The 72,089-nt window shown below is 39.4% G+C and overlaps 2 protein-coding genes and 1 long non-coding RNA gene across 3 annotated transcripts; 1 reads left to right on the plus strand and 2 right to left on the minus strand.

Annotated features, from left to right (window-relative positions):
• The first annotated feature begins 21,165 nt into the window (after positions 1 to 21,165).
• On the plus strand, positions 21,166 to 40,370 carry LOC145790674 (uncharacterized). The gene is made up of 2 exons (XR_014329600.1): positions 21,166 to 21,347; positions 40,060 to 40,370. It is a non-coding gene; the product is annotated as an uncharacterized LOC145790674 (long non-coding RNA).
• A 39-nt stretch (positions 40,371 to 40,409) lies between these two features.
• Positions 40,410 to 42,852, minus strand: LOC114294274 (uncharacterized). The gene is made up of 2 exons (XM_028238391.2): positions 42,050 to 42,852; positions 40,410 to 41,374 (listed from the first exon to the last, which is right to left on the minus strand). Exons 1-2 carry the CDS (start codon positions 42,650 to 42,652, stop codon positions 40,631 to 40,633), a joined length of 1,347 nt encoding a protein of 448 aa, XP_028094192.2. The 5' UTR covers positions 42,653 to 42,852; the 3' UTR covers positions 40,410 to 40,630.
• Positions 42,853 to 50,295: 7,443 nt separating this feature from the next.
• LOC145791465 (uncharacterized) lies at positions 50,296 to 51,786 on the minus strand. The gene is made up of 2 exons (XM_082871817.1): positions 51,298 to 51,786; positions 50,296 to 50,466 (listed from the first exon to the last, which is right to left on the minus strand). Exons 1-2 carry the CDS (start codon positions 51,784 to 51,786, stop codon positions 50,296 to 50,298), a joined length of 660 nt encoding a protein of 219 aa, XP_082727943.1.
• Between the last annotated feature and the right edge of the window lie 20,303 nt (positions 51,787 to 72,089).

Raw genomic sequence — 72,089 nt, forward strand, 5'->3', positions numbered from 1 at the left:
CCGGTACACTCCTTTGGCGAAAGCTTTCCTAGCCTTGGTATGGGTCACTAGGAAGTTAAGCCACTTTGATGTAGGACAAGATTATAAGAATTTTTATATTTTTAGTTTTAATATTTTTGATATATTATTTTATTAGGATTCTTGTAATTTAGTATAAATAATTTAGAATTATTAGGTTTCTTAATTTTATTATTTTTGGAATTAGATTTTGACTAGGATTTTAAATAGTTTAGAATTTTAGTTTCCTATTCTCTTAGGTTTCCTAATTTGTGTTGATTTAAGTTTTCTAGTTTATTTTAGAATTACTTTTCCTACAAGTATTAGGTTTAGTTTATTATAAATACATACGTAAGCCTCATGGCAAAGACAACTTTTATTCATTCAATCAATAATATTAACATATTTTCTCTTCCTTGTGGATTCAAGGTTCTATTTTTCTCGTGGATTCGAGAGCCCCTTTCGTCTACTAGAACGATAGCTAGTCCTCGTGTATTCCGCTTCGTCTCAGAATACTGGCCTCTATATGCCTCTACCTGTTCCTAACAACATTTGGGAAGACTTGGCAATGGACTTTGTGTTAGGAATCCCTCGTACCCAACGTGGAGTTGATTCTGTGTTCGTAGTGGTTGACAGGTTTTCAAAGATGGCGCATTTTATTCCTTGTCAAAAGACTTCAGACGCCTCTCATGTGGCCCAATTATTCTTTTGAAAAGTAGTTTGTTTGCATGGAGTCCCTTAATCAATTACCTCAGTTCGTGATGTCAAGTTCCTTAGCCACTTCTGGGTGACTTTGTGGAAGATATTTAACATAGCCTTGAATCGTAGTTCAACTGCGCATCCTCAAATAGATGGTCAAACAAAGGTGACTAACAGGACTTTGGGCAATTTGGTTCGCAGCATTTGTAGAGACAACCTAAGTAATGGGATCTTGCTTTGCCTCAAGCAGAATTCGCATATAATAGCGTAGTACACAGTGCCACAAGAAAGTCACCATTCTCTCTGGTGTATGTCACGCCTCCAAAACATGTAGTTGATTTGCTCTGTTTACCTCGGGGTCTAGGAGTGAGTAATGCCGCCAAAACCATGGCCAAACAAGCCCAAGCAGTGCAAGAAGAAGTACGAAAGAAGTTGGAGGAAACAAATACTAAATATAAGGCAGCCGTAGACAACCATCGGTGCTCCAAACTGTTCAAGGAAGGAGATTCAGTAATGGTGTTTTTGCGAAAGACAGATTTCCAGTCAGCACATACAACAAATTGAAGCCTCGCAAGTATGGTCCATATAAGGTGTTGAAGAAAATCAATGACAATGCTTATGTGATTAAGCTACCAAACAACATGAAGATTTCCAAGACTTTTAATGTAGCTGATTTATATGAGTATCATGCTAAAGAACCCCTCTATCAAGAATTGAACTTGAGGTCGAGTTCTCTCCAAGCAGAAGGGACTGATGTAGAACAAGTAGCCGAAGACTTATTGGAACAATTGGACCGACAAAAGGCATGAAAGATGTAGAAAAAAATTCTTATAATCTTGTCCTACATCACACTACTTGTTAGCTCACTTTATAATCCTGGTTTCGAGATTAGATCTCATCAAATATCTCTTTGAGAAACCAGTGCTTACGGGTAGGCTGGCCCGTTGGTTGCTTCTTCTCTCCGAATTTGATCTCAAATATGTCACCCGCAAGTCGGTCAAGGGAAGAGTTGTAGCGAAGTTCCTAGCAGACCACCCTATAGAAGGGGATGAGGCAGTGGAATACTTATTCCCAGATGAAGACATTCTGCAAGTTGAGGAGGAAACTTGGATGATGTACTTTGACGGAGCGTCCAATCAGTACGGTTATAGGATAGGTGTGTTGCTAATAGCACCCGACGGCTGCCATATACCTTTAGCCTTCAAACTCTGGTTTAAAGTGTCCAACAATGAAGCAGAATATGAAGCGTGTATTGCTGATTTAGAAGCCACCCTAGAACTAAGGGCAATAAGGTTGGATGTCATCGGGGACTCGAACTTGGTTGTTTCTCAAGTAAACAGAGACTGGAAAGTCAAAGAAGAGAAGATGAAGGTTTACCACCAGACCCTGGATATTCTGATTCCTAGGTTTGAAAAACTGACTTTCACGTATCTACTAAGAGAGAACAATAGGTTCGCTGATGCTTTAGCAACTCTATCTTCTATGGTAGACATTCCACTAGGAGTCCGGATGTATCTGATTATCATCAGACAGAAATACACACCAGCTTATAAAACCATTGCCGCGATAGATGAAATGCAAGACAAAAACCCCTGGAACTATGATATTTGGAACTTCTTGGAAAATGAGGTGTATCCACCAGGGGCAAATGCCAAAGAAAAACGGGGAATACAGTGTATAGTCATCCAATTTATCATCTGCGGAGGTAAGCTGTATAAAAGAGGTCATCTGGGAATGCATAAACTGTGTATAGAAGAAGAGGAATCAAAGCGCCTCATGGAGGCTATCCACGGTGAAGAATGCAAGGCGCATATGAATAGTGTGATGCTAGCGCGGAAGATTCTCAAGCAAGGTTATTACTGGTCCACCATAGAGGAGGATTGTATTGGTTTTGTGAGGTGATGCCACAAATTTCAAATTCATGCCAATCGCATGAATATTCTATCTTCAAAACTTTACAACATGACTTCGCCATGGCCTTTCTCGATCTGGGGAATCGACGTTATCGTTGCTGTCAATTACTTTACAAAGTGGGTAGAAGCTCAGTCCTATGCAGTGTTAAAGGCATCGCATGTGGCCAAATTCATCAGAAACAATATCATCTGCCGGTACCGAGTCTCGAACGAGACCATACCAGATAACGGTTCCCACTTCAAGAAAGAGGTGATAGACTTGCTGGACAAATAGAACGTGGCTTTTCATAAGTCATTTACATACAGGCCACAAACCAATGGAGCTGTTGAAGCCGCCAATAAGAACATCAAGAACATCTTGCAAAAGATGGTTGAGACCTACAGAGACTGGCCAAATAAATTCGCACTCTGGGACTACAGAACTTCGATCTGGACATCTACAGGGGCAACCCCTTATTCTTTCGTCTACGGGATGGAGGCTATTCTGCCAATTGAAATTGAAGTCCCATCGCTGCGAGTTATGGCTGAGTGTCAGATAGAGGAGACGGATTGGCGACAGAGCAGATTTGAGAAGTTAATGTTGTTTGATGAAAAGAGGCTAAAAGCATTGTATCATGTTCAGTGCTACCAGCGCAGAATTGCTAGGGCTTTTAACAAGAAAGTTAAGTCTCGAAATCTCAAGGAGGGAGATATGTTGCTGAAAGACAACCGAGCTCCCAGCCATGACCCTAGGGGCAAGTTCAGACCCAATTAAATTGGTCCTTACATCATCAAAGCTATCTGGTCAAGAGGGGTAGTTATTCTCATGGACTTAGATGGCTTGGAATTTTCGCAGCCGATCAACATGGACAAGTTGAAGAAATACTATCCCTAAGAGGCTCGCTAGGCCGAAAACCTGAAAGGGTGACCTAGGCAAAAGTTAGAGCATGAAAAATTAGAAATAAAGAAAAATTGAGCTCGCAAGGTTAAAAACCCTAAAGGGCGACTTTGGCAAAACTTAGAGCGCAAAAGGGAAGAGTTAATACTCAAGTGAACCTGAACTGAACTATGTAAAGCCTGATTCCCATCTTTGGGATACGTAGGCAACTTCATCCTGAAGTTTGGCCGTAACCATCTCCAATTCAATTGTCCTGTCCATGTGTCTGATCAGGTCATGTTTGTCCATTATCTGAGAGCTTGGTTGTGATCTTTATTTTGGGAAAAAGAGCTGGTTACAATACAGAGTAGTAATGGTATTTAATCAGGGGCAGTTATGATCTTTTAATTCGGGGTTATACATCTTGAGGATTGATTTTATGCGTGTCAGGTGGTGATCATTTTCGAAAATGGTTTTGGAAAGTTTTAATAAAAGTTGATTTTTCTCAAATTTTACCTTTTAAAACTTAGACCATTTTTTGACAAAAAGGAAAATTTTTAGTGCTCGCATCTTTAATTCCATTGATTTCAACATAAAGTTCTCAACTCTCTGACACAAATCAAAGTTGCTTTTACATCATAAAACTTGAAAAGAAAGGTCAAAGCAATAAACTAGGGGCATAGGTGAGTCAGGTGTTCCTGCGTTCTCTACTCGTGCTTGCGGAAGCTTCTTAAGCCGAAGTGGGCCCGGTTTGTGCCTTATCCTCTAGCCAAATCAAGCACTCGCCAGAAAGGGCATAACTGAAACTAGGGGCAGGGGCCAGAAGCTCTCTCGTCCTCCAAGTAGTGAGATACCTAGCCAAGTGTGAAGCACGAATTGGGAATGATGCCAGGTATTCTACCCCCTCTTCTGGGGCAGGTCTGATCATGTCCAAACTAGCATCTGAACTGTAAGGGAAAGTAGAACACATAATGCGTGAGGCCAATCAACTGTACGCCAGGCTGTCGAGTCATGTTGTAACTCATTTCAGTTAGATTAAGCTAGGGGCAACGCCAAGCTATGTTAGTTGCAAATCTGTTGTACATCCAGTTGCACCGCTATCCCTCATTGGGAAAATCCACTAGTCGTTGGCGGAAGGAATAAGCTCGAGCTGAATACTAGGGGCAAGAGTCCACCACTTTCAGCTTATCCATGAGCCATACCTGGGAAATGATGAAAAATAAGAAAGATTAAAGAATAGAGAGATGTGCGTTGAGAGAAAAGAAAGGAAAGGGCTTTGAGGGAAAATAGAGCATGAGTGCCGAGTGATGTGAGAAACACATATCAGAAAGGATGGGAAACAATACCTGAACAAGTAGTGGACTCCCTGCAAACTTAGTAGTGTCTTACCGATGAAAAGCATCTAAACCCATCAAGGTCTCGACCAGCGTCAAGCAAGAAGGAAGTGCGTGAGTATACATAAACGAAAGGCATGTTGCCAAAAACCTCGCCAAAGAAGTTCGCCTCTGTCACCGATGTCAGAAAATCGATGAATCAAGCTACGTATGTCTAGCTCTTTGTCATGGGCCAAAGATTGAGCTTCATGCAAAGTGAGCCCGCACCTCCATCCCAAAGCTTGGGCGTGGCCAAAACGAGGCTGAGGTATAATTTCCTCATCACGCTAGGTTTCCATCAATGCCTGAAATTCTTCAAGAGTAGAGCACATTTCCTGTGTTCCGAAGCGAAATACATGTGTAATCGGGTCCCAGCATCGGGCCGCGGCATGGAGGAACGGAAAGCAAAGAGGAGTGTAGCTTAACAAAAAAAGTGCATTTATGCCGAAACCTCGGAAATTTGACTTTTCTGTGCTATCTAAAGTGGCTATCTAATCCGTGAGCTTCTCGGCAAGGAATATCTCCATTTGTGGAAGAAACAACAACTGAAATGAGGTTTTGGAGAAGAAATCACGAAAAAGAACGTTTTATAGAAGATATGGCTGTGAGTGGGAGCCAACTGTCAACTCTCTGGAGGTTCTTCACATTTGTGGGCGGCAGCCCACCTTTTGTGATCGGCAACCCCCATTTTCTGGCCTGCCGTTCACTTGTGTGCCGAGCAGTTTTGGCAGCCTGGTTTTGTCTTGATCTTATTGTTTTTATGGTCTTGTTTTGAGTCTTTTGGTCTTAGTAAGTGTGTATATTTGTGTTTGAGTTGTTTTTTTCTTTGCTTATCGAGTTGTATTTTGTATTTTGGCTATTGGTTGTCTCATTACTCGATTAAGAACATCATGCCAATACAAGTTTTCATTTTCAAAATTCAATTCCATTTCCATTTCATGCAAATATGGTGCTCATGATGCAAAAACAATAACATTTTCATTAAAAAAAAATTTAAAAAAAATAAAAAATAAAAACTGCGAGGTTTTATTCCAATCATGGTTTTTACAAAAAAGAGTACAAGTTTCAAAAGCAAAAGTAAAACCTATCTAAAGCTATACATGTGCTAAGCTACTAAACTAAAAGAAACTAAGCAAAAAGTACAAAAAAAATCAGCACCAGTCATCTCAAGCTCGAGAGGCTCTCTTTGTTCTCTTCCTCGGAGGAGACTTAGGGGCACTGTCTCCATCGGCATCGCTGTCAGAATCAGACTCTGAACCAAAGCTAGTATCATCTCCGTTCCCTGTCTCAAAGCCTATCTCGGCGTCATCTCCGCTCTCTGACCCCGAGCGAGTATCATCATTCCCACTTCTAGATGACTCAGAATGTCGACTTGCTGCCTCCTCGGAGTCACTAGTCTCAGCATTATCATAGCTCAAAACGGGCTCTAAGGGACTAAATTGGCCTTGAGTACCCCTATCTCTACCTCGACCGTGGCGCACATCTTGACCATGTACTGAGGCTTGTCTCTTTCTCCTCCTTGCTACTGGAGGAGATGCTACCGACGCTGGTGCTGGTGCTGGTGCTACTGCTACTATTGGTGCACTCAGAATTTGAAAAAACAGTTGTCAACATATCAGTTATAGTGTGTGTATCAGATACAGGCATAGTATGCAGAATGGGCATCATGAAGAAACCAGATACAGTATGAGTACAGCGTGCCAATGCAGTGTGTCAGTGCTGTTTAGGGAAGACTACAGTGGAAGTGCTAATGTATTAGTGGGGATATGATAATGTGGTGCGCAACAGAGTTAGTAGTGAAATGCATGCTGAAATAGAGGAAGATACCTGAATACCGTGAAGACCAAGCAACGTCTCTCTCTTCTGCATCATGCCAATCAGAGAGGCAATTAGCTCAAGGAGGCTTTCTGTATACACCGTGGGAACCTGCAAGTGCATTTGAATGATCAAATTCCAGAATTGAAATGGAAAACATGGGGTGCAAATTGTAAAGTGTGGTCCATACCTAAGGTGCGCCTCTAGCTCTAACATACTCGTGCGCTGCATCTACCAACTCGATCGGAATCTGGTAGGCTGTCCCGGTCGGTCGCCAACATGTGAGCACAGTGGGAATCTCTGGCTAACTGGTCATCTACCCAACGGGAGGAGTCCCTCTAATACCGACCTTGGCCTCTTAAGCAGCCTCACCTACCACGGGAGCACTTGCAGTCTCACTTGCGTGAACACTCGTCAAGGAGGGCATAAGATGAGTTTAGATGAATGTCACGTAGTTGTCCTCTGCTCTGAAGAAGTCAGCGTCCAGGCCCACCATGAACTGGATAATCGCATCAACAGGAAGGCTATCTAGTGTCGTCATGGATGTTGGAGGTGGCATCGGAACAATTGGATCGAGCAAGCCCACGGTTTGGCGTATAAACCGCTCACTCAGAAACCAGGCCCGGCAGACTGGGCCCTCTAGCAAAATCCAGAAGCGGGACGTGGCCCAAGCCCCGACGTACTGGTCTCTCATACCAGCTGGCATCGTCGCCCAGGGCTGCCATGTGATTTGTAAATAGAGAATGTATAGATTGTTAGTTACCATCAGTTGCCAAAGTGTTAATTAGAGCAGTAGTAAAGCAAAAATGACTGTGAGTTTCGAGTTACCTCGCCAGCAGCCACCGTATTGAAGTATTGACGAAAAAAGGTGAAGGTAGTGTCGTCGCGGCTCTGACGCCAGCACCGGCTGTCATACCATCCTGAGTATGGCACGAAGGAGAGAATCTCCTCCATAGGCTCTAGAGCCAGAGCCAGAGTTGGGAAGTAGGCATAAACCCACAACTACAAGAAGAGGGCAGTGGTGTTAATGTGTGAACAGATACAAAAAGTGCAAAGCATGAAGCACAATGCATGAACAAATACAGAAAGTGCAAAGCAGAAAGCACAATGCATGAATAGATACAAAAAGTGCAAAGCAGAAAGCACAAGTTATGAACAGATATGAAGTAAAAAGCATGAGTACAAAAGCAGAAAGGTATGGTGCATACCTCCTAGGCTCTTCAGTAGCCCCAACTCGCTCTCCCCTTATCCGGGAAGTAGAGCTCACGTAGCCATAAAGGGTGGCGAGGCCAGCTCCACCCTAGTCGTAAAATCGCACCCAAGGCAGTGTTACCAGGGTGCTTAGTAAATATAAACCCACGGTGTTCCACCTGTTCGTAAACAAGGTGGTACCAAGGAGAAACATCAAGAAGCCCCAGGCATATTGCTTCACCTCTTCCGGTGTCTTAGACTCGCTCCCGTGAAACTGCTCGGTGAACCAGCTATACCTCATCATCGCCAGTCTGTACAGAGGTGGGTGTGCTTCCAACAGGTGGATCTAAGCGGCCTCCCACAGGCCCATGTCCATGTCAAAGGAGATCGAATCACCCCCTACTCCTAAGCCTGTAAGCATGGCAAAGTCGTAGGGAGTCATCGTTATCTCCCCAACAGAAAAGAGACGGAAGGAGTTGATGGTGTCCCACCTCTCCACCAGCGCTTCGAGAATAGCCCGACTCGCTATGTGCTGTGAAAGTCCAGAGAAAAATAGGCTGAAGCTGGCCTTGTCAATGAGGTCGCGGACCTCGAGGAGAGCTCATCATACCAGTCTCTTGCGGTCGTCACCCCATACTGCCTGTAAACACGGGAGTCTCCCTGTGGCAATGGAAAAAGTGAAGTAGATGAAAGACAGTCATAAAAAAGCATTCAGATGAAAGGTAGTGCAAGAAATACATTTAAAGGAAAGGCAGGAATGCATACCTCAGAAAGGTAGGAGTCCGGCTCCCTCAGCAGAAGATCCTCTAGCACACTACCAATGAAATCGCTGAAACGCCTGATGCCTCTAACGGTAGTGTGTGGGTGCGAGGATAATAAGTCATAGGATCAAAGGGCCGTACCCCCAATGGTAGTGGCTCAGGCTCAACCTCTGAAATGAACTCCGCTTTAAGATCAGCTACGATATTCTCTGCTGCCCCACCGGCCTCAACAATCACCGGCTCCTCAAGCTCAGCAGGGGGTGATAAAGGAGGTGGAACCTTGGGAGGAGCTCCATCATAAGGAATACCATTTGCCATCTGGAAAGTGGGTGAAAAATGAAGAAAAATGGAGAAAATAGGAAAACTTGAAAAACGTCAACCCGAGAAGAGAGAAAATAGGAGAAACAGTCAAAACCTGGGAAAGTTCACAAAACCCGAGAGAAACTCAATAAGAACAAGCCTAAAGTGGTGAAAACTCAAGAAAAGCGATGAAATCAAAATCTAATCGGTTCAAAGTGTAGAGAATCAAAAGGGTTTTACGAAAAAGTTTATGTGGGGCGTTGGAAAATGCGTATAAAGCGTAAATCTAGAGAGAGAAAACACCTAGAGAGAGAGAGGATTTTCAAACTTTTATGTATGTGCAAATGAAGCTTGGTTGTGGTTTTAATGAAAACCCAAGGCAAAAAGATCTTTCTGCCTTGAAAAAAACATGGGTGGCTGGCAAGCCGAACTAGTGGCCGGCGGATGGCCGACGGCTTCCCCTTGTGGTCGGCAGGTGGCCGATGGTCTTCATTTGTGTCCTGGTGTTGTTCTATGCTTCTGTTCCCCAAGCAGTATATAACAAGTTCTTTTTTGGGTTCAGATTGATTCTTAGGGAGCTTGAAATTGCGTTCTGGTGCGTAAATGTGTCCTACTTACCAATGTGAACGAGGTGTATCCTTTTTGAGCACGTTGCAAAGTCTCCGAGAGGTAAATTGAAGGTTATCACCGAATATCATTTTATTCGTTCTGTCAAATTACATGCTTGTTCTCTTCTATTGCATAGAATATGCATTTTCACATATACTTATGCTGCACGCATGCCCTACATCATTCATGGTTCATGCATAGAGCATGCTTTCAATTTTGATAGAATATGCTTTTGTTTCTCGCATAGAACATGCTTTCAATTAGCATCATACATCGATTGTCTGTCTTGCATGGAATATGTGTTGTCACTATATTGATTTGTAAACTTGTACACTTTGTGCATCTATCGCACTTGTAAACTTTGTGCATCTATCGCACTCGTTCACTTTGTGCATCTATCGCACTCGTTCACTTTGTGCATCTATCGCACTTATACACTTTGTGCATCTATCGCACTTGTTTATTTTGTGCATCTATCGCACTTATACACTTTGTGCATCTATCGCACTTGTTTATTTTGTTCATCTATCGCACTTGTTCACTTTGTGCATCTATCGCACACGGTCATTTCACGTTGCATCTTTTGCTCTTATCTTAGGACACGTGAAACGCGACCCTGGGCGGGTTTTATCTCGGGACGCGTGAAACGTAACCCCGAGCAATTTTTATCTCAAGACGCGTAAAGCGTGGCCCTGTGCGGGTTTTATCTCGGGACGCATGAAATGTGACCCCGAGCAGTTTTTATCTCATGATGCGTGAAGCACAGCCCCAAGCAGTTTTTATCTCAAGACATATGAAACGCGGCCCCGAGCAATTTTTATCTCAGGACGCGTGAAGTGCGGCCCTGGGCAGGTTTTATCTCGGGACGCATGAAACGCGGCCCTAAGCAATTTTTCTTTTCTTCTCATGACTTCAGCGTGATTAACGTATCTCAGGATGCGTAAAACGCGACCCTGGAAGGATTTTATCTCGGGACGCGTAAAACATGACCCTGAGCAATTTTTATGTCAGGACGCGTGAAACACGGCCCTAGACGAGTTTTATCTCAAGACACGTGAAACGCGTCCTCGAGCGATTTTTATCTCAGGACACATGAAGCACTGCCTTGGGAAGATTTTATCTCAAGATGAGTAAAATGCGGCCCCGAGAGGTTTTTATGTTAGGATGCGTGAAGCGTGGCCCTGGGCAAGTTTTTATCTCGGGACACGTGAAACGCAACCCCGAGCAGTTTTTCTCTCTTCTCATGACTTCTGCATGATTAAAGTATCTCAAGACATGTGAAACACGACTTTGAGTGGTTCTTATCTCAAGACACGTGAAACGTGACCTTGAACGATTTTTCTCCTTTCTCAGGATGCATGAAACATGACCTTGAGCTGTTTTCATCTCGGGACACGTGAAGTGCGACCTCGAGCAATTTTTGTTTCTCAGTTTCTCAATACATGTGAAACGCGACCTTGAGCGGTGTTTTCTTTCCTCATCTCACGTTTTGGCATGGTTAGATTATGTTGTAGATCTTTTTGCATGGAACCTGTGTCAGTTTTAAGCTTGAAGCTGCTCATTCATATGTTGTTATCTTATTATTGCTTACTATGATCATGAGTTTCCAAAATAGCCGGCTTCGCAAAGTGTGTGAGTCCAGCTTTAAAGTATCTTTGTACATATCATTTGCACCTTACCCCAGAACTACGCTGGTTTGATTCCTTGCAAAAGGATACGTAAGTAGCCTGCGAGCGCAACCATTTTTGTTTTATTTAATTTATGTCTTGATTGTTTGTCCAAGTCTTACAGCCTTGTCGAAATGGGTCATCTTCGAGCTTTGGCATTCACTCACGTCATTTCATGACTTCGAGTTATGTCAAAGAGGGGCAACTGTAGACACTCCATTTTTGACCGCCCTTACAACTTGGACACCATCGCTTGCACACCCAACGATGAATGTGTATATTCTTGTCAAGTGCTCAAAGTCCTCAGCAGAATGCCACAGCTTTGAGCCTTCAAAACCTTAAACACCTCTTGCCTTGTTTTGGACTAAAACCCTAGTTTTTCAAGCCTAACAACCCGGGAACATGCAGGCCCCTTTCTATGGGATGCTGGACACTGCCATTGGCAGCTGGCCACTGATCTTGGCTGCCAGCCAGATGTGTGGCCTGCCGACCAAAATTAGTGGCCTACTGGCCACAAGTGTGTTTTGGCAGATATTTATGCCAACTGTACCAACTGTTTCCACTAATGCTTGCATCTGCTTACACGTGTATGTATGGATGTTTCTGAGGGAGTTTGATGTTTTTCTATATATAAGAGACCTCCCCTTCCATTTTTGAGGGTTGACCATTTTGGAGAAAAATTCTCTCTCTCTCTCTCTCTCTCTCTCTCTCTCTCTCTCTCTCTCGCGCGCGCGCGCGCGAATTTCTAAGCTTTTGCCTATACACTCTAAACCAAACCTTGTGATATTTGAGCTGAGGCACTTTTGAGCTTACTTTGAGCTTTTGAGAGTGTGTAAGTGTTGATTTGTGACTTGGTAAATGTTCTCCTCTTCAAGAGGTATAGTCTTGGTTTATTATTTTGCTTTAATTGCTATTTTGCCTGCTGTTTTTGGGATGTTTATACTTTGAAATTTTGGGCTGAAACTTGTGGTTTAAGGCCAATAAGGGTGGAGGGGTGGCTCACCATTCCTTTCACCTAGCTTCCAAGGCCTTTACCCTTGTGTTTCCCACCTTGTTGTCAACCTTTTTTTTGAGCTTTTTATCACTGATTCTCAGAGCATTTTCAGTGGCTAAAATGTTGTTTTGAAGTTCTAAAAATGGAGGGGGTAGCCTCCCCTCCTTATGCTTTGTTTACTATTTAACATGCTCCATGTTTTAGCTTATTGTTCTAGCTATTTTTGTCTTAATTCTAGCATGTTTTAGGACTGATTTAGCACTATTTTAGGATTGTTTTTAGTGGTTCATTACATTTGAGCTTTGTATTACATGCTTGTAGTGTATTTGTCCTCATAGGCTTGGTGGTTTAGGCCTTAGCCACCAACCTATTTGAGTTGATAGTGTTTATTTCTTGTTTTCCATGCTTGTGATCACCCTTAATTACCTCTACAACCTCCCTCCTTTCTTGGCCTTTGCTTTGCTTTGAAAGTTGTTTCAAGCTACTTGTTTGTTAAAGGTTGAGATTGAGGTCTTGTGCTTAATGGTTTAATCCCTTTGGGGAGGTCATGACCAACGGCATGATACATCTCTCATGCCCAAAACAACACTTGGCTTGGTGCTCCTTTCCAATAGAGGACTTAAAGCTCACTTTGGGACTTAATTGACAAAGGAATGGTTGGTAATTAAAACGATGTAATAAAATGAGGATTAAAAGTGACGCAAGATAATAACTTGGTTAGGGTTCAATCAGACGTTAATTGAACCCTTGACTCTCGAATCATTTCATACTTTTCAGTGATGTAAACGGTTCAAGAGTTAATGTCAACCACTTCCCTTGATCAATCCATGATAGGGAGGAGGTTTGGGAGTCTTTCTTGTTGTATTTATTGAAATTGTATTCATAGGCCATCATGCATTGAAATTGTATTCATAGGCCATCATGCAATGAAATTGCATCGATTGATGGCTTGTGAATTGAGCTTGTAACTCCTTTGATGTTGTTTGATGATAAAGAGGGGTAAGATGTACAAACATACCTTGAGAAATACCCTGTTTGTGCTCTGTATGCTTTCTATTGTAGCAGGAGAAACCAAGCATCAGTGGCCAGTAGGCCACTATTTCTGGATGGTAGGCTATCATTTGTGGCCGGCTGGTCACCACTTCTGGCCTGCCGGCCATTTTTGTAAAATTGAGCTGTAGTGTTTTTGGAACTGAACAGAGTAGTGGCTAAAGTGAAAAGATGTTCCACTGTGCAATAGAAGCATTTTGGTAGCAGAGCGGTGTGCTTTTTGGGTGGAAATCCGCGCATGCATGAGCATTCCTCCCTTCTCGGGGTTGATTAATTAGTTTAATTATTTCTTACACGTTGTATTCATGTTGTAATTAATTAGTTAGCTAATTAGAATTTTGTAATTAATTAATTAGTGTAATTAATTAGTTAGTTCCAATTTGTAATAATTAGCTAGAATAGTTAATTAGTTGTGATGTTGTAATAACTAGCTAGCATAGGTAGTTAAATCGTTTTGTAATAGTGTAGACACCCCAGTTTTGACCGACCTTAAGACTCAGAGGTCATCGATTGAGCGCTCGGTGATTGCGCATGTTGTGCTCGTTTCGAGGTTTCAGAGTCTCGGCTGAGAGCCTTGCCTCCGGGCCTCGGGCCCCTTTTGTGTTTTGTCTCGGTTTGCGAACTAGGTTCTGTTTTCTCTTCCCGAAAGGAGGGAGAGGTCTCGTAGACCATCTCTCAGTGGCCGTAGTCTACTTTTCGTGGTCGTAGGCCGCTTTTCCCGTTTGCAGACCAGTTTCCGGTTTATGGAGCTGTCGGCCGTGCACCTCGGTTCGGGGCCGCTTAACTTTCTCCGTTTGCTCCGATTTTTGGCACACACCTTGTTTTCTCTCTCTAGAGGGACACTGTGGCCGGGGAGACCACCTTCGTGGTCGCATGCCACTTTCGATGCTTAATAGCCTGTTTTTGGGGCCTTCGACCGCGCGTTTTGGCCCCTGAACCCTCGTTTTGCATCCATCTTGGTTCATTTTTGGCATGGACCCTATTTTCATTGTTTGGAAGGTGGTACAAGGGTGGGAGACTACCTTTTCTCCTTGGAGACCACTTTTCCCCGGTCGGCCAGTTTTCTTGATAGGTAAGTGGTCTCCCTCACTTTTGGGCCACAATTACTGGTCTCCCACCATACCACTAGCTTGCATTGAGTTGGGAGACCACCCTAGGAGGAGACCGACCACCTGAACCTTTTGACCCTAGTCGGCCGACTAGGGAAGGTGGTCGGCCGACCACTTGAACTGGTCGGCCTACTTCCCCATTTTCTGTCTCTTTGAGTGTGTGCCAGCTGTACCAGCTGGAAGGCACAGACTGCTCTAAGCTTGTTTTGGATTGGCAACCTTGTTTTGGATTCTCAAAGAAGCTTGGCCTTTTGCTCTAAGCTTCTAGGAGAAGCTTGAACCCTTTTTAGCTTCTTGAAGAAGCTTGACCCTTTGGCTCTAGCTTCCTCATGAAGCTTGCCCCTTTTTGCTCTAGCTTCCTCAAGAAGCTTGGACCTTTGCACTAGCTTCTTGAGGAAGCTTGGACCTTTGTTCCTCTATAAAGGAGGCCCTCTCCCTCATTTGCAAAGGTTCAGAAAATTTGGTTAAGGCATATACATACACCCCTCTCTATCTCTCTATTTCAACCTCCAAAGTCCCTTGTTCTTGCACCTTTACATACCACCTCCTAGCCTAATCCCTCCACCATCACTATAAGCATCTTGGAGGCCATTTTCAGAGGTTGAAAGCTTGTTGTTTTGGTCTAGAAGCTGCTGGTCCTTTTGGCTACAAGGGTAACACTCTGTCTCCCTCTTTTTGGCATTGTTTTGTTCCATCTCTTAGCCTAGTTTGCAAGCATATTTGGGCTTCATCATAAACTAAAAAAAGTCTTATTTTGAGGTCCTTAACATGTTTGTTTAAGACCTTTTTTCTATTGGGGGTCATCTACCCCCTTGCATGCTTGTTTTCACCTTGTTTTGAGCCATGCACTTAAGCCTTTGCATTGCCCTTTGTTTGGCCTCTTAGCCACTGAAATCCAGTGGATTTTCAGTGGCTAGCATGCTATTTTGAGCACCAAAATCAGAGGGGGGTGACCCTTTCACCCCTTGTCTTGTTTACTAGCATTTTTGGCCTTACAAAGGAGCCCTTATTTTCATGCTTCCAAGCCATGTTTCAGGCCATTTTTGATGAGTTTTAGGACCTGCATAGGCTCTATCCAGAGCCCATTTTGCCATTTTGGGTGTCCTTCTTGCATGTACAGAACAACCCTCTTTATAGCCTATCAAAGGAGCCTATCATTCTTGCATGCATAGGCCATATTTCAGTGGGTTTTTGGGCTTTATTTGGCATGTCATACCTCTAACTTTTGCTGATTTAGTGTTCTTTTGATTGCCTCACATGCTTGTAGTGCAAATCCCCTTAACTAGCTTACATTGCATGCTATTTTGGCCCTTGATTCTAGCACTTTTTGGCCATGCTTTAAACTGATTTTGTGCATGTTTTGGACTTCCTTAGCTCTATTTTTATGCCTCATGGCTGAATGATGCTTGCTATGCATCGTTGTAGCTCAATACCCTTGCCAAGCTTTGAGTTTTGAAGCCTATTGCATGCTTATGTTGAGTTGTTTCCATGTTTTGGGGCCATTGTGCATCATATTTCAGAGCTTACATGTATTCCATATTCCCATATTTTCCACTCTTTAAATGTGTTTGAGAGTTGTGCTTGTATGCCTCGTTTTTGGACCATTGCATGAGCTCCATTTCCTTGCACTTTGAGCCATCATTTTAGACCATTTTCCCACTGTCTTGGACCTGCCTAGGGTCTGTTTGGGGCTGGTTTTTCCATTTGTACATTGCTTTGTGAACCTCTAGTGTAATGCCCTTCACTAGTTTCGGTATTCGGGCCATCTAGCATGCATTGTGTGAAGTGTTTGCATGATTCGGGACCATCTTGCATCATATTTCAGAGCTGGAAAATGTATGATTGCATGCCATATTTCATCCCTTGCCATGCTTTGGTAGAGTGGCATTTGATGCCTTAGGTTCGGTCCCTTGCATTTGTGCATATTCGCATGTGTTTTGTTGCCTAATTCTGTCATGTATGGCCACTGATTTGAGTGTGGCTAAGGCCCACTCATTTTAGTTTAAGTCCATCTTGCATTATGTATGCCATATCCATGTTGTCGCATAATCGATCGTCGCATTGCGTATGCTTTGTTCATGTCTTTATGCATATCCATCTTTGTATGTGCATTGCGTATGCCATATAATTCATGAGCATTGAGTTTGCCATTTGCAGTTTATAGCATTGCGTATGCTAGTTGCACCTTTGCACGTCATTCCTTACATGTTTGCATGTCTTAGTTGCTTTTCATTTAGGATTGCATGGTAGTCGTTGCATTGTGTTTGCATGCCATGCCGTTCTAGTTGTTGCATAGTGTTTGGAGTAGGGTTTAGTCCAAACACGGGAAACGAGGGGCATTTCGTACTCAAAGTGACGAAACGTGCTTTGATTCTCGGTCGCCGACACTCTTGATTACCCATGATGGAGTTTAGGCCTTATTGTGTTCATTGTGCATCCATTTCACATTGAGTCATGCAATTCGACTCCTCGGCCATCATACATCGAGATGCGTGATCGGTGGCACGATGATCGAAGACTACACTCCCTAGAGCTTATGCAATGACGGGGAGAATGGTCATGCACACATATGTTGAAAATACTTTGCCATGCCCCTTTCTTGCTCTCTGTTGCAACAAACTGGAAACCAACAGCATGGTGGAGTTTCAGCCTTCTGGAGTTTTGTACAATATTCCGGGACCAGTCGCAAACAGAGGCAAATCGGTGCATTGCGATGGATTTCCCGACAAGGCGACTCGAGCATGCATGATCCCTATCATTCGGAACAGAGCTGCGGTAGTCCATTTTTGTTTAATTTGCATGCTAGCTTATTTATCTTAGTTAATTTGTTAATTAATTAGGATTGTGTAATAATTAGCTGTAATTCGTTATTCTTTCGGTTGTGTATTATTTATTCGGACCCTCCGAGAGAGGGCAATGTTGTAATAAGTGTGCGTGTGTGTGATGTATGTCTTCCAACCCCATGTCTTTCTCCCTTTTATTTACTAGCTTATGATGGTTAGTTTAGGGCATGTTTCAATTAGCGTCTATATGCTCGCATGATTGCATTCATTCATCTGTATTGCATGCATCAGGCTCGGCGCATCATACTAACTGCATTGTATTTCAATTTCGAGTTGAATACGTGTATCAGTTGTTGCATTTCATATGCCATTTTAGAATAGTCGAGACTATCTTAAGTTGCATTTTTGTATGTGTTGCATTAGGCATTTTCAGCATAGTTAGGACTCATGCATGTTTTCTAATTAGCTTCTTTCTTTGGCTTGGAGTACTCGGTAAGTGTTTATACTTTAATATCCTTGCATGCGTGTGAGTGACTGCCATGATAGCATGCTTGCCATGAGGCTATGTGCTTATGTGATATAACTGCCTGGGTGCCTGTGGGTGAAGGTTGGGTTGCTTGAGTTAGAATAATTCGTCGAAACCTGTGTTTTAGCCTACTTACGAGTAGCAAAATTCAATCCATTTTCAAAATAAACGGGCATGCGATGCTTTGTTCCAATTTAGGCAATCCAGCCTATACTTGTATGTTGTGTGCATCACATAGTAATTCTAGGCTAATAAACCGGAATAAGAGCACATAATATTTTCAAAACTCGATATCATTTTTAGTAGTGGCCGATCTTTGATCGGGCAAGCGGGGGTGCTCACGAAATGACCTTCCCCAATCGTACCCAAGTTCCCGAGCCGAGGCAACTTTGGTGATGACGGGCACGTGGCCTTAGGCACGAGTCAGGGTTTCCTAAATTTCCCAAAATAAAATATTTAGGTGGCGACTCTGTACCTAGCAAAGCAGTCCATGTTTGGCACTTCTTTCAAAAAATCTGTTTTCAAAAACGATTTGCTGATTTTGGACTCTTTGATGATTCATCGGTCTTGCATTGCACTCTGCGAGATTAGATACAGGACCGTGACATTGAGTCCTGAACTGTAGGAAGCCCAAATGAACAAAACGGGATTCCCTCCCAGGACGTTCGGGGACGTCTACAAATAGGTAGTTAATTAGTTTAGCTAGTTAGTTTATTTGGACCCTCCTGTGAGAGGGCACAGTTGTAATAATGTGTTTGTCTTCTAACCCCACGTCTTTCTCCCTTTTATTTAACTGATTATGATGGTTAGTTTAGGGCATCATGTCTTGTTTAGCATCTCTCATGCCTTGTATCCATTGTCTTGCATGCATGAGGTTCGGCTCATCATTTTAACTTGCATTGTTAGTTAAACACTTATTTGAATACGTGCTTAGACCGTATGCTATCAAATTGATTCATATGCCATATTAGTAGCCTAGCCTAGTAATTACATATCGCATGTGCTGCATTAGTCATATTGCATAGTTACGATCACGCATTTTTCTTAACTCTTTCATCTTTTTGACTTGGAGTACTAGGTGAGCTCTTTTGTGCTTTAGCATGTTGCACGAATGTGATTGTCGCCATGTCTAGCATGCTTGCCATGAGGCTAATTGCTTAATTGCTATAAGCTGTTTGAATGCCTATGGATGATGGCTAATTCCTTGAATTGAAATAATTTAAGTAATGTACATATGTGATCACTTTTTCAAGTGGTACATATTCAAAATAATTTTCAAAACAAAACATGAGATCAAGTGTTCCAATTCTTGCAAATTAGTCTACACTAGTGTGTGTGCGCATCACATAGTAAAGTTAGTCTAATAAATCAGAACAAGAGCATATAACTTAAATAAGATTCACATCATGATTAGTAGAGGCCAATCTTTGATCGGGCGAGCGAGGGTGCTCAATTCATGACATTCCCCTCTCGTACCTAAGTTCTCGAGCTGAGACAATCTTGGTGATGACAGACACGTGTCCTTTGGCACAAGTCATGGGTTTCCTAAATTTCTTACAAAATATTTAGGTGGCGACTCTGTATTTGGCAAAGCAGTCAATTTTTGGCAATTTGATTCAAAATCAATTTTTCAAAAGATTTGTCGAATTTGAACTCTTTGGCGCTTATCTATTTCACATTGCACTTATGAGATCAGATTCAAAACCGCGGGAGTCCGATACTGTAGGGCTTATTCGTCTTCCGAAAGGAGTGCGAAAAAGTCGAGCTACATGATCTGATAAGTTTCTGAAAAACTATGTTGATAAGAATAGATGAGATTTCCTTTGTGATTATCAAATGTGACACCCATGAACATATGTTTTAATTTTCAGAAAGTTATGCCTAAGTTGATCACTTGAGATCGTTTTGTATATGCCGATCCGTTGCGATTGTTTTGTATATGCCAGTTTGTTGCGATCGTTTTGTATATGTTGATTCATTGGGATCGTTATGCCTATGTCCACGGTCCATTGTGGTTGTTTCGCTAATATGCTATTCAGTACTATTGGTTTGACAAGCTTGATGAATTGAATGTTTTTTAAATATATATATGCTAAATGCTTCGTTTCGTTGTAAATGTTCTGTGTGGTGTTTCGTCAAGTTTTGATGAGGCCATTAGGTGAGCTATTGGATAAGCTATGAAAGGTTTGATGATCCATATGTGCTATTATACATTTTCGAAGTATGCTTTAATTATGTCAAGAACATTATATTGTTATGACAAGTTATAGAACTCATTCATTTAACCTTTTTACATTGAGATTATTCATTGGAATTTAACTCACTGTTTGTTTGTATATATATGTAGGTGATCACGCTCTGGACCGGACTTAACGACATCGATCTAAATCCCGTTTTGTCAAGCCAACTACCGCATCTCACCTCGAGGTTCCGAACCGTCAAGTGTCAAGGCTTAATTGAGTGGTTGAGTTCACCCTTTTGTTTTTGCAACTAAGTGTTTGAGTAGTGCAGAAACAAGTGTCTTTATATGATTATGACTGATGATAAAACTGACTTTTGTTATTGGGATTAAATCCCTAAGGTATGGTTAAGCTTGGTATGGTCTACGTAAATATATATATATATATATTATAAAGTTAGTTTGTTCATGTAAGTCTTCACAGCTCATTGAACGATATATTTTATTAGTTATTGGCTTCTGTCTACCCCTATTATTGTATTACTGTGATTAATGTTAAGCAGACCTTTGGTAATATCAGATTATTAGCCGATTACGACTCTAAATCCATAGGGGCGGGTTTGGGTCGTGACATTGGTGGTGGTGAAGGTATGATGGTAATGGTAATAGTAGTGGTATTGGTGGTGGTGGTAGTAGTAGCATTGATGGTGGTGGTAGTGGCGATGACAATAGTGATGGTAGTAGTAGTAAAATGATGGTAGTGCTTATGATAACAATAACAATGGTGATAAAAGTGGTGGCAGTAGTAGTGGTGGTGGTAATAGTAGCGGTGATGACGAGTTTATAATAGTGTATATCGATACTTATATTTATTATTTATAAATTCAGTTAGAACTAAGTAAATTTTATATAATTTAATTTTTTTTTAATTTTAACATACATTTTAAGAAATACTTAAATTTTTAAATAATATCAATTGTAATTATTAAACAGACTTAATTAATTATTATTCAATATATTCAATTTTAAATACTAAATCAAGTTATCAAACAGTTCATAAATCATAATCAAATAATAATAAACACCACAATTTAATATTAAAAAAAAACCCCACAAAGACCATAATATGATGAGCACTTTTTCTTTTTCTTTTTTTGGGTTCAGGTACGTAGTATAGAATTTAGTTTGGGGATAAAAGTAAAATTAACCTATTTTTTAAGGAGAAATAAAAAATTAGTGGATGTTAAGAATTTTTTTATTTTATTAAATTAATCAGAGCGGGACCCAAAAAATTGACGCGTAATTCCAAAGTGTATTTGGGATTGTTTTCGGAACTTTCCTTCCTGGATTTGTCTGTGTGTAGAGATTGATTGTGAAATAGTTCACTTTTCTTGACGATCGAAGGACCGAAGCAAACCCAAGGTTCACATTTCGATCGATCGAGGGAGATTTGTCGGAATTCAACGTGATCTTTATTGATCGATCAACATGAGTTTTCTATTCGGCAAGAGGAAGACACCTGCAGGTTCACATTTCGATTTTGTTTGAATTTTGTTGCTTGGGTTATCACTCGTTGACAAATCTAATGATTTTATTCGCTTGAAATGTTCTGTATATCCTGGAATTGTGAACAAATAGGTCTCAAATTTTGGTTTTATTTGTTTTAAGATGGTCCTTCTGATCACGATCGTAGAGGGCGTATGTAATCTCCAGTTAGGGTTTTTATTGTTTATCATTTCACTGAATTCTTGCTTCTCAATTTTGCTAATTGCGCATCAAAATACTAAAATTGATATAACTTGCTTAGGTAGAGTTTACTTTTGTAATTCATACAAATGGAGTAATTCCTAAATTGGATCATGTTTTTGAATTCTATGTTTTACTTAATTTAGTTTGTAAAGCTGCGGTGCTGAATTGGCTTTCAGTTTCCATATGTGCCTCTGTGTAAAATCAAAACAATTGAGATGAAAATAGAAAAAGAGGGAAAGAAAACCGGGGACTTGAAGCATTTTCTAGGTTCAATTAGCAGAGATGGAGAACCCTTCTAAGCTCTTCACAAGTGAGTTACAAGCTAAGAAGCACACCGACACAATGCAGACACGCAGGAACATAAATTTTCAAAAAATGTAAGACACGACATGTTGGGGTCACGTGAAAAAAATGTAATTTTATATATTTATTATGTGTCATATTTTTAAATATTTAATATGTATTTTATATTAAATATTTAATTTTATCAAATTTATCAACTTTAGGTAAGTATGTAATTTTATTAAAAAAAATTTAAAATTTTAATTTTTTGAAAAACATAGTCCTCAGCATGTTCCCAGCGTGTCCTTAGCGCATACTTAGTATATCTGTAGCATGTCCCAAGTGTCCGACTCTTTCTAGTGTATCCAACATGTGTCCGAAGCTCTCCGTGTCGGACTCTCGTACGTGACCTCCGGAGAGGTGTCCGTGCTTCATAGATTACAACATATTTTTCATTGACAATTGACTCTACAAATCACTTGCAAAATAGTAGGCTATCTGATAACGACTTAGGCACTATCTATTACTAGTACTACAGAAGTACAAGACTTCAACAACTAAATAACTTCTCGAAACTAAATTGAAACTAAATTGAGAATTCGAATACAATGCAAAAATTACTGCAATCTCAATTTCATAATAGTTTGGATACATGACTATCTGAAAAGTATTTGATACTTCTCAAAATTAACATCAAGTATAAGATATGCTTAGAAAGTATTTGATACGTATGTGCGAGCATCCGATGAATGTCGGTATCTGATACAATTATGATATGGATACGGATACGACTCTTTTTTAGAAGTATTCATGCTTCATTGTTAATTAGTGTTCTATTACATTGACAATAGTGTTATTTAACTAAAGTTCATTTTTTACTCCGTATTACTTGACTGCAATCATTGTGTGATGCTTTTTTGTTTGCACACATGAACTTTTTGTTACTAGTCATTGCATTTTACATGTAAGGCCCTATTAGCATGGAAGACATAGACACGTGAAATTTAATCATCTTGTTCATATCAAAGCCTTACGACCTAGGTATGAATCAGCCTTTTGGGTCATTTTTTGTGTTGCATACTTAATATATCTTGTTCATATCAAAGCCTTATGACCTAGGTATGGATAAGCCTTTTGGGTCATTTTTTGAGTTGCATATTTAATATATACTAGTGTTACTAGAAAATGTTGGTACCCTAATGATTGTATTTTGGAATGCACTTTTTGAAATGTGGTATACTTTCATTCTAAAGCGGTAAATTCAGCAATTTGAGAAGTTTTGTTTTTTGTTTTTTTTCCAATATATTTTCTTTTATCAAATATAATGATACAAAATATAAAAAATGGGTTATAATGCTTAAGAAATGTGTTGTTACAATATTAATTTAGGCCTCATTTGGGAATATAACAAAGTAGCCTAAAGCTAAAAAGTCACTAAAAAATTTAAAAAGCCAACAAATACCAAAGAGTCAAATTTTTATTTCCATTCACTCTACTTTTTGCACATCTTTTCATAAAAAAACAAAGTCATCCCAAACATATTAGTTTTTTTATCTCATATTTTAGCCAAAAAATCAAAAAATCACTAAAAAAGCATGTTCCTAAACGAGGCCTTAAAATAAATAAGGATGTTCCTAAACAAGGCCTTGGATATCTAATTGTTAAAAAAAAAAACTCAACTAAAAGTACTTTAAATTCTTATAGCGTAAACTACACAAGTCTACCCATGTTGTACCACTACAAGAATTTTCACTTTTGGCGACTAAATTTTTAGTCGCCAAAAGTCATATTTTAGTCGCCTATTGTCTTTAGCGACTAAATTTTTTGGTCGAAAAATTAGTAGCCAACGAGTAGTCGGGAAATATAATTGCCGACTAAACCTAATTTAGTCGCCAATAGGTTTAAAAATTAATTAAATAAATACATTTTTGCCGACCAATTTTTTTGTCGCCAAAAGCCAATTATTTAGTGGCCGAAAAATTGTTAGCTACTAAATTTCTTAGTCGCCAAAAGCAAATACTAGTGTTTTGGCTACTAAAATTTTAGTCGCCTAAAGTCAATCTCTTTTGGCTACTAAAATTTTAGTCGCCAAATACTATTTCTTTTTGCTACTAAAAATTTAGTCGCCTAAACTTCAACATTTTTTGCTACTAAAAATTTAGTCGCCTAAACTATGACGTTTTTGGCTACTAAATTTTTAGTCGCCAAAAGTCCTATTTATTCTTCAACTTTTGTTTTTAACTACAAAATATTTTAGTCGCCAAATGTTTGATTTTCTTTTGGCTACAAAACTTTTAGTAGCCAAAGGTTTGATTTTATTTTGGCTACAAAACATTTAGTAGCCAAATGGTTGTTTTTCTTTTGCCTACAAAAAATTTAGTAGCCAAATGTTTGATTTTCTTTTGGCTACAAAATTTTTAGTAGCCAAATGTTTGTTTTTTTCCCCCCCTTTTTATTGGCTACAAAACGTTTAGTCGGCAAAAACATGATATTATGTTTTATTACCAATATTATAATGTGTCCATAACCTGTCTGTGTTCCATTCAATCTGTAATACGTATATAAATAAAATGATACATAAATTATCAATCATTTCACAATCTGCATCCGTATACAAAAAATAAATTACTTTAACTGTCCAAGTACATACAAACGAACTATTGTCCAAACTAAAATAATAATTCCATACAACATATTCAATCATACAAAAAGTAAAGCCCTCCATATACAAAAATTACATTTACTATACCATGTGAAATGACCATTTGGCATGGTACAAATTACCATTGTAATCTGTACCACGACAAAAGGTGATGTATGAACCAAGTCAAAAATACATCTATGTACCACGACAAAAAATCAATTTAGTGGACGGCTTCAAAAGGTGATCTATCTACCATGCCAATAATTATCTGTTCCAATAGTTTTATGTATTAGGAATAGTTAACTGCACAAAAACTAGAGACGATAAAAGTATTATATTACTTCTATACAAAAGTACAATTTCTTCTCCATATACCAAAATATCTCTGCAAGTCCACGCAACGAAGTCATCTACAAAAAACAAAAAAAACGTTAGAATTGGACCCAAAAATGCCCAACTTCATGAATGAATTTGGGAATAAGTGAGAAGCAACCTTCCATGATGAATCATTTATCAGTCATTGTATAGTCTTTCTAAAGTCTTTTGTTATAAGGAACATTGTTAAATGCAGAACAATCATTATTAAATCTTTCATTAGTAACATACAGCTAATGTAACAATCTTCTATTTGTATGCATGTATGCCAAATTCTGTGGCTAAACCAATATCAAAGCCCAATGTGAATAGAAAGTATTCTTTTTACCAACTTCTTCATTATTTGTTTGCAAAAGGCACTTGAATCATTAGATTGGATATAAAACCATCAGTGCTTATTAATGTATGTCAGTGCCATTTTAGAGAGGATATTAGAACATGTGATAAAAATAATAACACACGTGTGTACGTTCACAAAATTAGCAAGTTTAAAACATTTTGTCAGTTGTCACAAGTCCTATTTGTAATGGGAAAGCTGCCCGTGACAGTCAGACGGAGGTTCGGGGGATGTTTTCAAGTTTCGCCCCCGAAACGCCATTTTTCGACTAAGTTTTGGGTATATTCATCTCTAAATCCCAACATATAGGTCCGAATAACATTCTGTCAGTTGTCACAAGTCATATTTGGCATGGGGAAACTGTTCGTTTCAGCGACACATATGTTCGGGGGCTGTTTTGAATTTTCGCCTCCGAAACGCCTTTTTTCGACTAAGTTTTGGGCGTATTCGTCTCTAAATCCCAACCTATAGGTCTGAATAACATTCTGTCAGTTGTCACAAGTCCTATTTGGCATGGGGAAACTGTTCGTTTCGGCCACACGGAGGTTCGGTGGCTGTTTTGGATTTTCGCCCCCGAAACGTCCTTTTTCGACTAAGTTTTGGGCGTATTCAGCTGTAAATCCCAACCTATAGGTCTGAATAACATTCCGTTAGTTGGCCCAAGTCATATTTGGCATGGGGAAACTGTTCGTTTCGGCCACACGGAGATTCGGGGGCTGTTTTGAATTTTTGCCCCCGAAACGCCCTTTTTCGACTAAGTTTTCGGCGTATTCGGCTCTAAATCCCAACCTATAGGTCCGAATAACATTCCGTCAGTTGTTACAGTCATATTTGGTATGGTGAAACTGTTCGTTTAGGCCACACAGAGGTTCGGGGGCTGTTTTGCATTTTCGCCTCCAAAATGCCCTTTTTCGACTAAGTTTTCGCCCCAGAAGATTGCTTAATGTATTACAATTGCAAATCCACCTTCTCCAACTCACTTTTGCCAATCAAATAGAACAATGCCAAGAGAATCATATGGACTACACATTACAAGCCTACATGTCCTAAATGGAAGGCTGCAAAACCCACCACAACAATGGATTTGCCACAACTGTATAATACAGATTAAAAATGCATTATGTTGCAGTAAATTCCAAGGCAAGATTCTTAAAAACTCACAGCGTTTCCCCACTCCAATTACCACTTGAAGAACCAAAAACCACCTTAATGGATGATGATACTTTAAAACAAAATATTAAAGACCACTTCATTGAACCCGGAAAACTTCATATCCTACTACAGTAAATAAAGAGTTAAAGCAAGTGGAAAACTACCATTACAACAGTATTGCTAAAAAGTTCTAGAACCAACAATGATGTGAGGTCCAGCCAGAGTTCTTCTAAAACTACAAAGATCTCATGCAAATTTACTCTTGACTTAACAACATAGTATCAGTGCTCACATATCAACATATCAAGGTGATTCAAAATGATGTTAACTACAGATTCTCGCCTAATGTAGCTTACTTAGGGCCTCACAAGGTTGGCCATCAAAAAATCCAACCAAGAAAAAATATTCAAATCACTCTTTCATTAAGCAGTAACCACAGTAAGATATTGTGCTATTGTTAGTGAACAGATTAGGTCTGTTGTAAGCTTAGCCAGCTTGTCATCTCCCAGATTAAGTGAGATGGGTTATTATCATTGTGGATGTTGTTTTTTCAGAGGGGATTCCCTTCTTGTAATGTAACTATTGGCTATGTTTTAATACTCAAAACATTTCCTTTCATGATTTAAGTTGCAAAAAATTATGAAAAAGAGCAGTTCAAATCAATGTTTTAGATGGAAAAAAATGCCCATAAGATATATCAGTTCTCTAAACAAATATCTGGTCCGTTTAGCCTATGTCAATGACCTTGCAGCTGTGCTTGAATTTTTCTTTTCTTTCTTTGTGTGTGTGTGTGTGTGTGTGTGTGTATAAAAGTAACATCAGAAAAATCTCGAGTCAGGATTATGGCTGCTTGAGTTGAGTTGGTCAGTTAGCACCAAAATAAGAGTATTATCAATTTCACCTTTTCATTATTACCACACAACAGGACACATTAATCACACAATGTGAATATTGTAAGTCAATTACACCGAGTATTTACTTATGAATACCTGTGTTAAATGCGCCCATGCCTCACGGAAACTTTGATCAAGTTGAATTGATTTCATATGTGCCTCCTCAGCCCTCCTGTAATCACCAATTGAAGATAATGCCAAACCCTGTAAAAGTCAAAACCCGCTCCATCAATATTTTTTACATGGAAAAGTGCCTGAACTTTCTCAAGCTGATTGTACTAGACCCTAGATCAATAAATTTTAGGAACCATAGAATTACCAAATATGTGTACGCTGATTTGTTATCCTTATCAAGCTTTACACATGCAGATAGGTCTTCAATAGCAGCATCAAAATCCTTGAACTTGAAATTAACAATCCCTGTATTCATTCCAATCCTCGTAATTACTAGTATGCCATGGTATTCTTATTACCTTCATGCATATTATGCACAAGAATTGCCATCCTTATGCTCTTACGTAATGTCTACATTAGTAACATTCCATATTCACAAAACTAAATGACAAGAATTAGTCAAGTTGTTATTGATAATCTCTAGGTGATAACAAAATAGTTCTATCACAAAATCATACTATCATTTTTGGCATAGAGATAGTAAATAAAAAAATCTTTATCCAAAATGATCAATCTGCCATCTTATCCACTCATACTTCAAATGAACAACATCACCTGCAATTGTATCTAGAATACTTGAGCATGAAAAACTGAAGAAAGATGTAGACAATCATCAATAGCAAACAAGAATTTCCAATCTAATCCTCATATTCAAATACAGAAGGGTACTTATACCAGAAAGAAAAAGTTCTCCGAAAAATTGAAGAGCTGAGTTTTAGCAAGTACCCCTTTCATGTAATATATCCGCTGAGTTTGGCTCAAATTCTAATGCGTTGGTCAAGTCTACAATGGCCTGGTACCAATAGGTAATTAAACATGCCACAACAAGCACGGGAGATATCAAGCACTTGCATTAATGATAAAGATCAATTCAATAAAAAAAGAGAGTACAATTTCAAAAACACTTCAATCATTTTTCTAGTCTAAATGTAGAGGAAGACTGGACGATCATACTAGTCTAATTAGATGGATTAAGTTCAGGACCAGAAATGCAAATACTAACCATATCTTGCTCCTAACATATCATGCATCTTTGAGAGGGTCAGCATGTAAGTGAATATATAAATGAATTGGGGGATTTTGCAGAGAGACACAAATTCAAATCTGAAGAGAGAGAGAGAGAGAGAGAGAGAGAGAGAGAGAGAATTTCATACACACAAAACCAGACAAAGACCTATAAAGTAAAAAATAAAAAATAAAAAATAATAAAACAATAAAATAACACAGCAGTAATTACTATTTCTCTTTATAAAAAATGACCCCTCGCAATACATTGTGGTTTATTAGCATTCACCGACAAAGAACTACAACCAAGTTAGATACGCACTTCATATACAAACACCACACTTCATTTAGCAGATGCACCATTTCATTTAAGGAAAAATAGAAATAACTGACAGTTTATACAGCATATGCACACAGGGACACTACTTCCAACAAGGTTTCTAAAGTAACTATCACAACCCAGATAACATCAATGGAAGCTTACCAGAAACAAATAAACAAAAACTTGCATTGCACACACCAATCCTTACCAGACAAACTAATTTTGACCACACAGGCTATTTAGTTAAACTCAGCAGCCATTACAGTGTCGCTTCAACTCCAATGCCATATGCCAACCTTGCCATATTTGTTTTGACTACCCAACACCAAAATGACGGACCCAATGCACAAAACGTTTTTGGGAAGGCTGTATTAAATTTTCGCCATAAATACCAATGTATTATACCTAACAAACCTAATGTCTCTTGTTATGGTATACCCAATTGTAGACGTCCCCGAACGTCCCGGGAGGATGAGTCCCGTTCTGTTCATATTGGGTTCACTACAGTTCGGACTCAAATTGTCACGATTCTTAATCTGAACCAAAGAGTCCAAGTCCGGCAAATCGTTTTGAGAAAAATAGATTTTTTAAAAAGAAGTGCCAAACATGGACTGCTTTGCCAGATATAGAGTCGCCATCTAAATATTTTATTTTTGGAAAAATTTAGGAAATCCTGACTCGTTGCCTAAGGCCACGTGTCCGTCATCACCAAAGTTGCCTCGGCTCGAGAACTTGGGTACGATTGGGGAAGGTCAGCTATGAGCACCCCCTCTCGCCCGATCAAAGATCGGCCTCTACTAACCATGATATCTTGTTTTGAGAACATTACATGTTCTTATTCCGGTTATTAGCCTAGATTTACTATGTTATGCGCACAGCAGACAAGTATAGACTGGGTCGTCTAAATTGGAACAAAACATTTCATGTTTGTTTGTTTGAAAATGGTTTGATGGTGCTACCCGCAAGTAGGCTAAGACATGAATTTTGCCACCCTCAAGTGGGCCTAAAACTCGTATTTAATGCGTAGTTCCAATTTAAGTAACTCAACCTTCACCCACAGGCATTCAGGCAGTTATAACACGTAAGCACATAGCCTCATGGTAAGCATGCTATCATGGCAACATTCACACACATGTGGCATGCTAAAGCATAAAAAGCTTACCTAGTACTCCAAGCCAAAACAGAAACTAGTTAGTAATTATATGCATGATCCTAGTTCGTGTTAAAAATGACTAATGTAACACATGCAAAGATGCAATCTAGACAGGCTCGACTATTCTAAACATGGCATGTGAAATGCAACAGATAACATGTATTCAATTTGAGATTGAAATACAATGCAGTTAGCATGATGCGTCGAGCCCGGTGCATACAAGACAAATGTATGAATGCACCCATGCATAGCATAAGGATGCTAATTAAAATATGCCCTAGTACTAACCATCAAAAGCAGGTAATTAAAAGGGAGAAAGAAGTGGGGATTGGAAGACATGCATCACACACATGCACGTTTATTACAGTTGTGTCCTCACTCGGAGGGTCCGAATAAATAATACACAACCAAATGAATACTACTAAATTAATTATTACAGAACTTTTAATTAATTAACAAATGAAATGCAAAAGAAAGGTGACTGCAGCCTTGCCTCGGGATGCGTGAATGATGCATGCTCGATCCGCCTTGCCCGGAAACCCGTACCATGCCACTGTTGCCTCTGTTTACACTGCCTCACCACTCTGAAAATTATGAAAGTCTCTAGAACTGCTTTGAGCTTCCTTTTGAGTGTTGTGGAGTGCCACCGGCCAGAGCAAAAGGCCATCGGCCATGGGAATAAGGTTACCGATCAAAGATGGTGTCATCGGCTGGGCATTGATGGCCGGTCGGCACTAAAGATGGCCGGTCGGCCATTGCTTCCTGTAGAATCCTGCAATTGACAGCAGCAGAGGGCAAGCAGTGTATGGCATGGAATTTTTCAAGCAAATGTGTGCATGGCCACTCTCCTTATCATGCTAAGTACTCAAGGGAGTGCAGCTCTTGGTACTTGGGCCACCAGTCACGCATTTCAATGCATGATGGCCAAAGGTACCAAGTTTGCAACTTAATGTAAATGCATGCAACAAACAAATGAATGCTAACACCCTATCATGTTGAGATCAAGGGCATTGACGACCAAGGATTGAGACGTTTTTCGTCACTTTAAGTACGAACACTCCTCAATTCTCATGCTTGGTTTGACACCCCAAACCAAGCAAAATGTAATGCAAGTATGCAATGTACCTCACATATGCAACATGGGTCAAATATGCAACATGAAGTTAAGTAAGCAAAGCATGCCAAATGCAATGCAAACTAAACATGCCAATGTGTAATGTACTAAAGCATGCAACATGCAAACATGTAATGGTGGACTTAAACCATAAAGGACAGACCTCAGCCTTGCCATAAACAGTGGCCAAAAGTGCCAAAAATGGTAGACAAGTGCTCATGCAAACATGCACACCAATTAGCCAAAAACCCAAGCATGGAAGGCTACTCTCAAGAACACTCAAAGGTGGTAAGCATGGACATTAAACCCTCATGTTAACTTCTGAAAAAAACATGTGAATGATGATGCCAAATCATGCTAGGGAATCGATGCAAAATGAAAGGCATTCAAGGCCACAAACGAGAGCATTACTCAACACCTACCCCAAGCAAGCATGGTATGAGCTATACAACCAAAAACAGAGTTTTAATGCACCAAAATAAGTCCCAAAACCCCCTGATATGGCAGCTAAGAGACACAAAACAAGAGGCATGCACAAAAAGCCATACATAGAGCATAGGATCATGTCTCTCCAAAGCATTGAAAGGATAACAAAATGCAAACATGCAAGCATAAAACGTGGACTGAAATGATGTAATAAGTGGTTCCAAATCACTAAAATAGCCAAGATAGTGCACGCTAATGACTCACACACCCGATGCCAACATGCTAGAATGCAAAGGGGTTATACAAAGCATGAAATGCATGACCAAATCAACACCCAACAGACCTCAAGCATGGCAAAATATGACTAAAAGCTTCACAAAGTTAGGTAAAAATGTGCAAGCATGATGGTCTAATGGCAAGATTCATTTCTAGGCAAAATGGGGGAATACAAAGCAAGTGTATTAAGCATGAGAGAGGCCATTAATCCGACCAAAAACAGAGGCATATTATGACCTAATGACACCCAAAAACCTCTGAAATGGAGCCAAAGACAACTAATCATGCATGCTACCCTTATGAGCCAAAAATGCAAACAAAAGAGAGACAAAGGGAGAGGGGTGTCCCTCCCCTATGCAAGACTTCAAACCCCCTTCTTCACCACTGAAAATCCACTAGATTTCAGTGGTGAGAAGGCCAATACACCGAGGTAACCAAAGCTTAACAATGGAGGCACAAAGAGGGCCAAACAAGGCCTTAGAGGGGAGGGGGGTCGACCCCCAACACCAAAACAACCTTAATGAAGTATCTTAAGCATGCAAATACACGACTTTTTTTAGTTATACACAAAGTCTAAATCAGTAAGCAAGATAGGTTAAAGACTAGTGCAAGATTGGGGAATCTAAAGCAAAAGTGTTACCCTTGAAGAACACCTCAAGAACAACAAGCTCAGGCCCCTTCTTCTGATGAAAACCACCCCAAAACCTCAAGAACAAACTCTCAAAGCCTCCAAAGTTGAAGTATGGTGTAATAGTAGGTGACTTAGTGCAAAACTAAGGTCAAAACACACTTTTGGGGTCTCTAACACACGCAAAAGGGGAGAGAGAGGAAGATGTAGAGAGAGAAGGTGATATATATCAGAATATATATGTAAGCTCTGGTTTTTTGCTCAACCCCTACAAAGGAGAGGGGAGGTCTCCTTATATAGACAATAGAAAAGGCTAAGCTTCCAAGGGAAGCCAACAAAGGGGTCAAGGCTTCCTAAAGAAGCAAAGGCAAAGGGGCCAAGGCTTCCATAGGAAGCTGGGACAGGTGTCTAAGCTTCTTGAGGAAGCTAAGACAAAGGTCCAAGCTTCCTCAAGAAGCTAGACCAAAAAGGTGCAAAAGGGGCAAAACAGCCACACTCGTGCATGGGGAGGAGGGTCTGTGCATTCCAGCTGGCACAGCTGGCTTGCACCATGCCTGAAAAAGGCAAAAATGTGGCACCGGCCAGAAAAGGAGGCCATCGGCCAAACAGATGGTCGGCCGACCACACTAAGTGCCGACCGGCCAATGGTATATTTCACCAATGGCCGGTAGCCTCAAAACACAACCGGTGGCCTCAAGCCATGGCCGGTGGGTATCAGGGGTAGCTATCAAGCTACTCTCTACCTTTAAGTGCAAAAACAAACAAGTCCTTGGTGTAAAACCAAGCACAGAACAAGCAAGTCGAGAGATCCTGAGGCAAGGCGCGTAGCCAAGACCTCCGGGAACTCAAAACAAGCACGAACATGGATGATCACCGAGTGTTCAAGTGGTGACGTCCAAGTCTTGAGGACGGTCAAAAATGGGGTGTCGACACCAATGCGTAGTATTGTTTAGTGAATATGTAAATCTAAGTGTGTATAAGTGTTAGTATGAGACGAATGAAATTCTTCTTACCAAATACGACGATGCCCCGTCTAAACCCTCCAACAATGTTGATAGTCGTAAAACCATAGAGTTCAAATGATTCAGTTGTTCTTATTGCGCCTCCCTTGCTTTTTTTCCTTCTTCTACTTCTTTCATCAACTTCTCTCTCTCCCTCGTCATCTCTTCACGATCTCTCTGGCGCTCTTCTTTCTCCTTCATCAAATTTTCTTGAAGAACGTCAATCTCAGATCGCATTGCCTCCATTTGTTTGTCATGAGATCATGTCGCACTATCAGATGGCGAATAGGGTCGTGGGCCTATCCCAAATCCACGCAAGTAATTCTTTCTCTGTCCAAGCAGTTGCCGTGAGAGTTCCTCATGTGTCAATGGGATCCCCGCATCCGTGGCTGTCGTTTGTAGATTCACCATCACATCCTGTCATTACCAAAACAAGTGGACTATTCAACAACGGCACAAAGAATCACATGCAATTTTCTGCTAAGATAGGCATTAATATTACAACTGTAGGCGAAAAAAGTTTACTCCTTGCATGTAGCTCACCACATTTGGGATCAATCCATTCATTTGTTTTCTTCGATTTGTGTGATTTTGAATAAAATTCCAGAAAATCCAACTCCCCATTTTCATCTGCCTGTTAGTTTCAAATAACAAAATTAATTAGTCACAATAGTAACCATGACTTTCATCTTACATATGTAAGTGCTGACAAATCTGCTCCAAATGTATGTAACTCACCATGAGCAACATTGCTATTGGAAAGGAGCGAGATCCACTGGTGTGATTGTATGGCAGCAAACTTCGGTTTGCCTTACCAGCTTTAGAGCGTTTCTAAAACAAGAATTATTCAAGAATTAGTACATATCAACGCATAATACACAAATAAAACAATAGGGTCGTTTATATTTGTTTGTTACCAAATGAGATTCATCCTTCCAAGCGACATCAATCATGTGTTTCCAATCATCTAAGCAAACTCCTTTAGGCAGATGACTATATGGGTCATCAACACCCTCTTCTACAAGTTTTTCATAGTGTTGCTTCAGGGTGTACCTCCAGTCCTTGTACAAGAGATACGCCTTCGTATCAACGATCTCTTGAGCTTGCTGATCAGTATGGAAATCCTCACCAATTTCAAACGTGTCCTGCAAGCATGTGTGTGACATATTACAAAAATGGAATGCCGCAAAACATAATGTACATAATGGAGACATTTAGTTTAAGGTTCGAACGTACTAGCACAGCCTGTACTACAGCATCTTTGATACTCTGATCAATTTTCTTCCATGACTTCACTCCCTTAAGGGGGCACAACCGCCTTATCTGCAAGCCCAACTCATTTGTGGCAGGCGTGGCATTCCCTCTAGTGAGTGCATTAAGCATGCGATTGACATATACATGTAGCTTCTCCCCTTTTTTTCTCGTAAGCCTTTTTTTGCATTCCTTTTCCGACTGTAGGACCGCGTACACGATTTGAGTTACTTTTCCATGGTCAAGAAGGGGCAACAAGTGTAAGGCCTTCACATGCAATTAGTTCGCCAAACATATAATGAACAATAATTAATACTAAATTTAACAATCATCCAAGCAAATTTTATTAGGGATTTGAATTTTGTAAGACATGCAAGAACTTGTTCTTCTAGATGACATAAAATCCATTGCTTCAGTCAAGTAAAGTGATCTTTAGGGGCCGAAACACACCTACAAAACTACAATGGTCTTACCTACGCCGTGCGCCTGTGTCTCTTCCACACATGTTTGTGTGTCATCCAGCAGTTGTGTCTCATCGGATAAAGTCTGTGTTGTGACAACGGCAGGTGCAAATGTTCCCGAGGGTGATGCTATGGGGTCAGTTGCTGTTTTCTTACGCCGCCCTGTTTTCATCCCAGGAATCATGCTTGTACCTGGAAAGTACAAGCAAGCAAACATGATATATTAAGTAAACGCATCACATGCATCATCGATATTATGAGGACATGAATTGATATACACAAACCAATGTTATATAAGCATCATCGCTATTATTAAGCAAACATTGATAATGATTGTCAAATAAAAGTGATATACACAAACCAATGTTAAGCATAAATGTGAAATACAGGAATTAGGTAAAGTATCTATTAAGTTTCTTCTAGAAACAAATTAACACCACGCAATTTAACTTTCATGTGAACGAGTATATACTTAAATCACATTGATGCCTAAGTTTAATTAAACCACTCATGAAAATCGGTGCATTAATAAATCACCTTGATGCCTAAGTATTTTGAATATGACAGTAGTATAAAGAGATCTTTTTAACAAAAATGTAAATAAAGGAAGGAAAGAAAGCTAAAAATACAACATAGGAATCAACTCATGACCTTGTCAAGAACATAGTTCTCATCAAATGGACCATTTCCATGCAAATGGTTATAGACAACATCCGAGACAACGCGAAGGCCAATATGGTTGACATCAAGAACAATATAAACAAAAGTCCTAAACTCTTATCTAATTACATAACACATAAAGAAGGGGAAAGAGACTTGAGCCATGTGGTACTATTAATCTTAGTTATGTATAATTTTATTATTGTACTGAACTGATTAGTCATATGCTTAATTAATAATTTTATTATCGATTAGTATTATTTCATCAAAGGGTAAGTCAAGGACTACAAGCATTCAATCACTTTCAATTGTAAGTCAATGAACCCAATTTTTGTGCATGATGGTAAGTCAATTCCATTGACTATATGAACCAAACAATAATATCAACTTTAAGTCAATGAACCAATAAATTTTTGTCCATGATGGTAAGCAAATACATGACTATATAAACCCAACAATAATATCAATGTTAAGTCAATGACCCCAATTTTTGTCCATGATGCTAAGTCAATTCCATTGACTATATAAACCCAAGAATAATATAATAACATCCAACAAACCATCCTCAATAAATAATGAATGACAATAAAAAATTGACAATATGGGCATTTTAAAAGAACATTTCATTATCCGTCACTCACGAAGAAATTTATAACCAAAACCATGAAACCTAAAAAATGGAAATTGGGTCTTACAAGGTCAGTTTGTTCCATTCATACACTAGCTATTTTAGTGGACATATATATTCAAGATCTTCGTGAATTCAAAACGCCTCTCGACTATCGCAAAACAAGATCTTCATGAATTCAAGACTTAAGTGATTTTGATCGCTAAACTTGAACACTGTAATATGGTTAGGCTTTTGGGATGTTGCATCCATGAAGATGAAAGAATGTTAATTTACGAGTAAATGCCAAATGGAAGCTTGGATTCTCTCAATTTTGGTGTACCCTGTGGATACATTTTGCCTAAATTACTCCCCGAATCAAGACACAAATCATCACCACAAGGAAGGAACTTGTTGGCTACCTCAACCCCTCTTTCAAACTGCAAGACCGACTGACTATCATTGAAAATATCACAAACTGTAAGGGTACTACTCACGGGTGAATCCACGAGTCCATCTATGGCATTACAGGTACAATTAGATGAGCCAACAGACGACTGACAAATGGACTGTGAACCAAGATCTGTGACCACACTTCGGACCGGACAAGGCTCGTTCTCACTATTATCAAGTTTTGGATTTATAAATCTTGATACATTACTCAAATCGAACGAGTTTTTAAGATAGTGGATGCAAAAGTTTTGATATTGAGCAATGAGCATCACAACTAGGATATTCAACCTTTATAATGAATGGTTATAAACTATATTACATGGATTGGGGTAGAGGTGTCGAGTGTGAGTATGTATGTAGAGGTCTAACACAATGATGTGTTGTGTCAGATATGTGAAGCCCAAGTGAGTTGATGACATCTGTAGTGTGAAGGTTCACAATATCAAAGTACAATACCCATCTATACTTCTAATATGTAAAAAAAAAACACTAGTGTAGTATCTATTGAATATGATGTGCTGTCAAGCCAAGTGAGTTGATGACATCCTATTAGTGTTGTGGTTCACCATATCAACAGATGTGGACATATATATTCTTCTGATATGTTAAAAACTAGTAAATATTGGGACTATTGGCTTCAAATCAACTCGCTTCACCAATGAAACCTTTTTGACAATCACCACCTCCATTGTAATTTGGCTAATAAATAACAGATTTAATTCACAGCTAACCATCACAATGTCAATAGTTAAAAAGTCACAATAACAAGGATAAGCTTAATTTGGCATAGCCTTAGAGATGAGGATTATGAACACAACAATTCTTATTAGTTGAGCAACGTCTTAATCCAATCAAACATGAAAAACAAGTCCTTAGACGATTCATCTTAGCAAGGCTCAATCATATACGATTTGATGCAAACATTTTATTAAGTAATGATCTCTAGAGTTTTATATCTTCTCTCATTTATCAAATTAATGCAATCCATCCCCAATTTCAGAGCCTGCCACTTCTCTTTGTTGGTGTTTATTATGCATAGAAGATATTGTTTGCATATGGAGGCAAGGCGATAAAAAGTGTATATAAGCACAATGTATGTTGATCAAAGTTAGTATAACATGATATAGCCGTCATATGGGTGAAAATGATAACTCCTCCCACTGTAAAACTTAAAATCTAACACTAAAACATTTAATGAAAACTCCGATCTGAGAGGCTCGAATCGGTTTGTTCTTCATATTTGATAATGTTCACTGAACCATAATAGCCGCTCAATTGTTTATCCATGACCACTTATTTTACAAGAATTAGTTAAATTGATTATACCCAAAACCTTATAAAAGTACAGCTCCAAACCAGATTCTGTTTGCCCCATATATATATATATATATCTTCCCCAATCTATCTGCTAGTTTACAAAATACGATAGTCAAAGGCACAATGTATCAAATACCCAAAAATTGAAATCCTAAAACAAGTAAGGTGCAATTTTTGAAATATCTGCAATTTTTGAATCATCAATAAATCTGCAAGGATTTCTTCGAAATATATATAATAAATCTGCAATAAATCTACAATTTTTGAATCACAAGTAAGGATTTCTTTGAATCATCAATAAATTTGCAATTTTTGAAATATATATAATAAAAAAAAAAAAAAAAAAAACTGCACATACATATATATGTGTGCATACAAAACAAGTATAGATTGTGGGAGAACGAAAAATAGACTGTAGGAGAGAGCTCGAGCGAGAGAGCGAGGGACAGATGCACAGACAGAGTGAGAAGCAGAGCGCGAAAGCGAGAGAGAGAGAGCGAACCTGAGATGTGCGGCTGCGACAGTGGTGCTTTGCGCCGGTGGCGGTGGCCGTCGCAATGTTGCCCGTACAGTAGGCTACGGTGAGGGGGGCTGATCTGTGTGAGATTTGGTGAGGTGTGTGTTCGATATACTGTTGTGAAGTTGTATACAGTATACAGGCAGAGCAACGCGCGCGCACCAATAAAAGAGGCGCAGGTTTTCTTATTTCAACCTTTTAGCGACTATATTATGTTTTAGTCGGGAAAGGAGTCAATAATGCCGACTATAATGTTTTGGTAGCGAAATAGAAGTCAATAGCGACTAAAATATTGGTCGCTAAACGTCATCTTTGGCGACTAAATCATATTTTAGTTGGGAAACAGCATTATTACAAATTAATTTAATTTTTTTCAGTGTAACATGTACGAAAACGACGACTAACAAATTATTTAGTCGCGAAAAAGTTGAATTTTGTTGACTAAATCAAAATTTTGTCGCCAATTATAAATTTTTATCGACTAAAATAATTTAGTAGCTACATATTTGAACCAATGCGACAAATTAATTTTTAGTCGCCAAATATTATACTTTTGGCTACTAAAAATGTTTTAGTCGCCAAAATTAGTCGGCAAAGGTGCATTTTTTTTGTAGTGTACCACAATTTAGAGCAAATGGTGTACCATGTTCCCATTTCATGTACGAAAACGATTCACATTCCAAGTAACATAGTTATATACCCATGGAGCATGGCATGCACACGTCATTTAATTGGAATACTATTAGAGTCTTACCTTGGGTTGTCGTTCTGCATAAGGGTTTAAATGTTTATTTCTTATAATGATAAAAGGAACCTTAGGTAATTGTTATATCTCACAAAACTTATGCATTGCATGGCATTTTATGATTTTGAACTCATTGCTTTATTACTTTGGAAGTTGGAATATTGGAAAGAGGGTAAATAGCATAGTAATCCAGGAAGTGAGTCGGTTTTGGAAATGTGTTGTGTATGGTATTGGTACCCGTGCGAGGAGTCAAGGTGCCCAATTATCCTGTCTTGTGCTTGATGCCGGACGAATGTAGGAAATGTTTTTGGGCGTTCACTAGCCCTGCCGTATTGTGAGCCAGCAAATGTGGAAAATATATACGTTTTAGGTGCCCATCACCCCTGCTATATTGTGAGCTGGTAAATGTGAGAATAATTTTGATATAAAAAAAAAATATATATATATATATATATTTATATGTAATTGACTTGTGCATTAGAATTCTATGGTGTATTTACCACCCCATGGTTGATCTTGAGTTTGATACTACAAAAGTGCATTGAGCATCATCACTTTAAAAAAGGGAAAAAAAATCATGGATTTTGTCGTAACACGTGCATAACATGATCATATTTATATCAAACGTTTATATATTCTGTTAAAAATATTTCTACTGGGCAATATTACTCATTCCTATTATAACAACATTTTAGGGATTGGTGATGTGCGTCCATCCAAGTGAAGGATAGTGGATATCTTTTAAAAGGAGCACTAAGTCTCTTTTGTTGTTTATGAGCCACAGCTATGGAGCTTATTTGTCTCGAGTTAGTGTTTCCTAATTTTGTGTAATTAAGGCCATAGCCTTGAAAGATGTAAGCCATCAGGGTATTTTTATTTGCATTTCTCTTACTCTTTGAACTACTTGTGTATTTATTTTGTTTTGTGGAAAGATCTGAATGTAATGTGAACATGTATGACTTTTGAGAAGTTCAAGGAGGAAGAGAAGTACTTTTCAGGTATCAAATTGATATGTTCCATATATTTCTTTGGTTCTTCTACTCGTAATGTAAAATGAGAATAATTATACAGGATTTGTAATTATAATAGGAATAAAATACCGGGGCATTACATAGTCTCTCTCATCTCACTTGTGGCTGTCCATGTGGATGTATTTTTCTCCTGGAGAAGACAAAAACTAAGCCGATTGATAGAGATTTGATGGGTTATTTATCTTAATTCTAGTATAGTACATACAATATGTAGTAACTAAAAGATGTTGAGATTTCAAACTTGAACTTGCCCTTGTCGGTGACCACCTTCAATCTCATTTGTGCACACTTTCCTGATGATCGAAATGATGCAGCGACAAGTGTGGACAAGGAAAACTATGAAAGTTAGGCCCAAGCATAAGTACAACCATATGACACGCACATTGAAGATCATATGTCCTTCCGAATTGGCCATCATCAAAGAAGAATAACTGATTACCAAGGTTGTTATTGTCACCCACATTGCAACCACTAGCATCCACCTCACAATTCTATTCTTCAATGGTAACCCACTTACAAGCAAAAGCATTATGGTCAGAGAAGCAACAAAAGATATTGTGTTTGCAACCCAAAATACTTGAAAATCTCTTGGAATTGTTGTAGCCATATTGGATTTTCCATTTGATTTAAGCCCATCAGGTGGGCTAAGCCCAGATTGGAAAGTCATTCCTGCAATTACAGTTGCGGATATCAACAAGCCATCACGTTTTCTATTTAACCAATCATCTTTGTTTGTTGGGGGCTTCAACGTGCCATTGACCAGCGAGGGTGGCTGTGATACTAATATTTTCCCATGACCACTACCATGATCACGCAGTTGGTGACCAATGTGGCCTCCAGCTTGCATAAGCAATCTATTGATTTCCATGGCTTTTAAATCTCTAATTGGCATATGTTCTATGATATCCAATGCCGTGATACCATTTCCATTCACAGCATTCACTTCCACCACAGTTTCTTCCAACAGGTATTTTATGGTCTGCACAAATTAATACAAAGGAATCTCTATATGATGTATCTAATTAATTCTAATTATTCTGCTACAAATTATTAGAAGTATTTCTATTGAAATTTTGATTAGAAGTATGTATATAAAGCATGGTGTCTACCATCATTTGTTAAATAAGGTGTTATTTGATAAAACCCAAAATTAAAAATTGAAAAACATAAAATTAAAGTTTTAAAAATTAAATGTTAAATTTTTTAAAGTTAAAATGTTATTTGATAAAAATTTGAATGATGAATTAAAATAAATTATACTTTTTATATAAAGTAGATACTATATGCATCCTTTTTATTACTTATAATAGAGGGCCGGCCCATGTGCAAGGCCATTGAGATCATTGTTTTGGGTCCGAAAATGAGAAACTTTTGATTGGTAAATATTAGTTATTAGTTGTTAGATTAGTACATATGAGAGAAAATCTCCTCACTCTTGGCAGAGCACCTAAGTGCGTACACTCCTTTAATTCAACCCCTCTAAGAGGAATTGAACCTATGTTCTCCTTTGGATTAAGCCCTAAGAAAGGGATGGTGACAAACTTGGGTGACGCATTTTGTAAAGGGTGTTTTCATTCGACAATTTTTTATTTCAGTTTTTGTGGATCAGAAAATTTAAGCAACAATAACAAATAATAATTAAGAAAACTTTTACCTCCACTTGCTTGAGGTTGGTAGCAATGTGCAAAATAGTGTTGCCATTATCAAGTTTGTCATTTACCCATGTATCCTTAACCGTCCTAAATCGTATCAACTGCTTCAAAACCTCCAAACGATTATATTCCACACACAAGTGCAGAACAGTTTCACCTCCGTCCAACTTGAACTTAGCTACTTCTGGTCGTGCCAGAACCAACCGGCTCACCACATCAACTCGGCCTTTCATGGCAGCCACATGCAGAGGAGTCCTCCCGTCTTCATCTCGCAGGAGACAAACACTAGGGTTTGCCATTAACAACACCTTCACTATCTCGATATACCCATTTGCAGAGGCCAAGTGAAGAGGCGATCGGCCCTTTGAATCTAAATCAGAGACCAAGTCTTTCTTGAGAGTCACAAGAGCTTTTGCAAAATCCAGATGACCTTGCATAGCAGCTATGTGAAGAGGATTCTCACCGAAACAAGTGAGTGAAGATCGGGACAGAGTGAGTCTATCTTCTTCAATAAACTTCTTCAAGGACTCAGTATTCCCACTCACTGATGCTTCATAAAGCATATTCTCTGTCATACCTATCTCAGTCTCGCGAGTTCCTTCCATTTCTGGCACTTGGTGCTTGCCTTGGTGATGGAAAGTTGAAAACAGTATCCTCTCTCTTGTGGCTTTGCTTGCTTGCTAAAACGTTTTGCACTCAAACTCTACTTTTGTCTCTGTGTACCTTCATTTTCCATGTGGATCCTTCAAATTATACAACCAATATTATTGCGGATTTTGAATTCCAACCTGCAGCAAAAATTTCACTATCAGGATTGCATTCTATACCAGCAAAAATTTCACTATCAGGATTGCATTCTACACCATTTGTTTATTACCTTACTCATAAACCACATGCTTATGGACAGCCACTAAACGGCTGCCACGTCAGTGATAATATTTATAAGGGTATTGATTGAGAAAGATTATTCAATAGGAGTACTAATCAATTGTCTTTTAAAAGTCTAATATGAAAATAGTGGGATTTATAGTTTAGACCAACAACTATGACATTGGAACACGACTAGGATTTGTTCGGAGCCTTTTAAATAAATTTTCATTGATTGAATTCAGTCAAATTTGGCGTCTCATAACTTTCTTATCCCTCATGACCTCTCTCTCAGCATCGACCACCGCGATGCTCTTTTCTCTCCCTAATCCCAATCAATGAAGACTCTGCCACCCTTGAGTCCCCAAACCTACCGCAAACAAAAATTCCAATATTACTTAATTTGGCCCACTTGATTCATAATTTGTTTCAACCCACTTGAGTATTCAACTTGTTCCAACCTATAAAAGACGATTTAAGATTTTGGATAAAAATTTGTAACCTAAGCCCGCCCATGAACCCAACCAGTAAGAACCCACATGGGTAAGTCGAACCCGACTCAAACTATCCTGTTCAAAAATAATAATAAATTGATAGTTTATATTTTTTATTCCTTACTTATATCTACCAAAATACCATGATATATATATATATATATATATGTATGTGTGTGTGTGTGTGTGTGTGTGTGTGTGTGTTGGCTTTTTTGGCTTTCAAAAGTTAAAAATATAATTAGAGCGTGCAGCAACAATTAATAAGTCCTTACAGAAATAGTAAATGCTAACCAATTAATCAAACGATTGTTTCGAAATTCTCTTAGCTTCAATGAAGAGGACTTTTACTGGTGGCATGTTTTAGGAGAAAATTCAGAAGTAATAACCAAAAAGTAAAAGAATGAAGGAGAGAACAGTGTCAGAAATTGAATTTTTTAAAGTAAACAAACGTTTACATAGTACCTTCACACTTCCACAGTTTCAAAGGGAATTACAGCAACAAACAGACTAACTTAGAACTACTCCTAAGAAATTGAAATGCAGTGCGAGAAAGTAAAGAACATTAAAGTAAAGAACTGAAAAAATGTAAAGTAAATAAACTGATTTTTAGATCTGGTTCTTGGTCTCTCTACTATCAGCTTCTCCTCTATTTATAGGCCCTAGTAGTAACCGTTGAAGTGGCAGATAACTGTCGAAGTGGATGATAACTGTCGAAGTAACCTCCATGATCATGGGACATGGCTCCAAGCATTTTGCCTCCACTAAGCCATTTCTTGCAGTTGGGTTTCCCTCCTAAATTTGGATTTAAATAATCAAAGAATCGTTTAGCCACATCACCTTGCTTCCTTCGATTGTTCCAATACTTCGCAGATCCATTGCCATTGATATGATTTGCCACATGTCCTCTACTAATTCCTCAAGTTACCCCTGATGGACCATGTGTCAGGTTGTGATTGGCTGATACAAAATATATGGCCAACATTACCCCCGTACTAATATAGCTAATACTAGGTAATATTAGTGGATCGATGCACTGTTGCCTACATTCTAGGCCATGCATGGTAATTAATTGTTCTGGAAGCATAACCGTCTTCAAGCAACATTTCAAACACTGAACTTCCCTTTGTACTTGAACCTTACTTCTGGTATCTGTGCAAACGAAGAGACTGATACATCCTTGATGGCCAATCAAACATTTTCCTTCATTGATCAAGCATATGAAGAGGTTTTGGACAATGATGGCTGACCTCAAAAGAACTCTCATGCATTTATTAACCATAGTTATTCTCCTCCATTTATACAAGTCATGGAGGCTTTTGCAGAAAATACACATTTAGAACAAAAACTTGCTCATATGGACCGCGAAGGTTTTTCATCTGCCCCAAAGGGCCCTACTTGGGATGAAGCTACCTCATCATCTACAAAAACTACTGGTTAGAATGCCTGGCCAAAACCAACCCAACCTCAGACAAGGGAGCGAATTTACCATAGATTTGTCGAATTCGATGACCCTACTTCGGTTTTTCTTTCTTCTCCCAGCTCAGTGATATACCTCTATGACCATTTGACTTCCTTCACTGCCTTGAAGACAATTTACTTTCGGCATGGTATATCTCCAACTTGCCAACCAAAATAGTGCGGAGACTTCCCACCTAATCGAAGCTCTAGGGCTGAGTCCCTCACACTTGGCTAAGAAGGCAAAACTCTGCTCTTCGGACTGGCTAGAGTGTGTGAATGACCCTTCCTTTGGAGTGGACCCAACTGCACCTCCCCTTCCTCATAATCCTAATTGGACTAAGGAATTGAAGCTCATCTTCTTTGAGGACTGGCATTTTGCCCCCTATCAATCCACATCTCTTCACACTTTCTACCAGTAGTACAAAGCCCAAACTTTGCTTGTTGCCTTCTCCCACCTATCCTTCAAAGTGCTTCGAGATGACACCCCTCACAAGAACCTTCTATGGGCTTGTGATATAGTCTCTCAAACTTATACCCTCAATCTAGTGGCCTAGACAGAACTCCATACCTTCATAGACTAATTCCCGCTCTTGCTTAACTGGCACAAAAATGCATTGGCCACCTGCGAATTGTTGGAAGAGACCTCTACCACTCATATTCAAACCTAAAACGAAGCAAAGAATCTCCTTGAAGAGTATGAAGACTTCAAGAACCATGATTCAGCATATGGAGAAGATGCTGATATGGATGGGATGGACGAGATGGATGAGGTAGAGAAGAAACTGAAGCAAACAAAATTTGAGATGAAGGCCTAGCAACTTTTTCACCAAATATGGGCGCATCAGCTAGAGAAGCCTCAATTAGATAGAATAGAGGAAAGGCTAGAGAAAGAACATGTATTCATTGAGTTTTGCTAGACTAAGTTCCATGACTTCGTAACCTTTTCCATTCCTTATTTTTATGAAATTGAGAATGTAACCAAATAGGCCCCTCAATGTAATCATTTATTTACTCAATAAAATAAGGGTTTCTTGCTCCCAATTACATGGTCTGTATTTGTCAATATGCATGACCTCAAACTCATTCACATACTAGCGAATACTAGTTTCGAAGTAACCCATTTATTTCGAAGCGTGGTCAAATGTTTCGAAACATAATTTCCTTCCTTAAAAGGTAGTAAAATATTCTTTTGAAGGAAATTTCCCTTGTAGAAGGTCAAAAATGTGCTTCAAAAACCTTTGAAATTAAAATATGGGTTTCTCTTTGCCAATTTCATGGTTTGTATTTTCTAATATGCAAGCCTTTAATCTCAAAACTCATATTAGCAAATACTGGCTTCAAAGTAACCCATTCATTTTGAAGTCAAGTCAAGTAATTTGAAGCACACTTTCCTTCCTCAGAAGGTAATAGAATATTCCTTCGAAGGAAATTTCTTGGTAAAAAGTCTAAAAATGTGCTTTCAAAACCTCTGAAATTAAAATATGGGTTTATCATTTTCTATTTCATGGTTTGTATTTGCTAATATGACCTTTAATCTCAAAACCCATTAATATACTAGCAAATACTAGCTTCAAAGTAACCCATCATTTTTAAGTCAAGTCAAGCACTTCGAAGCACACTTTCCTTCCTCAAAAGGGAGTAAAATAATCCTTCGAAGGAAATTTTCTTGGTAGAAAGTCCAAAAATGTGCTTTCAAAATCTCTGAAATTAAAATATAGGTTTATCTTTTCCAATTTCATGGTTTGTATTTGTTAATATGCAGGCCTTTAATCTCAAAACTCATTAACATATTAGCAAATATTGGCTTCAAAGTAATCCATTCATTTCGAAGCCAAGTCAAGTACTTCGAAGCACACTTTCTTTCCTCAAAAGGTAGTACAATATTCCTTTGAAGGAAATTTTCATGGTAGAAAGTTCAAAAATGTGCTTTTAAAACCTCTGTTTCCAATTTCATGGTTTGTATTTGCTAATATGCAGGCCTTTAATCTCAAAACCTATTAATATACTAGCAAATACTGGTTTCAAAGTAACCCAGTCATTTTGAAGCCCAGTCAAGCACTTTGAAGCACACTTTCCCTCCTCAAAAGGTAGAAGAATATTCCTTTAAAGGAAATTTTCTTGGTAGAAGGTCCAAAAATGTGCTTTCAAAACCTTTGAAATTAAAATATGGATTTATCTTTTTCAATTTCATGGTTTGTATTTGATAATATGCAGGCCTTTAATCTCAAAACCCATTAATATACTAGCAAATACTGGCTTCAAGGTAACCCATTCATTTTGAAGCCAGGTCAAGCACTTCGAAGCACACTTTTCTTCCGCAAAAGGTAGTACAATATTCCTAAGGAAATTTTCTTGGTAGAAAGCCTAAAAATGCGCTTTCAGGACCTTTGAGATTAAAATATGGGCCCTAACTCCACATGGGTCAAATGAAACCCATATAGCTTGGAACAACTTGACTCGTTAGGTTAGATGGGCAACTTAGACAAGGTGTAAAGCCCTAATTCTCGTGCTCTTACATATTCACTTGTCCATTTCTAAGTCTTATTGTTACCATTTACTTCCCTATATGCTTAGTTTAGCTCTTGCTCCTCCTATCCTTACTCATGCTTTTTCAATCCTTCGTTCAACTCTCATAAATGGCTACTTCTTCCTCTACACACCTGCCAATCATTGAATGTCTTCGTCCCTCAGTGGCCTTATGGAGATGCATAAATGAAGAAATAGCCTAATATAATGAGCTAGAAGGCCACAGTGCAATTGATGAGAGGCACTTCATCTCTCGCCATCACGCAAAAAGGGAGTATGTCATTGGCCCTATCTTTACTGAGGCTCCTGTTGTACTTCCTCTTTTGTACCCACGCTTGGAGGATCACCACCTTCTTTACGAAGGAAAATTCAACTGGGGGGGTTGGAGAGCTACTTGACCTCATCGCTGTTGGCCCACAATGAAGACGAAATGAGAGAAATGATATGATAGAGTCGTTGGGCCCAGAGAAAAAGATTTAGAAGACCTATGTATCCTTGATGCCCTTCGACTTTCTAGGTTTATAATTCATGAGGATCATTTCCTTATTCCAACTGCTCTTTGCTTTTGGAATCCTGTCTTCAATTTCTTTAAATTTCGGTGTGGTATGATGGCTCCCATCGTTCTTGATATGTGTCATCTTGTAGGGCTCTCACCCATTAGTGACCTCTTTAGTCCTGATTACTTAGACTTGCGGTCTCATTCTCTACTCCTGCTTCAAATCCTTCTTATAGTGAGTCTATAGAAGCTGAGAATAATAAGGAAGGTCCTATGACCGACCAAAAATTCTTTTCTTTTATTCTTTATTGGCTTTGCAAATTTCTTTTTTGTACTTCATCCCAAAAAATAATGCATGAATTCATTCATCTTGCCAAAGCTTTGGCTTCGAAGAAGAGGATAACCTTGGCTCCTTATGTTCTAGGCCATGCATATAAGGTTTGTTCCTAGTTTTTTGAAAGGCCTCTAGAACCCAATCAAGGAGGCCCTATTTGGGTTCTCCAACTCTGGCTTTTTTTCTTGCTTTACTAACTTCCATTCTCGTTGCTTAAAATTTTTGGTGCAAGAGCCCACCGCCCACGGAGAGAAGTATACCAGAGTCTCTTTGTACCATTCCAGTTTTGCTTATTATTTTTCTTACTTCCATAACTTGCCAATCTCCATTCATCCTTCATTCTTTTGACCCTTCAATGCTAATGTGGGGCTAGCATGGTTGAAGGCCTTTTTGACTGATGTGACCTATGCTAGGCCTATTCACAAGCAAATGTGGGCCTCTATCTTAATTCCAATAGAGCTCTTCATTGGCACTCTAAACCGCAAGGCTTACAAGTGCATCGCCGAGGCTTATTGCCCTGCCCAATTTGTAAGGTAGTTTAGGCTTACTTAGGGGATCCCAATCTCAGCAGCCTCTCCAATTTAGACCTTGATGCCGGAGATTTGAAGGTGCCAAAACCCAGGCAAAATGAAGCAATGATCAAGTATGTAAAGGACTTTTCTAGCTTCGAATTCGTGCCCTTCACTAGCTATAGTGGGGTCATGAGAAGATTTCAAGACTGGTGGACAGCCAACATGGAGGTGTAACTTACCACTCCCACCTTGGACTTACTAAAAGAGCTAGATGTGCCAATCCAGGGTAGGCAAGCCACAACTTAGGAGGTTGGCATCACCATTGCTTCCACTCCTACAATTTCAGCCCCTTCACTCAGAATTACTAGAGCTGCCACCAAGAAGGGTACATGCTTTACTTCTTTCTTTAATTTTTTTTTCCTCTTTTACACTTTTATTAACCTCAGTGCTCCTTTTATACAGGGGCTTCGCAAGAGGTCTCACTTCAGCAAGTAGAGGTCTCTTCAAAGGAAGAGGAAGAAGAGAAAGAAGAGTCTCCCCTAAAAAGGAGGAAGAGGCCCATCTCACCTATTGCCAAACTTATTATGAATTTTGCTCATAAAACAGCAGCAAAGGCAGTAGAGAATGAACAGGCCAAGGAGGTCATTGTGTTCTAAAGGTCAGAGAAGAAGAGGTAACAGAGAATCTCAAGTGAGGAGGCTGTTACTGTTGAGGCAACACAAAAAGAGGCTGCAAGGAAAAGCAGAGCTGTTGAACATCACACTTTTCGCAGTTCTCCAGCTACCACCACTACAACTGCTGGTAATCCTCTTCAGCTCTTTATGAGGCCCTTTGATTTTTTACATTCTTTATGCAAGCATTGCCTTTACATTTCTTTCTTTTAAAATGCAACAACAACTAGTCTGCCTCTCTCCTATTCAATGCCAGCTTCTTTTCCTCTAGGGGGGACTGAAAAGCCATCTCTGAGCCCCACAGAATTGGAGACCTTGAAAGGAAATGGAAAAGTAGACACCAGCTTCCCAATGAGTGTAGAACCCTTGCAAACAATACTTCCAGTCTATGCCTCTACATTCCCTATTGCTTCTTTCTTAATTCCTTTGAGGCTTAATATACCCATTATTCTTTCCTTCCCATCTCCTAGCACTGTTGAGCCTCTTAGTCTACCCTTGGTGTCCATTACCTCACCTCTGCATGCTTTCGTATCCTCCCGAGTCCTGGTTACCCCCTTGCCTTTTGAGAGTAGCCCCGCTGCCACTCTTGTTCCAGTGGCAGCTAGTACTTCTAAGGGTGGGACTGGTGGCACACCAATACTTACCTTACCACCTAGCTCCAATCCCACTTCCTTAGACTTGCCGGTGGCCAAAACGATGGATGCTATTAAGGCATCTTTTTCCCCTGCTCTTGTGCCAATACTTCTAGCAATGCTTTTTTCAGAAGAGGAAATGGACCTCTTCAAAGCCTAATTGGCGAGCTTATTTCACACATCCACACTAGCTCTCTCAACTGGCAGTGACATTGAGATAATAAAAAGCTCATATGTTATTGAGTCCATTCCTTTTCCTCAAATAGACTTGGGCACTTGTTTAGAGCTGATGAGGACCTTCTCATGGATTCTATTCGAAGCTTTGTAGAAATCAATCATCAAGAATGGATTCCTCAAATGTTGCCAACTCCTTGAGCAATCCAATGTTGCGTTTATAGGCCATTTAACCCAAGCAGCAGCAACGGTTGACTTTTATGTCAATATTTGCCAAATGGCTAAAGTTACAGAGAATGAGCTGTTAATAGATAAGGAGTTTGTATCCCATATTCACTCTGAAGTTTCAGTGCTAAAGGGACAACACTCCTCTGCCTCACAACTGCAGGCTCAACTTTTTGGGTAGGAAGGCAGAATTAGAGAAGGAATTAGCAGTAGTCAATCTGGCCTTGGAGTAGAATGCAGAGAAACTTCACACTACACACCAAGGGCTCTCAAGCCATAGGCAGGAGATGAGCACTGCTATTCAACTATTCCCATCACTCAAGAGTAGAGAGCTTATTGTAAGGGAACAATTGAAACATTGTAATGAATTTTAGGCCAATTTGAGGCACAATGTGCTTCAATTTTTGTGAAATGAAACATCATTATTTTACACAAGTGTTTACTATTTTTACTTAATGTTTCCATACGATACCTTTAAACTCCTTGTGTCTCCCATACAGTTGGATAATAAGATTTTAAATATTTGCCATTAATTTTCTAGGGATGTACATATCCATTTAAATTTTTTAAATGGTAGGCTCCTCCAAGAAAGACTCTGTGGACTTGGTATGGTCCCTCCCAATTAGGTGATCATTTGCGAAACTTGTGGCTTCTAATACCTACTAGAAGTATTGTTTTCCAAACTAATTCCCCCTTATCAAAGCTAATGTGTTGAACCTTTTTATTATAGCTTTTGGTTGCTCTTTTCTTTTGCAAAAGGATATTATTTAATGCCAAAATTATGGCTTCATCCACACTGTCTAATTCTAAGTGCATGCTTTGATGATGTTTATCAGTACTTAGGTGGTCTTGGCATCTTACCCTCAAGGATTTGATATTGATCTCCACAGGCAGCACTACATCATTCCCATATACCACGACATAAGGAGTAACTTCTCTACTTAATCTTTGGGAAGTCTTATAAGCCCACAACACATCTAACAACAAATTGTGCCGATCCTTAGGACTGTCTTCTACAACTTTTTGTATTTGCTTCTTCAAGGATTTGTTAGATGATTCTGCCTGACCATTTGCTTGTGCATAATAGGGGGTGGAATTGACTAGACAAATTCTATATTCTACTGCAAAAGCTTTTACTAGCTTTCCATCAAACACAGTCCCATTGTCCACAGTCATGGTCTGTAGAATACCAAACCTATAGATTAACTCCTTGATGAAGTCAATTACCTCTGTTTGATCTACGGTCTTATAAGGCTTAGCCTCATCCCACTTAGTAAAATAGTCTATGGCCACTAGAATGAAACAATGTTGCTTCGAAGAAGGTGAGTAAATTTTCCCTGTCATGTCCATTACCCATCCTCTAAATGGCCAAGGCTTCACCACTGTATATAGATCAGTTATTGGGACATGCCTTATTATGCCATGCTTCTGACATGCCTGGAAACCCTTCACATATTCTATGCAATTCTTAAGGATAGTTCGCCAATAATAGGAATGCCTTCAAAGTAACCATCTTATCTTAACGCCAGGATGGTGAGCACCATAAATACCCTCATGCACCTCAGCCATGGTAGTCAATGCCTCTTTTGGTCCTAGGCACTCCAATAGGAGACCATCTGCTCCTCTTTTGTAAAGAGCATTATCATACACCATGAATTGCATTGCCTATAGTTTAACCTTTCTACTAGCCTTACTAGCCTTTGGAGAAGGACCAATTAAATACTGAATGATAGGATGTCTCCAATCCTATATTTCCAAGTCATTTTGATTAGCTTCTACCAATATTCCTCGCTTTGCTAAAGGTGGTACTAGCTTCTAATATGTTTCTTGACCTATATCTATTTGGGTGAAATCTCTTCTTTTGAAATTCGAATTCTTTTAGGCTACATCATTGGCCTTGTGATTTATGAATCTTGTGATGTAAGTTACATTTGCCACTTGGAATTGGGAATGCAAATGTGCAGCAACAACATAGTATGATAAGAGACTTGTACTTTGACATTTAAGGACTCCCTTTACTTGATTCATTACCAATTGAGAATCTCAAAATATGTCAACTACATGAGCCTATAAACCAATAAGTATCTCAAGTCCCAAAACCAAAACTTCATACTTAGCTTGATTATTGGAACAAGTGGTCTCATCATTTCTGAAACCATGTGTGGTTTCTGCCCCTTATGGTGACTTAATTACAACACCAACTCCCACTAGACCATTAGCTTTTGATCCATCAAACCACATTTGCCATGGTTCTAAATCAGTTATGTCAAGCTCTATTATTTTTCGATTTTCTGTTTGACATGGATGATCAGCTAAGAAGTTGGCCAATACCTAACCTTTTATTGCCTTTTGGGGAACATATTCCAAATGAAACTCTGACAAAACTAGAATCTATTTGCCAATTCTTCCTCTTAGTATAGTTTTAGATAACATATATTTAACCAAATCCGTAGTTGCAATTTCCAAGACAACAGTAGATGAAAGATAATATCTTTATTTTATTGTTGCAAAGTACAAGGCTAAACACAGCTTCTTTACAGCTGAGTATTTACATTCACAAGAGTTTACAAACCTACTAAGGTAATAGACTGCTTGCTCCTTGCCTTCTTCATTGTCTTGAGCCAAGAAGACCCCCAATGATTCTTCAACTGCAGCAATGTATAACTGCAAGGGTTTGTCCTTCCTTAGTGGCATTAGTATTGGACGCCTGGCCAAATAGGCTTTTATTCCTTCAAAAGCAGCTTGATATCCTGCTGTTCACATAAACTCTTATTCATTTTTTAACTTTAACAAAGCAGAAAAAACTTTAGTTTTCCTAGCAGTATTAGAAATGAACCTTCAAAGAAAGTTAACCTGACCAAGAAATTTTTGCAATTCTTTCTTATTTGATAGAGGTTTAGCTTCAATGATGGCTTTGGCTTTGTTTTAATCAATTTGTATTCCTTTCTTGTGCACTATGTACCCTATGAAGTTTCTAGCTGATACACCAAAAACACACTTGAGTGGATTGAGTTTCAGCTTGAATTTCCTCATTCTTTCGAAGGCTACTGTCAAATGAACTAAATGTTCCTCCATAGACTAGGATTTGACAACAATATCATCAATGTAACATTCCAAGTATCCTCCAATGAGATGATGGAAGATAGTGTTCATTGCTCTATGATATGTTGCTCCAGCATTCTTCAACCCAAATGGCATCTCAACCCATTCAAAGATTCCAATATTACCACGACACCTGAAAGCTATCTTGTGAATATTCTCCTCTGCTATGCATATCTGATTGTAGCCAGGCTGTCCATCCATCATAGACAAGATTCTATGTCCTACTGAACTGTCCACTAGCAAATCAACTCCAGGCATGGGGTACTCATCTTTTGGTGTTGTCAAATTCAGATTTCGAAAGTTAATGCATACCCTCAGTTTTCCATTGTTCTTTATCACAGGCACAATATTAGATAACCACTCAACATATCTGGTTGTTCTAATAAAACCTGCTTTAAGGAGCCTAGCAATCTGCTCCTTTACCTTCTGAACCACCTCATGATTCATTTGGATGGGTTTTTGCTTGCATGGCTTAAAGTTTGGCTTGACTGGAAGCCTATGTTCCACCAATGATCTGTCCAACCCAGGTAGATCATTGTATAACCAAGCAAAACAGTCCTTAAATTGTTTCAGAATAACCAATAACTGCTCCCTGGCAATGGGATCCAACTAAGCACTGATGTAGGTAAGTTGTTGTTCTGAAACTTCTCCTAAATTAACTTCTTTCATAGGGTCTTGCATCTGAGTACTTATTATGTTTCTCCTTCAATTTCTTCTAGCTACAAAATAATTTTTTCCTCTTGGTCTACCACAACCGATCCTAGCTCAACATCCTTATTTTCCTCTTCATAGACAAAGTCTGTCTATAAAGCTTCTTCCTCTTGGATTTCCTACTGGACCATGGTCTCAATGTCCAATGCACAGTACTTACTCAGGGCCAATGATTTGGCCTTTTGTTGCTCATGTCTACAGCCAAGCATCATGGCTTCCTTTTCTTCTCCTTGGACTTTCTGAATTGTTGCATTAGTGTCCAATGTGAAGAACTTGACTAAAGCCAATGGTCTGGTTTCTTGATCTTCATGCTTATAACCAGGCATTGTTGGTATCATTAATGGTGTATTCATCATTGGCACTTTCTTGCACCAAGTGTTTCAGGTGTGCCACTTCCTAATTGGCCATTACTTTGGCTATTACATCAAGCTTCCTTAGCACACTAAGTGGAACCACCCCCTCAGTGTACAATTTTGCTTCTGCAAAATCTGCACATGCAATGAAGGGTTGAGGCCTACATTCATTTCTTTTGTCTCCTCATTACTTAGAGCTATCATTACTTTTTGATGCAAGGAGGAAGGCACACACTTGTTAGTGTGGATCCAATCTCTACCAAGTAAGGCATTATACATGGCATTACTGTCTATGACAAAAGCCAGTCATGCGATCTCTTATCACCACATTCAGATTGTTGGGCAAAATACCTTGAGCTATTTGCTTATCCCCAGCAAAACCGACAATAGTTGTACTTGTTAGGATTAACCTGGGGTTCATCTTACATAACTTCTTCAAGGACGAGCGAGGAAGCAAATTTACTACTGTCCCATTATCAACCAACACCCTGTTCATTTCTATCCCATCAAAATGTGCCTTGATGTACAAGGGTTTAACATGCTGAGTTATAGATACTGTGGGATATTCAAAAGGATATGACAAGGTAACTGCACTTACCTCTTCGTTCTCTTCATCACTTTCAATGGGTTTGACCACTTCAGATTCATCCCAGATTATGTTGTCTGTGAACCCTCACTTGAGACTTCTATAGGATCATTCTCCTGACCTTCTTGATTCCCCTCTTCAGCTTGAAACTCATGTGGCAGCACGTAAATCATATTGATCGGCATTGGAGGAAATGAGCCAAACTATATCACAGGCTATATTTGTTCTCCTTTTGTGCTAGTCTGCACCGATATTTGAGATGTATCTTCCATGCTGCATTCTAGAACCTCCAAGTTAATAGGCTCCTTTGTAGCAATCTATTGTTGGTCTGCCATGAACACAAACTCTATTTGCTCAGCCATGATGGCTTCGAACATTCGTTCCTCTGCCAATATTTTCTCTTGGCTAGGCTCAATTCTTTTATCTGTCTTAGTCTCATCATAATTTTCAAACAAGGCCTTTTCGAGGCTTGCCAAACTTGCTTTTTCTTTGGTTTTTAGTTCAGCATGAACCTAGCTAATCTTTCTCTGCTGGTTTGACTTCTCATGACCTTGGGATTAGGCTTCAAACTTTCCCTTTCTCTCAATTGACCTCTTGGTTGCACCGAAGAGATGCCCTGGCCAGCTTCCTTTAGATCCTTTTGATATCGAGTGAACCTTTGTTGGATCTTTCTCCTCTGAGATCTGGAAATCACAGGAACCATATTTGATTTTTTTTGTCTTTGGATTTTTGAGTAGGACCCAGTTGTTTGGAGCCACCAGTGGAGGCTTGACCATTCTGTCCCTGCCTGCAAATGTTCTCCCTTGGCTTGGCATCATTTTAGGTTTGCTTTGCTTGACAAACTAATCTAGTACTCTTGGTACCCGTGAACCCACCATTCTAGTAGATGTGCTTGCTATTGTCACCTTCGAAGGCCAATCATTGGCCTTGGTTTCCTGTCTTCAGCCTAAGTCAGGCTTACTTACGGGCTTGTTGATCATCTTGTAGTAGTTTGGTGGCCTTGTTTCATACAAAGGCCTCTTACCCCTTGACTGATTCTTGGCTTTTGGTAGCATAACCAAAGATGGTTGTTGCCTAAGACCACTTGGGTAAACCTTCTTGTAGGTACTGGCTACCGTATTGTGATACCCATGTTCCGTAGTATGCTAATTGGTCTTTAAATTGAGTATGATTATGTGTTTAACATGATTTTATGTGTCATTATGTGAATATATGTGATTTTGGAGTTTTATCTATTCACCGTAGGAATATCTGTTCGAATAATCTGCTTTGGAAATTAAATTGAGGGCCCTATCGGGCACAGGACCCGAAATTGTTTACGTCATTGTGATTGGCATAATTTTTAGAACCTACGGTGAAATTTAGTTAGAAATTAATTCTGGTCAGATTAAACTGATTAAATTGGTGAATTGAGTACCCAATTATTTTATGTTAAAATAATATGTGAGTGGGGCTATTATAAGCCTTATTAAAACCAATTCCTTCCCTTTACATTGATTTTGGCTGATCAACTCTAAGAGAAAAGAGGAGGGTCGGCTATTAGAGAGAGGGAGGGGAGAAAAATCTAAGTTTTGCTCTTGATCCTTGAATGCCTTGAAGATAGCACAAGAATTGCCATAAATTGTGAAGATTAAACTCCTTGGTGAGTAGTTCATGTAAATTTTAACTATCATTTTGTGAATTCAAGTTTGAAAGAGGGTCTAGAGTGTGAAATTGTTTGAATGTAAGGGAATTGAGTTGCTTGTGTTCAATTGAAGGTCAATGAAGGCATGCATGTATATAATTGTTGTGGAAAATGCATAATCTAGCATGTATTGAGTTGAACATGGAAATAAAGGTGTTAAATCTTACAAGCAAGCATGCTTTTGTTGTATTCCATGGGAATGAACACCATTTGCACTGTTTGGGATGGAAATGAAATCAAGATTAGCATGCATGTTTGAATAATTAAGATATGAGCTTTGAATGTATGATTTTGTTTGTATTAGAATGAGTTGATGGGAGATTGGGGCATGCATGTAAATTAATTGTGAATTGGGCTCCATTGTAATGTGTTTTGGTGTTTATGGCATGTTAGCATAACTATATTTGAGATTTGAGCCATAACATGCATGTTTTGTTGGTTGAAATTCGAATTGGAGCTCAAGAACTCAATCTGGAAAACCCAGATTTTTGATGTCCGCTCGAGCGGGGAAAGAGCCGCTCGAGCGGGAAAATCGTGCTCCCAGCACTTTTTGCAGAGTTGGATGTCCGCTCGAGCGGGCTATCTCACGCTTGAGCGGGGAGTTTTTGTAGACAGGCCTTCGGCTCGAACGCTCTATTCCACGCTCGAGCGTATTTTTCATGCAACCAATACTTTTGCAGGCCTTAAGGGTCCGCTCGAGCTGGGAAGTTGACGCTCGAGTGGGGACCCTGTTCTCAGAAATTTTGTATGCTCATTCTGTGCTTCGTTTTCCGTTCTCTTTCACTTGTAAGCACTCTTAGGCATATGTTAAGCATTGTAAATGAGTTAATGAGATAAGAATAAAGCCCAAAGAGGAATATGTGAATCAAAGAACGGATTGAACAGTTAGTGACCCCTTTTGTGTTCATGAAATGTGTAGGGTCAAGCTCCAGGGCAAATCCACAAGCCGATCACTGTGAGTAATATCGATATTTGAAAGCTTGTCAATGTCCAATTGTTTATTTCCCTTATAAACTTTATGAGCTGCTAATTGGGATTGTGGACAAAAGTTTGACATGATAGAAATGAATGGACCGAAGGTCGTTTTGATAGCAATGAATGGACCGAAGGTCATTTTGATAAAAATTAATGGACCGAAGGTTGTTTTGATAGAAATGAATGGACCGAAGGTCGTTTTGACATGAATGAGTGGGCTGAAGGCCGTTTTGACATAAGTGAATGGACCTAAGGTTGTTTGGACACGAATGTATGGGCCGAAGGCCGTTTTGACGTAAATGAATGGGCCGAAGGCCGTTTTGACAAAAATGGATGGGCTGAAGGCCGTTCTGACATAAATGAATGGGTCAAAGGCCATTTTGACATGAATGGAAACCTGATTGGGCCAAAGGCCAGTATGTTTGGAACTACAGTCATTTGATCTGAATTTTGTATAAGTAGATATATGTTAAGCAGAAATATGCATTGGGCCCAAGGCTGTTCGGATCATGTTGTTCTTCATATTGCTTATGTAACTTATGTATTCGATATTATTCACTGGACTATCGCTCATGCTCATTCATGTGTTTGTAGGTGAGCCGAGGGAAGTCCAAACCCAGCCCTAGTGAAGCCTACCAGGAACAACATGAGTTTTGGAGAGTCAGCCTTGTGTCTCACGTACGAGACCCATCCTTGCCATTTTGTTATGTAATTATATTTTGTCTTGTTGGCAAGGACTTTGTGTACATCTGTATATAGTTTTGATATGGGTTGACTCAGTTTGGATGATCCTGTCTGTAAAGGATTTTGTAATACTGTACTTGTTGTGGGTTATTAACGTATATGTGCATGGTTTGTTTTAAGTGCATATAAGCATGGCTCTATGGACAAAGTTTTAAATTTTTGCTTCCATTTGGCCCCTTTACTCTAATGAGTTATGCCTGTTAAGGTTTGAGGCCGTAGGTAATCTCAAGATTACTGGCCAGTTATGTCCTTAACCTATAGGGGCGGGTTCGGGTCATGACACCTATGCTCCTTCTGCATGTCTTTTGTAATACTGTTTCCCATCAATTGGAAGCCTTGTTAGCCATTTGTAGCTCAACCTGCACCTTGGATACATCTGCTGCATCACTACTGCTTTGAGTGAATCATCATCCAAGGCGTTGGTTTCTTCACTGGAGCCATCTTCTTGGCCCGTGAAGATTTTTCCAGTTACTGGTGAGCCTTGAGGAGCCTTCTTAAAGGCTTCTTGACTAGCAACATACATCTGCACATCGACTTCATCCAGCTCTTTCAAGAAATAACTCTTTTCCACAGCATGGGCAAGGAAGTCTGGCACACCAACATTGGATGCTGCTTCTCTAATCTCAGCAAATGGGTCTGTGTCAATCCTCATTGCCTTTTCTGCTTTGGTCATAAACTTTAACCTTCCTTTCTGAATTTGCTCTGAAATCATGTCTCGAAAAATAATACAGTTTTTAGTTGAGTAAGACCAAGAGTTATGCCATTTACAATACATTTTTCCTTTAATTTCTTTTGAAGTTGGGATTTTAACTCCTTCAGTTTGGATTTTAACTCCTTTAGGCAATTTTAGAAACTGTGTTGCTAGTAAATGGTCAAATATTTCATATGTTTTTGGTACATGTAGACACCCCATTTTTGACCGACCTTAAGACTCAGACATCACCGATTGAGCGCTCGGTGATATTGCATATCGTGCTCATTCAGAAGTCACAGAGTCGCGGCTGCGAGCCCTGCCTCTGGACTTCCGAACCCTCTTCTATGCCTTGCCTCGGTTTGCGAACCAGACTCGGTTTTCTCTGTTTCTTTTCCTAAGGGGAGGGAGAGGTCCCGTAGACCATCTCTCAGTGGCCGTAGGCTACGTTTTGTGGTCGTAGGCCATTTTGCCCATTTCGGAGCCCGGTTCTCGGTTTTCGGAGCCGTCGGGCCGTGTGCCTCGGTTCGGGACCGCTTAACCATCTCCATTTGCTCTGATTTTTGGCATACATCTTATTTTCTCCCTTTTGAGGGACACTGAGGTCTGAGAGACCCACTTCGTGGTCGAATACCACTTTCGGTGTTTAACAGGCAGTTTTCGGGGCCCCGAACTGCGTGTTTTGGCCCCCGAGCATTCGTTTTGCATCAGTTTTCGTTCATTTTTGGCAGGTACCTCTGTTTTATCACCAGGAAGGTCACTGGAGGGTGGGAGGCCAACAATTATCTTGGCAACCAGTTATATTCCATTTTCGCCCTCCGATACCCGTTTTTCTCACTTCCGAGCCAATGTTGAACACCTTGGGGCCACTTTCTTCAACCCCAAACCACATATTTGTGTTGTACACACATGGGAGGATCCTAATATGATATGGCCGGCCAGAAATTCCATTTGACCCTTTTGAACCCCTCTTAAAAATGGCTTGTTCTCTCTCCTGTTTTACAGTTTCCAAATTCGAACCACAGGGTTGTGATGAGGGGGCATGGGAGGACACCAATATGTGGTGGCTGGCCACTAACACAACTTGGCCCTTTTGACCCTTGGCCGGCCGGCTAGGGGAGGTGGCCGGCCAGCCACCTGCAGCAAAAATGTCAGGCCGGCCTGCTTCTTCAGGTTGAGTACATTCCAGCTGCGCCTTGGTTTTCCCCCAAAAAGATCTACATCCGGGGGACCCTTTTGGAGGGAAAAGAAGCCTCATTTCCCTCCACTTTTTCCTAGACTCTTCTCTCCCTCTCTTTCCTATATAGTTGGCCTCCCAACTCAAGAGAAAGGGTTACAAGAATTGCTTTGAGGATATAGATACATATCTCTCCATTTCCTTCAAGTTTTGGCTCCATTTCTTCATCATCATCAAGCTCTACCACCACCCCTCCATTCCAGCAGCAAGGGGATGAATTCCAGCAGCTTAGAGTCATCAAAGTTGGTCCAAGAAGCAACAAAAGCATTGGTCTTCAAGGGTAAGTCCACTTTCCCTCTTTTCTAGCTCATTTTTGCACCATTCCTCTAGCCATTTTGCCTACTGTTTTGAGCTCCGGCCCTAACTGAAAGTGGCCTTATTTTGAGCTCTTTTTCACTTTTTCTTAAGGGCTCAACACTGTTTGAGTCCCCCATATTGCACTTGCTTCAATATCTCCTTGTATGTCAATATTCTTGCATGCTTCACTAGCCTATCATTTTTCTATTTTTGGGCCATGATCAGAACTGAAAGTGGCCTTATTTTGACCTTCTTAACATGTTTTATTAAGGGTCTTTGCTCGTTTGGGGAATGCTTTGTATACCTCATGTTATAGCCACTTTTGAGCCTCATTTTGCATTGCATTTCTAGCATGTTTGTGTACTGATTTTGGGGTTTCCATAAACTGTAAATGTGCATATTTTTGGTCCCTCTTAAATGTTGTAGAAGGGAATTTTTCAGTTTGGGCTTTGCATATACCACTTGCTTCTTTGGCCACCTTTTGGCCCATTTTCTTGCATAAGAGCTTAGCCATATCTATGTTTGTTTTTAGGGTTTTTACAGTTCTGTAAAGTGGCTTATTTTGGTCCCCTCTTCAATATTGTTGAAGGGCCCTAACCTGTTTGGGGTCAGCAACTGTGAGTTTCTTCATAACCTCATATTTAGGGCCATTTTTGCATACTATTTTTGCCCTATTTATGTTTGCTGTTTGGCCATGCTTTGAACTGGAAAAATGCTTATTTTTGGGCTGCCTTGATACTGTCTCTTCATTTCATGTCCATATTGTGCATATTTGGTATAGCTATAGGCCATTTCGGGTGCCAAAGTCCATGTTTCGGGACTATTCCATGCATCGGGTGTGTTTTCGCCTCATTTCGGGGCTGTTTTCCCCCACATTTTAGTGCTGAAATCCCATTAGCATGTTTGCATATCATTTTCCATGCCATTGCATTGCATATGCCATTGCCTCGGTTTGCGTGCCCGTGTGCACGCATTTCGAGACACTTCATTTTCATCCATCGGCCTCTTATGTGAGTGTGGCTGAGGCTCTCTCATGTTAGTATAAGTCCATGTTGCATTCTATATGCCATTTTAGCCATATTGCATTGCATATGCCATTGTCTCGGTTTGCGTGCCCGTGTGCACGCATTTCGAGACACTTCATTTTCATCCATCGGCCTCTTATGTGAGTGCGGCTGAGGCTCTCTCATGTTAGTGTAAGCCCATATCATATTTCCATGTCATTTGCATTGCGTATGTCATTTTCTCAGTTTGCGTGCCCGTGTGCACGCATTTCGAGGCATCTCATTTTTACAGCATAGTACATACTAGGTTGTATCTTAGATCGCATTCAGTCATTTTCCTCGGTTTGCGTGCCCTGTGCACGCATTTCGAGACATCTCATTTCCATAACATTGTGTGTGTTAGGATTGTATATTAGTCGCATTTCATGCATATCATGCATATTGCATCGTGTTCGGGATAGGAGTTAGCCCGGGCACAGGAAACGAGGTGCGTTTCGTACTCTGAGTGACGGAACGTGTCTCAATTCCAAGTCACCGACACTCCGGATCATCCATGATGGAGTTAGGTCTTGTTGTGTTTTCATGTGCATTCATCCCATATTAAATTGTGCAATTCGACTCCTCGGCCATCATGCCTCGATATGCGTGATTGGTGGCACGAGGATCGAGGCATGTATATATCTGTGAAAATACATTGCCATGCCCCTTTCCTGCTCTCTGTTGCAGCAAAATGAAGAATCAGCAACTTTTTGGAGTTTGGCGCGCATTTCGAGAAAAGGTGTAAACAGAGGCTAATTGGGGCATCCCAGTGGATTTCCGCGCAAGGCAGCCCAGACATGCATCATTCATCAGGAGCAAGGCAGTCCCTGGCTTGCACGCCGGTTTTACAGCTTTCTTAGTCAATTTGATTAATTAATTAAGAATTTGTATATTATTTGGACTGTATTATTTGGACTGTAATATTCTTTTATTCGGGACTGTATATTTATTCGGACCCTCTGCGCGAGGGCACAACTGTAATAAGTGTGCGTGTGTGTGTTGTATGTCTTCCAACCCCACGTCTTTCTCCCTTTTATTTATCCGCTTTTGATGGTTAGATTAAGGCATATTTCAATTAGCATACAGTATGATAGCATGTTTGCATTCATTCATCTGTTTTGCATGCACCGGGCTCGGCGCATCATGCTAACTGCATTGTATTTGCAAATTCCAAATTGAATACATGTTAGTTGTAGCATTTCATATGCCATGTTTAGAATAGCCGAGCCTGCTATATTTGCATTTTTGCATGTGTTGCATTAGGCATTTCTGTATACTTAGGATCATGCATGATTTCTAATGTAGTCTCTTTTTTGGCTTGGAGTACCCGGTGAGCTTTATGCTTTAGCATCCTTGCATGCGTGTGAGTGAATGCCATGATAGCATGCTTACCATGAGGCTATCTGCTTATGTGATATAACTGCCTGAATGCCTGTGGGTGAAGGTTGGGTTGTTTAAATTGGAACAAATCATTGACTGTGAGTTTTAAGCCCACTAGATAGTGGCAAAACCATCTTTTCCTAAGCCCACCTGAGGATGGCAAAATCTGTATTTTAAGCCTACTTGCGAGTAGCAAACCATCTTTCAAAAACAAACACGAAATGTTCTGCTCCAATTCAATCGACTCAGTCTATACTTGTATGCTGTGCGCATCACATAGTGACCTAGGCTAATAACCAGAATAAGGATACACAATGTTTTCAAAAATAGATATCATGGTTAGTAGAGGCCGATCTTTGATCGGGCAAGCGGGGGTGCTCACGAAGTGACCTTCCCCAATCGTACCCAAGTTCCCGAGCCGAGGCAACTTTGGTGATGACGGACACGTGGCCTTAGGCAATGAGTCAGGGTTTCCTAAATTTCCCATTTAAAAAAAATATTTAGGTGGCGACTCTGTATCTGGCAAAGCAGTCCATGTTTGGCACTTCTTTCAAAAAAACTGTTTTCTCAAAACGATTTGCCGGATTTGGACTCTTTGGTTCAGACTTAGAACCGTGACAAATTTGAGAGTCCTGAGCTGTAGTGACCCCAAATGAACAGAACGGGAGCTCGTCTCTCCCGGGGCGTTCGGGGATGTCTACAGTACATTAAAAGAATATTTCCTATATAGGTCTTTCTTTTTAAATTGATGATCAATAGAGGTATCCTTTTGAATTAATGCTTCGGAAGTCACAGGCTCCTTTCCTATGATATCTGTTACATTAATTTCAAAGTTAGGGTCCCTGTAATAGGTCCTATAAGATATATTACCACGATCTTGTTCTTTTTCAAGGAGAGTCTCGTATTTAGTGACCTTATAAGTTAGTTCTACTAGGTCTTGAAACTCTTCTGAGTCAAACTTATTTCGAAGCCTAAACTCCTGCCCATTTTGGCCCAACCTTACCAATTCAAGTTCAGGTAATATGACCCTACATTTGTTTCATGCTCTTTTGAACCTGGCAATGACGTAAGAAGCCGTCTCATCAGGACTTTGGCTCAACCTTGCCAAGTATGCCATAGATACTTCAGGCTCTGTTTGGAAAAACTGGGCATGAAACACTTCTTCCATTCGTTACCAAGTCTAGATAGAACTAGGTGTAAGGTTTGTATACCACACAAAGGTTTCCCCGGTTAAAGAATTTGAAAAGAGCCTCAACTTCATGTAGTCATTGTTGGTGAACTCACTACATTGCCCTGTAAATCTTACAATATGTTCAACAGTTGATTGGTTTACATTCCCATAGAAGACGGCAAAGTCTGGTATCTTATAGCCCCTTGGATATTCATGTAGGTAGGGTTTTCTGTAAATCGGTGTTTGGACCACTCAGGCTATAGGTCCATAAATTTCTCTAACAATGTCAGTAATTTGATCCCTAGGAACAACAATTTGTGTAGGCTAGGCCACTATTGGAGGAGCAAACACAGGAACTCATTGTGCTTGAAGCCCTCTTGGTCCATATAAAGGTGGGACTAGTTGTCCCTAGGGAATGGGTTGTCCCTATTGTGCTGGTTGATGTTGAGGGTATGGTTGTCCCCTTGGGGCAGGCATTTGTCCCACAAAAGGTGTTGCGAAGGGAACTACTGGAGGAGGAACATATGTTATTTCTCTTCCAACTGCAGGAATCCCTTCTAACCCCCCGGGTGTAAGTTCGAACATAGGATTAGTGAACACTCAAATGCCAGGCATAGGTTTAAACACAGGATTTGAAAATACTCGAATGTCATTTCCTTGTGTCAGCCCGGACCCACCAATGTGTATGGTTTCACTGGTTGGCAAAGGTATGCTCTGACCTATTAGTGGTCTAGAAGGAGCTTCGTATCATGATTAAGGCAAAGGTGATGGTCTCTCGTGATTTTTTATTGTTAGTTTGACCACTAGTTTGCCCATTATTTTGTCCATTACTTTGCATAGGCTGTTTATCTCGAGCCAATCTCTGCTAAAGTAAGTTTATGACAGGTGGTTGATAGGAGTTTAGTCAATCCAAAAAGGATGTTGCCCATCTTTCCATTGTATGCATTAATTGATGGCCTATAACACCAACCAATCCTTCCCATGGATTCACTGGTTGGGTAAATGGAACAATTGAAGGTCCAATCTCATGGCCCTGTCTAATTGTGTAGGATTACTTGAAGCAGGCACATCCATGGGATGTGACACAACATTATCCTCTGGGTTATGTGCTTCTAGATCTCCTTCTACACCTTTTTCGAGGTGTTCATTTTTTTTTGTCTCCTACATCTAGCCATTATAATGGGGTCCCACTGGGCATGCCAAAAATATATGTTGCCTTTTTTGGCTTTCGAAGGTTAGAAATGTAATTAGAGCATGCCAGCAAGGATCAATAAGTCTTTACAAAAATAGTAAATGCCAACCAATTAATCAGACATTTGCTTCAAAGTTCTCTTAGCCTCAATAAAGAGGATTTTTACTGGTAGCTTGTTTAGGAGAAAATTCAGAAGTATTAATCAAAAAGTAAACGAAGGAGGGAGAAAATAGTGTCAGAAATTGAATTTCATTACGTAAACAAATGTTTACAATAGTACATTCACACTTCCACAGCTTCAAAGGGAATTACAACGACGAACATACTAACTTAGAACTACTCCTAAGAAATTGAAATGTAGTGCGGGAAACTAAAGAACGGGAAAAATGTCAAGTAAATAAATTGATTTTTTGGTCTGGTTCTGGGCCTCTCCACTATTAGCTTTCTCCTCTATTTATAGGCCTTGGTAGTAACCGTCGAAGTGGCTGATAACTGTCAAAGTGGATGATAACTATTGAAGTAACCTCCATGATCATTGGATGTGGCTCCAAGTATTTTGCCTCCACTAAGCCATTTCTTGTAGTTGGGCTTCTCTCATGAATTTGGATTTAAATATTCAAGAGTCGTTTAGCCATGCCACCTTGCTCCCTTCGATTATTCCAATACTTCGCAAATCCATTGCCATTGATATGATTTGCCACATGTCCTCTGATGATTGGAGACCTCTACGAATTTCTCAATTTACCTCTGATGGACCACGTGTCAGGCTTTGATTGGCTATACAAAATATATGGCCAACAATATGTTAATAACTAGTAAATTTTATTATTATTATTATTGATTCTATAGTAATTTTATTGTTTGATTATTTGTTTTGGTTTTGTTATAAATCTTCTATTTTGAGCGTTACTTTGCTTGTTTTTGATTTTGTTGTTTTCTTGTGAAATAAAATATAAGTTACCAAAAAATAAAAATAAATAAATAGCATCTTTTGTTTTAGACTTTATTTAGGAATTTTCGGTTCTAAAGTTTGTGAACGGTTCTAGCCTTGTGTGATGCTAGTATTTCCTTTTTTTTCCCCACTTGTAAGTATTATAAATAAAATCACATTGTGTCTTGATTTTTTTTTTAATTATATGAATTGTAAAATAGTAAAAAAAATATATATGAAAAATACTTGAATTACGTTGAAAAGGAAAAAAGAAAAAATAACTAATAAAAATATTACAATATGTGAATGAAAAATGTGTAAAAATTAATAATATAAGTCCAATAAAAAATGTGCAACCCAATTCGATTTGATTTTGGCTTGTAAGATTTAGGATAATGGATGAGATACGGTTTTAATCTTTTAAAAAGGCTCGACCCGTACCATTATGTTAAGCCTAAAAAACCCAGTTAATATATTGGATAGGGACACAATAGTTGCGGGATGGATAAGTCTGATATGTCCCATTGATGATCTTTACTGCCACCTTATTCCTTGCCCACTACCACCACCTTTTCCCTCCCTCTATCACAACCTCCACCATCGCCTTATCCCTTCTGCATTATGCTCTTCCCCCAACCCCAACCACCGACCTCCCTTTCACATAGCTCTCTTTAATTTTATCCCCTCTGTTCCCATCGTAACCATCTCCTTCCAACACCAACTATAAACCCCAAATTATCATCGAACCCATCATTATCACCATAAACCCACCACCACTGTCAAACAACTTTCATCTATTATATTTTACTATTTACTGACCCATTTTATTGACTTTAATGTGTGATATGATTGATCGAAAATATGGCTGAATCTCGACCCCAACAAAAACTCAAAAGTGTATTAGTCATTGGAGGTTGTAATAGAGAGGGTTTTGTGGCGGATGTGACCGGAGGCGATGTATGAAAGGTAGAGGGAGAGGGGTTTCGTGCTAAGAAAGAGAAATAGAAGGATAGAGAGATAGCTTAGCAATAAAGGGAATAGATAGTGGGTTGTGGAAGAGATGGAGTTGGTCAGTGGTAGGGGTTGTGCGTGGACAAAGATGTGCTGGTGGTCGAGGTTGGGAGAAGGAGATAATGGAGGGACGAGGCCATGGTGGTGGTGGATTTGTAAAGAAGGAGGAAACGGAAACAAGGACGGAATGAGTATTTTCAAATAATATGTTTTCTCATTTAGATTCTTTTGAAATATATTTTTTTACAATAGTACAATTTCAAAAGTTTAATTGATGTATAGATTTTACCACATTGTGTATTATTATTTCATCCCTTTCATTTTGATTCTTTTTTCTTGGATTTAAAATTAATGATATTCATGGCCTTAATTATACCAGTGTTAAAAGTGTAGAGTGTGAATAAAAATGTTGATATAAATTGTGCAGTAATACTAAAATGAATGATTCATATATAGAAAAGTGTCAAGAAAAATAATGTGTGAATCCCCACCGTACAATAAGTAAATTAGACAACATATTATTTTTTCTTGGTACTTTTTTGTTTCTAATTTCTTGTTCTATAACATTACTCTTTAGTTATATTAAAAAAGAGGAATTGGAAACTATTGGGCTAAGTAAAAAATCTAGAAAAAATTTATAGGGATAACAAAAAAATTATTCAAATTTTAAGGAGATCAAATCAAATTTATTTAGAATTTGAGAATAATATACTAATTATATTATAAATATTCAAAACTATGTACGGGTATAAATAAAATTTTATATATTTCCCTGTCCCTTAACATTTTACCCTGTGAAAGAGAGGGCGGTGGTTGGTAGTGCATTCGGTAGGTGGAAAAGAATGACAGGCAGTGCTGGTTGTGGATTTTCGGTGACAATGGCTGTTGGTGAGTCGGGGGTAAAAGGACAAAGAGAGAGCTGTAATCACACGAGGCATATGGAAGTAAATAATTACAAATGTGACTACAATAGTGGGACGGATAATTTTATCATACATGAAAGTGGTTTTCATATATAGTATATAAAAAAAATATAAACCATTAAATTTAGATAGGATGAATACTAACCACCTTATTTTCTCTCTCCTGCATAATCATTGTTTTTCACTAATTCTTAACTATATATTTTTATTTTTCTTTCCTCTTTCTAGAAACAAAACTAGAGTCTCTTATCTCGATGATAACATGATATTACTGTTGTATTAATTTTTTTTCTTGTGCAAGTAAAAAGTATGAGTAATGTTATAAATACTAATTAGTATATCAATTAGATATAATATAAGGAGGATCACGATAAATGATGGAACTCACATGTATGTCTTGTGTCTTAATTAATATGTTAATTGATATACTAATCAATGTTTCTAACATTACTCAGAAAGTAGGGGTGGTATGCTCTCACTAGTGTCCATTCTGCATCCGTTGTAATATTTTGTATTATATATTTTGTGAGTTCGTCAAGTAAATAATTCATTCAAAAATTTAAATTAATTGGAAATCGATAATTACATATATATCATATTTTTTTATTTTATAATAAACAGTTGTAGACGTCCCCGAACGTCCCCGGAGGAAATCCCTGTTTTGTTCATTGGGCTCACTACAGTTCAGACTCAATGTCACGGTCCTGTATCTAATCTTGCAGAGTGCAATGCAAGAACGATGAATCATCAAAGAGTCCAAATTCGACAAATCATTTTTGAAAACAGACTTTTTTTGAAAGAAGTGCCAAACATGGACTGCTTTTCCAGATACAGAGTCGCCACCTAAATATTTTATTTTGGAAAATTTAGGAAACCCTGACTCGTGCCTAAGGCCACGTGTCCGTCATCACCAAAGTTGCCTGGGCTCGGGAACTTGGGTACGATTGGGGAAGGTCACTTTGTGAGCACCCCCGCTCGCCCGATTAAAGATCGGCCTCTACTAACCATGATATCGAGTTTTGAAAACATTATGTGCTCTTATTCCGGTTATTAGCCTAGAATTACTATGTGATGCACACAGCATACAAGTATAGACTGGGTTGCCTGAATTGGAACAAAACATCTCGTTGTTCGTTTTGAAAAACGGTTTGAAAGTGCTACTCGCAAGTAGGCTAAGACGTGGATTTGCCACCCTCAAGTGGGCTTAGAAAACATGATTTTGCCACTCTCAAGTGGGCTTAAAACTCTCAATTGGTGAATTGTTCAAATTCAAATAACCCAACCTTCACCCACAGGCATACAGGCAGGTATATCACATAAGCAAATAGGCTCATGGTAAGCATGCTATTATGGCAGTCACTCACACGCATGCAAGGATGCTAAAGCATAAACACTCACCGAGTACTCCTAGCCAAAGAAAGAAGCTAATTAGAAATCATGCATGAATCCTAACTATGCTGAAACACCTAATGCAACACATGCAAAAATGCAACTAAGATAGGCTCGGCTATTCTAAAATGGCATATGAAATGCAACAACTAATACATGTATTCAACTCGGAATATAATGCAGTTAGTATGATGAGCCGAGTCTGGTGCATGCAAGACGGATAAATGGATGCAAACATGCGAGCATAAGTATGCTAATTGGAACATGCCCTAAAACTAACCATCATAAGCTGGTAAATAAAGGGGAGAAAGACGTAGGGTTGGAAGACATGCATCACACACACGGACACTTATTACAAAGTTCGCCCTCTCATGGAGGGTCCGAACAAATAACACACAGCCGAAATGAATAACGAATTACAGCTAATTATTACACAACATTAATTAATTAACAAATCAACTAAGTAAGCAATAAACTAGCATGCAAAACTATGTAAAATGGACTGCCTCAACTCTATTCCGAATGATAGGGATGCATGCATGCTCAAGTCGCCTTGTCGGGAAATCCATCGCGATGCCCCGATTTGCCTTTGTTTGCAACTGGTCCCATAACACTATACCAAGCTCCAGAAGGCTGCTGACCAGTTTTTGCTGCTGGTTTCCGGTTTGCTACAATAGAGAGCGAGAAAGGGGCATGGCAAAGTATTTTCAACATGTGTGTACATGACCACTCTCCCCGTCATTGCATAAGCTCTAGGGAGTATAGTTCTCGATACTCGTGCCACCAATCACGCATCTCAATGCATGATGGCCGAGAAGTCGAATTGCATGACTCAATGTGAAATGGATGCACAAATGAACACAACAAGGCCTAAACTCCATCATGGGTAATCCGGAGTGTCGGCGACCGAGAATCGAGGCACGTTTCGTCACTTGGAGTACGAAACGTCCCTCGTTTCCCGTATTTGGACTAAACCCTATTCCAAACACAATGCAATAACTAGAATGGCATGGAATGCAAACACAATGCAACAACTAGCATGCAATCCTAAACGAAATGCAACTAAGACATGCAAACATGCAAGGAATGACATGCAAAGATGCAACTAGCATACACAATGCTATGAACTACGAATGGCATACTCAATGCACATGACGCTATATGGCATACACAACGCACATATGACGATGGACATACACAAAGGCATAATCAAGGCATACACAATGCGGCGATCAAGCATGCGACAACATGGACATGGCATACACAATGCAAGATGGACTTAAAATAAAATGAATGGGCCTCAGCCACACTCAAATCAGTGGCCAAACATGATGAAAATGAAGCAACAACACACATGCAAACATGCACAAATGCAAGGGACCAAACCTAAGGCACAAAGTGCAACTCCACCAAAGCATGGTAAGCATGAAATATGGCATACAATCACATATTTTCCAGCTCTGAAATGACAGGCAAGATGGTCCCGAATCATGTAAACACCTCACACAATGCATGCTAGATGGCCCGAATACCGAAACTAGTGAAGTGCATTACACTAGAGGTACACAAAGCAATGCTCAAATGACCCAACCAGCCCCAAAGAGTCCCTATGCAGGTCCAAGACAGTGGGAAAATGGTCTAAAATGATGGCTCAAAATGCATAGAAATGAAGCTCATGCAATGGTCCATAAATGAGGTATTCATGCACAACTCTCAAACACGTTTAAAGAATGGAAAACATGGGAATATGGCACAAGTATAGGCTCTAAAATGACATGCTCAATGGCCCCAAAATATGAAAATACCCCGGTATAAGCATGCAATAGGCTTCAAAACTCAAGGCTAGGCAAGGGTATTACACTACAACCATGCATAGCAAACATCATTCGACCATGAGGCATAAAAATAGATCTAAGGCAGTCCAAAACATGTACAAAATCAGTTTAAGGCATGGCCAAAAGGTGCTAGAATCAAAGACCAAAATAGTATGCAATACAAGCTAGTGAAGAGGGTTTACACTACAAGTATATGAAGCATTCAAGAGGTCACTAAACCAGCAAAAGTTAGAGGTATGACATGCCAAATAAAGCCCAAAAACTCATTGAAACACGGTCAATGCATGCAAGAATAAGATGCTCCTTTGATATGCTATGAAGAGGGTTATTCTGCACTTGCAAAATGGACATCCAATATGGAAAAACAAGCTCTAGAAAGAGCCTATGCAGGTCCTAAA

This window comes from Camellia sinensis, chromosome 5 (assembly GCF_055761805.1).
Source record: "Camellia sinensis isolate YWXY chromosome 5, ASM5576180v1, whole genome shotgun sequence".
In the NCBI taxonomy this organism is placed as follows: domain Eukaryota; kingdom Viridiplantae; phylum Streptophyta; class Magnoliopsida; order Ericales; family Theaceae; genus Camellia; species Camellia sinensis.

Coding starts and splice junctions, on each gene's coding strand:
- LOC145791465 (XM_082871817.1), bottom strand. CDS start 51,786: ATGGACATGACAGGGAAAATTTACTCACCTTCTTCGAAGCAACATTGT. Junction 50,467..51,297: donor TCAATATCAAATCCTTGAGG/GTAAGATGCCAA, acceptor TTGACATAAAAG/TCAACCGTTGCTGCTGCTTG.
- LOC114294274 (XM_028238391.2), bottom strand. CDS start 42,652: ATGGAAGGAACTCGCGAGACTGAGATAGGTATGACAGAGAATATGCTT. Junction 41,375..42,049: donor CCAACCTCAAGCAAGTGGAG/GTAAAAGTTTTC, acceptor TAATTTGTGCAG/ACCATAAAATACCTGTTGGA.